Here is a 52,507-nt window from a genome sequence, read left to right as displayed (position 1 = left end):
CGGTCGCACTTCCCAGAAACCTTTGCAGCCAGTGTGGGTCACCCAGTGCTTGCGATAACACTTTACTGCATTTGGAGAGTACTTTTAGTCAAACAGGAAGTAACATTTTTGCTGAATGGTGTGTTTTCCAGAAGCAGATCTCTCTTGCCAGGCAGGATGAGGATGATAGTTGTGTTGCTTTCTTAATCCAAAGAAACACTAAATGTTGCAGCAGCGGTTTTATTTCTTTATATTTCAGCTAGGAAGGGAAGATGGTCATGAAGAGAAGAATGGAAAGGTGTTCAATAACAAAGGTCAGAAATAAGAAGGGGCGGGGGGGGGTAATGAGCCCATGATCCAGTTCAACAGTACACAGTGAATATCAAAGAATCAACTTTTGGTCATGCAGTCATTACATCATATCCGTTCCTTTTTGGAGAAGAACCGTAAGGCAGTCCAAATTATAGCTGACTAAAATGGAGCGTCAGTGTGTGTGTGAGTGTTTGTGTAGCGCCTCCTCCTGGCCACGAGCTTAATCACATGTACTTGTTATTCCTGCCTGCAGGAGAATGCCAGGAAGGAGAGTTCAATTCAATTCAGTTTATATTATATAGCCCAATATCACAAACTACAAATTTGCCCCAGAGGGCTTTACTATATTTACTATCTTTACACATACGGAATCCCGGTCCCAGGACCTCACATGGGATCAGGAAGAAAAAAACGTTCACAGGGAAAAAAGGGAAGAAACCTTCAGGAGAGCAACAGAGGAGGATCCCTCTCCGGGATGGACAGAACAATAGATGACATGCGTACAGAACGAGTCATTACAAAGTTACAACACATTCAATGAGTATGACAGAGTGTGAATAGTTGGTAGTCGGCATGGACCACGATCCAGACCTCCATGATCCATCAGGCAGATGGAGGCAGAGTGTGTTGGAGGGTTGGGGGGCATCAGACACAGCCATGCAGGTCCAATGTGACGTCACAAGGACTCCCGGGAGGAAGCAGAGTTAGTCATGTGTGATGGAGAGATGTAAATTCCTCCATAAGTAGAGAGTGAAGAGGAGCGAGGTGGTCAGTGTCGTCTTTTAGAGACGTCACCAATCAAGGCTTTGTAGGTTAAGAGAAGAATTTTATGCGATTCTTGTGCAGAGCAGCTAATACAGCAGGAATGTGATTTATTGTGATTTATTACCTTCGCATTGAAAATGCGGAAGGTTATGTTTTGATCGCCGTGTATTTATTTATTTATTTATTTGTATGCGTGTTACTCGCATAACTCAAAAGGTATTAAACTAAATCGCATGAAAATTGGTGGGATGATTGGTTATTATCCGGGGACCATTTGATTAGATTTTGGGATCGATCGGGTCAAAGGTCAAGGTCATGAAAAGGTCAAAATATTCTTTTTACCATCGCGCGGTCAATTTCTATCCAATTGGCATGCAACTAATGCCAACATGTTCATAATTCAATGCCCAATCTTGTGATATGCGAAGGTATGCGCTCTACCGAGTGCCCGTTCTAGTTACTAATGCAAGTGTTACTATCAACAATCGTACTACTAGTAGCCTACTACTACTAGTGCTACTAGTGGCACTACTACTATGCGACTACTACTACTACTACTACTACTACTCCAACCCCTAAACTACTCCTGCTACTACTACTACTACCACAACATGGTAAGAAGAGGTAAGAATTTTGACTTCTCTGCCCGCTTTTTTCAGATTTGCCATCTACTGATCTGCTCTCATTGTTCTGCTTGATTTGTGTCTTTCAGGAAATCTCGTCGCAAGCCAAGAAAGCAAAAAAGGAGCAAGTGGTAACGGTTCTTTTCTTATTTTGTTCCTTTTTTTAAGCCAGGAGGCAAACTCGTGCTTTTTGTAGCCAAACATGGTCACAAAACACCACACCAAATTGCGTTCTCTCATGATTAAACTTTGAAGAAACTTTAAAGACATTTTTGCCCTTTTTTTAGATCAACTCTTCACGCCGGCTTAAATTAGATCCACCGTGTCACACAAATGTACAGACGCGTTTCATTTGAATCGATTCCCGACACAATGTGTCCATTAAAAATAAAATGAAATTATTATTAGCAACTTTTACAACTGAAAAAGGCATGACACGGAGATGGCAAACACAAACGTTGTGTGAATACGTATGAGTTGCCATGAACCATGTGATGGCCGTGTGTCTCCTTCTCTCCTCCTGTCAGGATCTGGAGTTTGTGTCTCGTTTTGTGTCTTATTTTGAAGTCCTTGTGTCATCTGTCTCCCTGTGATTGTCTGCCCTGGTCCTGCTTGTTTCCTTCTGTGTGATTGCTGGCCCCGCCCTCATTGTGTTCACCTGTGTCTCGTTCCCCGTTGTCCAATCACCTCCGCCTGCCTGTGTATGTAAACCCTGTTCGTCTCATTCCCAGAGTGGCTTCGTACTTTTGGTCCGCGTTTTGTCGGCCTGTTCGTAGTTTCAAATTAAATATTGTTTTTTGCAGTTATGTCGGCATCCGTGACACATCATGACACCTCCACTCGCATCTCAGGTGTGAGGGGGAGGAGGCGAGGAAAGGAATCGAGGATCTACAAACTGAGAAAAGAGAACGGTCCACTGAAGTCCCTCGGCGCTGCATTTACAGCAGAACTCTGCTCATTTATAGAAATAAAACCACGCTATAGGAAAAAAGAACGATGAGTGACAGTAAAGTCATATTTTTAAAGAAAAGGGAATCAATTGGGTTGGAAAACAACTATTTCTATGTTTGTATTTGTTTAAATCTCAATACAGCTCGAAAACAAAAGGATCGTTCTCTCAGTTTCACTACATCCTACTTTCAAAATAAAAGCACCTGAACATAAATTCAGTCAAAACCAGGAGTAGCCATGGAGGGCTAAGGGTCCAGGAACTCGGCCATGACGGGGATCTGGCGGAAGTGGCACCGAGCCAGTGTGTGTTTTTGTCCGATCCTGCGGATGAAGGTGGCGTCGTACTCCTGAACACACAGACGGGAAGAACAGCGTCAAGAGTCTGAACTTTACAGATGCTTTACTTCACTGAAGACGAAACAAAGGGTTAAATATATACGGTCTTTCCTTTTGAAGACTAACCAGAACCCTCCTCTTTTGATTGGCGGAGGGCTCGGTGCACGACGGCCATGAGGCAATACATGTACTGCAGCAGTGTGTCCCCAGATCTCAGCTACCAACTGAGCTATTTTAACAAAACCGAACCAAGTTGTATTAAAGCCCCATAATGGAGTTTTTCCCTTGGAGCGCCCCCTTCAGTATTTAACGTTTACTTCAGTGTCGTAAATACCCAGTTACGATAGATGCAGCCTCGCATACACTTGTATTGATGACCAGACAAAGTCAGAAACCAAGAAATGATGTCAACCGATAAGGTAAGAATATTCAAAGATTTTACATAAATATGACTGCATAGTTTTATTCATTGTGATATCGGAGATGAATGCTAACATAACCAAAAGAATGACATTTAGTTTAGATGAAATACCGATCGCGTTTTCAGCCTATTGGATTCACCCACGACGATGGTGGTGGGTAATGGTGGTCACCCACGGAATGATGTGGTGGGGAGTGTTTTGAGTCCGACTTGACTAGCGATTTGAACGACCGCCCAGTTGAGTCCTTTTTGACTCTGTTTGGTGCCTCCGATTTTGTATTGTGTCTATTACGCACTGGGTTGATACTCCCGGGTCTGAGCTTCAGCCGGCACTACACAAAGCGAATAATACTTTTATTAAGTGCGGTTTTCAGAGACCAAAACCCGCGGGGCGGTAATAATGCTCGCGAGCGGTCACCGGAGTTGATCCGCGCGCGACGCGCGCACCACGAGGCGCGGCGGAATATTACCACGCATCCACAGGGACGCGGGGGCACCACACGCCACGAACTCGCCACGGGGCATTTCTTGACCATTCCCGGGACCGGTTTGGGCTTGGAAACTGAAGCTCGTCCAGACCACGGCAAGTAAAGGGACACAGTTGACCGCGGGGGGTCACAAAACAAGCGGTTGATTATTCAGATGGGCTTGATGCGGGACCGGGAACAAGTTAAATTAACTGAAACCCTATGCTCATACACTAACAACTTCCTTGGCTACGCGCTTTCCTCCTCAGCAAGAGTTTTTCACCACCGCAGCCACCGCGGAGTCCGGGGAAGTTTCCCGTTTTTGCCGGAGGACCTGAGCCACGCGCAAGCCGCAAGCCGCCAGTGTTTGCCCTGGACAGCAAGACACGCAGTGCCTACCCATAGCAGCCCAACACGGCAGCCTACAAGGTGACAGGGCCAGGCTGACCAACAGCCAGCAAGTAGCCGCCAAGTGCGTGGGCAAACCAGCGCGTCAAAGGCAAACGCACGCCGCGCGCTGTGACAAACCCGCCAACGTAGCAACCGCGTCGAGGGCCTGCTATACGCGGAGTCCCTCTTTGGACACGGCTTTGGTGCGGTTGGGCGCTGACACATGAGGTCAGTTTTCTATTGCACCACTCCGAGGATGTCCCCGTGGGCGCATCCAGGCCCGCCACACCACTCGGCGCACATGGTCCATAGTTGAGTCAAGAGTTCCCGACACCCAACCCTTGAGGGGGTGTGATGGTAGTGAAGACGTACACCTTTTGCCCTGGAGGCCCTGATTGGGATTGTGTCACAATGTGCTCTTATCTCCCTGAAAAAAAATTTTGGTGCGCGCTGCTCGCTGACGTGTTTGAATGTGCCCGCAGTCGGCGGGTGACGACGGCTCGCCTTGCTCTCGCTCCGGGGGACAGATATCAACGCCTGCTCAGGGAGCTCCTCTATAACCCGACCTACCTTCAACGCCTGCTCACGAGGCTCCCCCAGAGCACCATATCTGACCTCACGCGCCGCCTTCCGACGCACTACGTGACTCCGCCGACGCCCGCCACCCTGGCGCTGGCGCCACGCCGAAGGGGCCTGGGCCAACCACTGGCGCCGCTGCATCGCCGCCCCGGAGGAGGCGCCACCAAGGAGTCTGGGCATCCGCTCCTCACGGCCCACCACGGCCCGCCTCACAATCCCACGCCACCCAAGGCGCACGCACCCCACCCCCGCATCACACCTCATGCCGGAACCTGGCTACCACGGCCGCCCCAGTGTCGTCAAATCCACGGACATCGGGTCAGCAGGGTTGGCGGCGGCATGCCCTGACGGTGGGTTGGACCCAGCGCGGGGTGGCCGTGTTCCGGTGCTCAGACATGTGCGACAGCGGCAGACGCCTGCGCGAGGCAGTTGCTTTGCTCGATGCCGGCTCACATCCGTCACGGGAGATGCTCCCTCGCGTCGTGTATTTGGCCCACCGTGAGCCCTTCAGAGCTGCAGCATTTGCCAGACGACCTCAACAGACAGCTCGGTCAGCAGGTGGCCTGCGCCCACTTCCGGTTCCTGTTGGTCCCTTCCTCAGGGATTCCTGGTCCCCTGGGGCTTCCCGGGGGCGGCTCATCTCCTGAGGGCACTCCTGGCGGGCTTTCCCACCGTCGCTCCGCCCCCCACCACACACCCCCGCTCCTACGGTTGCCGCGCCACGGTTCATGGGATGGGCGGGCTTTGCATCCGGGTTCATCACAGGTCGACGCCACTGTACGGGCCCAACGGGCTGGCCGAGGCCGGCGTCGGCAGGAGGGCGCGGAGGCGGAAGGCGCCGAGGCCACAGCGTGGCGGCGGGGCCGCCATGCTGCCCCTGCATATGTCAGATGTGCCCGGCGCCATCACCACCACGTCGATGGTGCCTGGCGGCCGCGCGGTGCTTTTCCAATGGGTCGAGCCGCACTGCGCGCAAATGGAGCCTGGCAGCCAGCTTCAGCAGGGACGCTTTGCGACTTGCCCTTCAGGAGCTGGCTGGGCCTCTTGGACTTCCTTGGCGACTCCCATTCCTGAACAAGCCTCTTTGTTTTGCATGTCAAGTTTCTGGCGGAGCTTGACCGCCCGCCAGGTCGCGCGCTGGCCAGCAGCGTCAGCTGGCGTACATCTCCGAGTACACCCAGGACCACGACACGACATGCTTGACATTGCCTACAAACGGAACGCTGGCTAAACGGTCAACTGGGCCGGCCGTCTGGGGGGCCTGAGAACTGGCCTGATCCCTGACCATGCCCGACCGGGCCGGGACCCAGGGACCCCAGGGACACACACAGGGTCCAGGGGGATTCGCGGGTTCGAGCGTCGGTTGGCGAGGCGCTGTGAATGCCTCGTCGCGCAGGCCAGCTCGCGCTCCTGGTGCTGTGCCTGCGCCCCCCCGCCCTTCGGGCTGGCATGGCCCCCCCACCAGGCCCGGAAGAATCACTGGATGTTGTTTAGTTTTGTCAGGGATTGGTGTGAGAATGGACGTTGGTGCGGTGGCGCTGACTGATCCTGGACGCAAAGTGTGCACCGCTCATATTAAGGCCCCTTTACCATTCCGGAGGTTCGACCACGTCAACCACGACCTGACCCGACAGAGTGGACTGCTCTCACCTCCTCTCACCTCACTCACCCACCTCTCCATGGTCGACAGGACACCATGAAGCTGGCCCTCGACCCGCTGCGGCCTCTGACGTGGCGTCGGCGCACGCCGCTCCGTCGACACGCGCGGGCTGGGCGCGGGGGGGACCTCTCTCGGACTCCTCCGGACCACCTGCAGTTCACCTCAGTGGCTGAAGGCTGGGGGAGGGGGTCTGAGGGCCTACCGCACTACCGCCTATCCCGCATCACCGAACTAAACGTTCAATGCGAACCGGTGAAGGTTTCCCCTGGCACCGGGGCCAGCGCCAGGATCGCACGGGCAGCTGATAGGCTGCATGCTCGGTGTAGCTCCTGCTGTGTTGCCCTAAGGAGGGGTCCGGGTCCTCTGAGGGACGCTGGGTCCTCGGGCAGACCCAGGCGTGCGGGGCGATTTCCTCGCGCCTCTGGTCCTGGCCGCCAAAACAACGCCCTACTCAAACAACGCCAGTTTACTCGCCTGTTCCCTGTTTTCGCAACGCAACACCCCCACTTATGCCCCCCATCCCCTGAGCACGAGCTATGGCCATCTATGCCGCACATTCGCCCGTGGTCCACGCGTGGGTCCCCGATCCTCTGCTCAGGGTTTTGAGCCATGGGGAAGTGTGCTGTGGTGGACGGCGGGGTGAGCCCTGAGAGGCCTCCTGGGATAGGGTTAAGCGGCTAACGACATTCCAGACAGGTTCCAGACGCCAACCCGCGCGCACGACGCGCGCGCGCCCGCCGCGCGCCGCTCCGCTGCAGCCCGCTTGAGACTACCCCCGGACGACCCTCCGGGAAGACAGCGGACGCGCCGCGTGCCTCCTGCTTCCTCTCCTCCTCGGCCGGTCACACAGTCGACGGGGTCGTCGTCGCCTTTCCTTCCGCTACGAGGACTTTGGGGGTGAATTGGGGGGCTGTGTGGATAGATAAATTCACCCACGAACTATGTGGGGGAGGTGGCACGCGGACCCTTTTAGCGGACCGGAACGAACGTCCAGTTGAGTTGGTTTGACTTTGATGAATGACGCCTTTTTTTTTGTGTGTGTTAAAAGCTTGTGTGTTGGATACTCCCCCCGACTCCGCCTCGGCACTACACTATATACGTTGTTTTCTAAATGTTTGAATGTGGAGTACGTGTGATCGAATACAATATTGTTGACAACACCAAATAGCTACATATTCATAATTTACATTGGAACGTGTAATTCATTACAAGAGTCTTCGCCCTTATTTTATTACATTGTTTTATATATATAATATTATATATTGTATATATATTATATATATTATATATATATATATATTATAAAAAAAAGTGTATATTTTATTATATTTTATATATATATATATATATATATATTATATTATATTATATTTTTATATATATATATATATATATTTTCTTTTTTTTGTGTGTTGATATTGTAGTTATTATTTATTCTCTTTTTTTTTTTTCTGCTACTGCTGTCGGGTTTTTGCATAAGAGAATTTTCACAAACCGATTATACTTGTATAAAAGGGGATGTGACAATAAAAACTTGAAACTTGAACTTGAAACTTATACTGGAGCTGCGAGCGTGGACTGGCACTATATGACATTGCGTAATCACTGCCAGAAAGCAGGTCGAAGTTCATCCGCCCCGGATCGGGCGGCCCCAGAATCCTACATAGCGGAGTTATTTCCCCACAGACCCCCGATGGCGCCATATTAAAAGTCATTGTAGCGGCGCCATTTTTTTCAAGCTGTTATTTTAAGGTACAATTGTTGCATAATGTTACTTTAAAACAGAATTTCTCCAAATAAGGGAGAAAAAAAATAAAATGTTCTGTTTTTGGCATTAGTTTTAGGTTAAAATAGTTAAAAACGTAAGTGAAGAAACGTTTCTTCTGGCCCCTGGACCATTTCAGAAACTCTTCCTGTGTCCATCAGAGGAATCGGAGCCTAACGTCTCTCCGGCAGTTGTTAGCTGAACCGAGCAACTACACAAGGAACTATTGGTGCTGTTGAGTACGAGTTGACGTTTGTGCGTTATTCCATTGCCAATCTTCCTGACTCCTGCTCCAGGAGTGGTTCTTTCAATCCTGTGGCCCACAAACTACATCCACAAAAACTACAAGTTTAAAACAAATTTTGTTTAACCCTCCTGTTACCTCTGGGGTCAATTTGACCCCATTCGATGTTCGAAGTCTCAAAATATATGATTGACATCATGTTTTTTGCTTCATATTTCACGACTTTTCCTTATTTAAAGACGACAACTGGGTAAATATAAAATGAACATGATTATATGTTTTCAATGTCCTGAACACACTCGTGCACATCGGTGTTCTTTGGGGTCAATTTGACCCCAGGCTGAAATATCAACATTTTATCGATCTATTTTATAGGTTTGGGTTGTTTTTTATGATATCGAGGTCACTAACTATAACATGTAATTTTTTTAATCTTCCAAAAGGTTTTGGGCCCTCACATAACCAGCAAACCACAGATAGTTCACACATGACGCGGGGGAGGGGCAAACATGTACAAGTTTACACAGCAGCCTCCTACACACTTTATTTAAGGGCTATTTAGGTATCAACAAACACACATTATGTACCTGACACCTAAACACTGGAACTAATTGGAATTAGAATAATTTTCTGGAGGTTTAAATAGCTGCAGTCCAGCTGACCTCCAGGGTAAAATATGTTAGTTTATTTGAAGGTAACAGGAGGGGTAAACATGGTTGTGCAGATGTAGCCTCAGATTCCTCACGTACAAAAGCAGGTCAAAGTGTGTGTGTACAATGACCTACTTTGTGGATGTCTTCCACCTCCAGGTGAGCTGAAGTCTCTTCCTTGGACAGCAGGATACAGTTCCAGGGGCTCCAGTCCGTCCGACGCTCCCAGCGGAGGAACACCAGGTTGAAGAGGTCTTGGAGGTCCGAGCGGGACTCCCAGATCACCTCAAGCAGGTACCGCAAGTCCTCCACCTGAGAGCATAGACACACACACACACACACACACACACTCGTCAGGGACCAGAAGGAATCCCAGGAAGAGAGCGCGGGATCAATCCAAAATGACAAACACAGGAAGTGAAAGCAGGTCAACCTGCAACAGGAAGGGAATCTTGGCCTCCGCGTTGAGCCGCCGCTCGTCGGCTCTCAGCCTCTTCAGGATGCTCTCGTAGCGGGATAAGTCGTCCCGGGACCTCGCGATATTGTCGAGGCCGGTGCAGTCGCGGCACCGACCGCTCGGACGGGTGTTGCCGGACGGGCTGAAGTCGGAGGAGGGCAGGTTGCGATGACAGCCGCGGCATCGGAACGTGTCGCTCTTCCGCTGATTCCGGGGAACCTGGGGCGGGTTTTTGAGATTTGATGGAGGTATTTCGGAGCATCTGATCGCGAACAGGGTGTCAAGCGGGTCTCGCGGCTCACCTTCAGCAGCTTGGCCACCTCAGGGTTAAACGCTGGCGTCTTGATGTACTGGAGGAACAGAGTGGAGATCCTCTTCCTTAGCCCCACCAGACTGGCTGCCTTCACCCCCCGAGTCATCAGGTCCACCTCCCTGTCAATCAAATCTACGACGTCGTGGGTCAGCTCACATGTGTGCTCCTGTGCAGCGAGGATGAAAACAACCGTGCGGCCAACAACAACAGATGCACTTCACGAATTGTAGTATTGTGACGTACAACCATTATATTATACATCCAGTGTGTGCTAGACAGAGACTTTTAATTTGAAGGGTACGGTCAACACTATCAGTGTCATATTTTTTATTTCTACCACATTGTTTGTGAATATTTAATTTAACAGACTGTACGGCATTGTTTCACCTCCGCTTGTGTGTGTGTGTGTGTGTGTGTGTGTGTGTGTGTGTGTGTGTGTGTGTGTGTGTGTGTGTGTGTGTGTGTGTGTGTGTGTGTGTGTGTGTGTGTGTGTGTGTGTGTGTGTGTGTGTGTGTGTGTGTGTGTGTGTGTGTGGTACCTTGACGGTGTGTTTGACTGACAGGAGGGCGTGGAGTCTCTCCTCCCGGCTGCGAGCGGAGCGGCTGAGCTCGATGTACAGATCTCTCAGCTCTCTGGCTCTGACGGTGCGTTCATTGTCCATCTCGATCAGCCGACCGTCCGCCGCTCGCCACTGGTGAGGAGACGCAGACTGAAAAACACCACCACATTGTTAGTATTACTGCTAAACATACTGCTGTTCTTATTACCTTCGCATTGAAAATGCGGAAGGTTATGTTTTGATCGCCGTGTGTTTATTTATTTATTTATTTGTATGCGTGTTACTCGCATAACTCAAGAAGTATTAAACCGAATTGCATGAAATTTGGTGGGATGATTGGATATTATCCGGGGACCATTTGATTAGATTTTGGGATTGATTGGGTCAAAGGTCAAAGTCAAGGTCATGAAAAGGTCAACATCATATTTTTACCATATCGCGGTCAATTTTTATCCAATTGGCATGCAACTAATGCCAACATGTTCATAATTTAATGCCCAATCTTGTGATATGCGAAGGTATGCGCTCTACCGAGTGCCTGTTCTAGTTACTAATGCAAGTGTTACTATCAACAATCGTACTACTAGTAGCCTACTACTACTAGTGCTACTAGTGGCACTACTACTATGCGACTACTACTACTACTACTACTACTACTACTCCGACCCCTAAACTACTCCTGCTACTACTACTACCACCACAACATGCATTACTGCTACTCTTAATACTACGACTACTTCTAATACAACTACACCTCCTCATACAACGACTGCCCCGGTACTACTACCCCCAACTACTACGACTAACTTTACCACCCATACTACTTCTTCTTCCCTCTCTGACTACAATATACTAGCACTACTAAACTCTGACGTTTGATATTATAATTGTTTCTCTCCTGACATTATCAGGGTAAAAGGTGTACCCACAATGCAACACAGGCTATTTAAAAGTGCATATCTCATCAAACATAAAAACACTGTTGGTGCGGGTTGAGAGAGCCGGGAGGGGAGGTCGAGCAGTGACCTCTGACCTTGTCCAGGAAGCTCATGACACTTTGCTCGTAGTTGTCGCTCCGGGCGGCGATGCGATGCCGTCCGATGTGGTCGATGAGCTGCGTCTCCTGCTGCAGCAGCGAGCAGAGAGCGGCCTTCCTCTCAGCTCCCCGCAGGGACGAGTTGATCCGCTGCTCCTCCTCACACCTCCACTCTGAAAACACACTCAGTTCGCTGGCTGGAGACCTCCTCACACACACACACACACACACCGCCTGGGCCTACTCTCTAGAGCGTGGTACAGCAGGTTGAAGTCCTCCCTCCTCTGCGGGTTCATCCAGCGGCGGCGGCGGTCTCTCAGCTGCTCCTTCTTCTCCTCCGTCCTGCTCCTCTCCTGCATCTCCAGCCAGGCCAGCCGCCGGTCCCGGTCCGTCCGCATGCTGTCCACTTCCTGCCGGGCCAGCCAGCGCCGAGCGAACGACTGCAGACAGATCACCTGGGTGGACACGAGAATGTCAAACTTTTCATTTATTACAGTATTTCTTTTTTTTAATTGACTTTTTCTCTCTCTCGTTCCAGTAGGAAACGATTGTCGAGAAAGTATGTCCATCTGTAAAAAAAACTTTGTTCCAGAGCAACATATTTAAAATCTACGGGATTCAAATAAAATTGGTACTAATCTAAAAAAAAATCCATGGCGTGACCACCATTAAAATAATTATATAGATATATATATATTCTATATTTATAATAGTATTTGTCATGATGACATTCAGTTTTTACTTTTTTAAGACACGTAAAAAGCTTCAAAATACGGTTTTGTCTTTTTACAAACGTATTTTATGTCTTAGAATTCTTTCTAAAGATCTAATACACTTGTATGTAAAAACACCTTGACTTTGAGTTAAAGGGACCGCAAGTGGAATAAAGTGGGCTCAATACTGTGTTTCCACATACACGCTTCTATATTAACATATATTAACTAGAATGGGCACTCGGTAGAGCGCATACCTTCGCATATCACAAGATTGGGCATTGAATTATGAACATTTTGGCATTAGTTACATGCCAATTGGATAAAAATTGACCGCGCTATGGTAAAAAGAAGATTTTGACCTTTTCATGACCTTGACCTTTGACCCGATCGATCCCAAAATCTAATCAAATGGTCCCCGGATAATAAATAAGCATCCCACCAAATTTCATGCGATTCGGTTTAATACCTTTTGAGTTATGCGAGTAACACGCATACAAATAAATAAATAAATACACGGCGATCAAAACATAACCTTCCGCATTTTCAATGCGAAGGTAATAACACGGCATCATGCATTATAACCAGGCGTTCGCCCACCGCTCTCAGCCTCGTGTCACGGTGCTCGTCGGCGGTGACGTAGCCGCCGCATGCAGCGACCAGCCTGTCGCTCCCACAGGAGACGTGGCAGCCGACGGCGGCCATCTGGGTGGAGACGTGGACCGGACACTGCTGGACCTGAGACTTCAGGTCTGCTGTCTGACAGAGACGCACAGAGAGACGCGGATATCATTATACAGATAATATTACTGGGAAAATGTCAAATATGTTTTGTGATTCCTGCCCACAGACAGAGAATATTCAAACACATTAGAGGAAATACAAGTGCATATGAGATCGTCAGGGAGACCAACATCACACAACTTCAACTCCTTTTTTTTAAACGTGGGAAAACCTTTTAAAAACAGACCAGCATGGCTTTCTCTTTGTTTTATTGGTCAAGTGGGAAAGATGCGCTACGAAGAGATATGCCAAATAAAAGAAAAAAATATTGATGTGTAGGCCTATGTGTTTTCAAAACCCCAAAACTGATTTGAGTTTATTGAAAGGAGCACATCCTTATGTTTTAAAATGGGATCTTGTCGTCTCTGTTTGTGTGTTCGTCACTTCCTTTCTGTAGCGCCAGCACGGATTAAAAGAAAGCTCACATTTCGTGGTTTCGTGTCTATTAAAGATTCAGGTTTATCTATCTTAGTCTGGAACCATTTCAGAGACTCCAAAAGCACAGTAGGCATAATTTACATGTGTTTATGACATAAGTGCCACGGTTCCAACATCACACGACATGACGAGCAACCAACAGACTGACATTGAATCCAACGTATAGAAGTCTATGCTTCATGTGTTAAAGCTGCATTCTCTCTACCGACCACCAGGAGGCAACTCCTCTGGTTGTATAGAATACTATATAAATTACTCTACTTCTCTCTTGATTCATTCCCTCAGTAAACATGAGTTTATGTCTCAATCTCTAGTTTGAAGTCTACTGTAATACAGCATGATGTTCATTTAGTAAATTATGGTCTATTTAGAGTCAAATAGACCATAAAGTAAAGTATGCTTTAGGGCGGGGCTACAACGTGATTGACAGGTCTGAGAGTCTTCCGATGACATTGGTAACCAAATGTATAGTATATCAAGCTGCCGCTTGCTGTGTATTATGTCTTTGCAATCGCAGAAAGGAAAACCAGAATCCCTATATTATTATAAGAGATACGGACAATTTAGAAGAAAACAACGTTCTGATTAAAGTTTTTTTCTTATAAATCTGTGATAATCTTTTCCTCTGAGTATCACCCCTTTTGCCCCGGCGCAGTTATTCATATTGATTTGAAGCCAAAGGGTGAGCTATGAATCGAACCAGAGACGCTCACTAGAGATGCGACTGTTACCGTTGGTCTCCTGGTTCCTGGAGCCACACACGCTCCTCTTTTGGATTTATATTGTTTAATTTGCACAAGAAGTCAAATTAAACACGCCTGAATAAAAAACGCTGTTCAGCATTAATGATGGACCTTTGAATCAATCTCTCACACACACACAGCTGTGTGGTTTAATGCATTTTTAATGAGCTTTCTGTTAGGATTTGAGTGTTTCCTGTTTTATGTTGAAGTCCCTGTCTCGTTTCCTGTTTCCCTGCTCTTCCCTCCCTGTGCTTGTCTGTTTCTTACCTGATTGTTTCCAGCCACGCTCTGATTGTTTCCACCTGTGTCTCGTTCCCCTGTGTATTTAATCTGTGTCCTTCTGTTTGTCTGGTGTCGGATCGTCTTTTTTGTTTTGTTCCTGTGTGGTGTTGTCCGTGGTCCTGTACTGAGAATAAACTCTGTTTTTCGTGAAACTCCTGCTGCGTTTGGGTCCTCCACACCACGCATCCGTAACACTTTCTAATCATAATTTTCTATTTTATTATTTTTATTCTGTATTTAATTCCGTCCCCCCAAAAAAACATAATGCAGCACCTCGTGAAAACTGACACTTTGTAGTGAAGCTCCATTTATATTTATTTCTTTACCTGTGTGTCGCGGCTGAAGACCACCGCTCCTCTGTCGGGTCTCCTCTTGGACCGGGTCTGGACGGCGGCGTGGTGGTACTCCGCCCCCGTCAGCTGGTGTCTGTAGCCGCCCAGGAAGGCCTTCTGCTGGGGGGGGCGCTCAATCTCCACCACCACCTCCTGGAACACGCCCTCATCTGAAGGTCAGACAGAGGCAATTTACTGGAAATAATGTTTTTTTCAGGCTTGTGGAGTGATGGTAAATGATTTGGGAGTTTAGTTTAAGTTTATATTCATCGCACAAGTTTTATCTGTGTATTTATTATTTTTTATTTTATGTTCCTCATTTTCTTCGTCATTCTGGGTTATTGAGTCTGAAGTGACACCAGGATAATCGTCCAATTTGACTGTTTATTTTCTAAACGATTCACTAAATAAATAACTTAATAGTTGATCAAATTAAATTAGCATTTAATGGTGAATTCATACATATTAATGTAAGATAAAAATGTCCCAACTGATATTGAATGGATGAATTAATCATTAACGGAAGGATCCTTTTGACAAACCGATTTTTTTGGAGATTGTTCATTCATGGATTAATGGATAATTGCAATCCGCCATTGTAAAAAAAAAAAATCTTATTAGAAATCAAAATTCACAATCATTAAAAAAATATTTACACAGCATAAAGAAAATCTTTAAAATGCGATAGGGTAACATAAGATGTGAGCTGGTATGAGATGAAACCTAAAGGCGAACAGAAGGTGTCCTCACCTGTCTGGACTCGGACGGTGATGACGTCCGGCATGTTGTCCTGCTCCGGGGGACGGAGCGGGCGGAGCGGGTGGGTGGCCGGGTCAGTGGAGCTCATCTCCATTCGGGTGGAGCCTTGAGGCCGCACGCCGAGCTCCATCAGACTCCACTGCTCCTCCACCACCCTGCCTGAAAAACACAAGTCCATTTACTCAATTACTGCGCTTATATAATATAAGGCATCTGTAGTCTTAAGTTTTGAAGTTTGTACTTGAATATAAGTTATTTTGTACTTTAACTGGCAAATATTGTACTTTTTTACAATTTATTTAACAGATTATTAATACTAAAAATAACTCAACTCATAAATTAGGATATATTGTCATAGTTTAAGCAATCCAGGAGTTGTTGACCTACCATCCAGAGAGATCTGCAGCACCTCGGCAGGAACCCTGACCTCGGCGGCGAGGTGGCGGATCAGCTCCTGGATGCTGAGGCCGATGGCGAAGGCCACCGTCATCACATGACCCCCTGGCACCAGCACCACCTTTACTGCAACCACACGAACACACACAATCTGTCACAGGGGGGGAGTTTACCACTCAGATCCGTCCAACTGTTTACATTTAAACTTTTAGAACTAAAACGTTACAAGTTTAGATATTTTTCCCTTTTCATGAAACATTCATAAAAGCATCAGCTCTTTCCATATTCTGGATATTGATCGTTGTGTGATTCCTGTGTCAGGTTACCTAAACAGAAACTCTTTGGTACTTCTTTTTTTTCCAATTTATTTTTCAGATAAATTTATTGACTTCCATTTGTTGTTATTTCTGTGCAAATCCTCCTGCAGAGACTTGAAACTTCCACCAAAGAGACACTTCATCACAGTCCACCCACCTTTTTTGTTTTATGTTGTTGATTCTAAATGTTGTAAACTTGTAAAGATTTTACTTTTGGTGATGAATCGTTGCCGATTCAAAACATCTGAGATGGTTCAGGGTTCAATTCCTGAATATATATGTTATCTATAAATCAGAGTCTCACCCGTCGCCGTACAGTTTCCAACATTTTCTCTTCTCTGAGGCTCTCGGAGCCGCTCGTCGTCATCGAGCAGATCGGCCTGAGTTTCAGCTTCATCCACCGTCTCCAGCACGTCTGTTCAGTCCATGAGGTCCAGATGATCACATTAACAACACATCGGAACCTCAGGTGAAGCCGCACCAGATGTTGAGTCTCACCTGTAGCCGTAGAGTTTCCAGCATCTCCAGTTTTCTGAGTCTCTCTTAGCGGCTCGGCTTCATCCTGCGGATCGACCTGGGCTTCAGCTTCTTCTGCGGCCTCCGGCACATCTGAAAAACATTCAGTAAAAACTGTGATTCGTGTTAATTAATAATAGTAACCTTTACATAACAAAACCATGTACAATGTGTTATTATATTGAGCTGAATTCAAGATGTTGTTATTTATTAGTTACATTTTGTTTGAATAAAATCAGCTGCTGTGTAGACTTTATTGATATTGTACCAGGAAAGTCAAAGATGCAGGAAATGTATGGATTTTACTCATTTTGAGGTCTTTGTTTTTAATTAACTTACACTTCCGCTGAAGGCATTTTGCGCCACATGGGGCAGAAGGGGCTGCCGTTTTCCAAAAGGTAAGACCTTAATTATTGATAGTTAACAAACAAATTATAACCAAGTTGTTGCAGCAGTTGAACATGATGTTGTGCTCCTGAAAAGGTCACAAACATGCCAACTTTACTGCGCTGTGACTTTAATAAGTCATAAGTAAGCTAATATAGTCTTTTTTTTAAAGTTGGTCTACATTGTCTTTGAGCAACTAAATATATGGCCAAATTATGACCTCAAATTGCTCCCGTAGTTGTGTGAATGTAGTCCTGATGGGCAGGTGGTACCTTGATGGAGCTTCTCCCATCCGTGAGTGAATATGGATGTGTGAATGATGGCGTGTCATGTGAAACAAGCACTGTTCATCCATAATGAAGAGAATCATTCGATAATAGTTTGAAAGGAGCTTGACAGAATGTAGAATAAGTCACAGGGGACATGTTTCCTCTTTACATTCTTATTAAATTAAAAATACAAAACTATCACGTGTGAATTGAAAGCAAAAAGGCACATCTGATCTGACTATTCATAAAAAATGACTTGTCATCAACAAACAGCAGACAGATGGAAAACATCCATGTTTGAATATCCCAATAAACACATCAATCAACCAATTAAGATGTCTGCAATTGTACTAATGCAATTTGAATGAGATGTTAAATCTGAAAAATAATTTGACAATTGGAGCATTAAAATATCAAAAGAATGTGAGTTTTTTTAATGATCATTTTAAACAATTTCAAACGACCACAGACTCCAGTGAGTCTTTTTAAGTCAAAGTGGACTCACATGTTGTCAAAGTAGACTCAGATGTGATTAAAGCTCACCTGTGGTCAAAGTGGACTCCCCTGTGTGTGTCTCCTCGTCTTCTTTCCTCTCCTGCTCTTCGTTTCCTCGTTGCTCTGACATAACGTCAGGTTAGCTCGTTAGTTGGTTAGCTCGTTAGCTTTCTGACTAAAGTCCACAAACAAGCTGTAAATCCTGCGGAACGCGTAGTCAGAGTGAAACCAGCAGGTCACTCGTTTAAACTTCTTATAAAATCCCAGTTCTGTTTAGCTATATTGTCCTTCTTATGTATTTGTTTGTGATTAGCAAAGAGGCGCTAACGCTGTCCTCCTTACTGTTAGCTCGGTTACCAGGCAACGCCAGAGTTACGTTGCTGCAGCAACCAGAAACGTCACTCTCCGTTTCAAGAATTAATTTGTCTTTGAAAGACGTGTTTTTGGTCAGAAGAAAGAAGATGGGAGGACTTTTTTATGTAATGTATTTTGTTAATTTTAAGTTTGTAATACAAAAATAAAAACAAACATTTTATGTTTAACTTTTGGACATGAAAATTCTTCATTTGTGTGACCTTTAATAACAAGGAGAGTCTCATTGAGTATTCAATCATTCAAGAGTGTCCTGGACAAGACAGTCAAAATGACAACAATGTTGAAAGACTTAAAAACAAAACACAAACACATTTACAGTTACAGATTCATAAAATATCAAAACATACTTATTTAAATTCCTCACATCATCATACGGGGCAGATCCGCAATGACGGATCATATAAAATCCGTTTAAATACTTTAAAATCTAGCTCACCAAGATTCAGGAAATGTGGCATCAGTTTCCAAGAATGAGGGAGCAACGTACATAAATGTCCTTTTTCCCAATTCAGATCTCGCTATAGTAAATGATTTCCTAGTTTATATTTTATTTTATTATCTATTTCATTTTACAATATTTCTTAGTTAATTCTTTATCGCACCTACTATTAAGACTCTATGAATAAATCCTGCATTCATACTTAACACTCATAAGCCATCTCTCGAGTGGCTTTATTTTGAAAGGCATATTGACCGGACGCGTGCTTTTCGTTTGCCGTCGCTTATCGTGCTTCAGAACCACATGCTGTGCTCTCTGCAGAACAGACTCTCACGTATATAATATACCTCACCTTTATCTGCAGCTTATTGTTGTACTACCCTCTGGAGTACTTCATAAACGTATCCTCCACATTTAAATAACATTTACACTTTATATTCAGGGATATATTAACTTTCAATTTAACACAAGAAGCTTTGAACAAACACATTTATTTGTGAATGTATCCTATTCCATTCCATTCTTCTCCTTCTTCCGGCTGGTTCCTCAGGTCCTGGACCTGCAAGACACTACCTGAGGACAGAGGACAGAGTTAGAGGACAGATGACGTTGTTAAAGGACAGAGGACATTTTTGAGGACATGACAGAGGACATCGTTGGAGGACAAAGAAAATTGTTAGAGGACAGAGGACATTTTTAGAGAACAGGACGTCGTTAGAAGACGTCGTTAGAGGACACAGGGCCACGCTGACATCAAGACTTCAGATAAAACCAGTTACCTACCATAAAGGGGTTGAAGTCTACTGCTCCATCGCTGCTGAATGCCGACTCCACCAACCACAAGGGTACTTCCTGCTGCGCCTGTCAATCACAGTCACATGACACAATGACTGCTGAGTACTTCCTGTCTACAGACCTCTGATGCTTTACTCCTCCTACCTTGGACAGGAACCTGACCAGGGAGCGGGCCAGCTGGCAGTCGGCGTCGGGGTCATAGAAAGACACGGCCTTCCCGGTGTTTCCACAGTGGCCGGTCCTCCCGATGCGGCGGATATACTCATCGATGTTGTTGGGGAGGTCAAAGTTCACCACATGCTGAACATCTGGGATATCTAGATCCTGGACGGCTATCGGCGTGGCCACCAGCACCGGACACTCGCCAAAGCAGAAGTCTGCCAGAGCCTTCTCTCGCTCCGGCTGCTCCCGGTCACTGTGGACAGGAAGTACTCAGTCCTGGACAGGAAGGAAGTATTCAGTACTGGACACCCCTCGTTCAGACCACCAGGAGACGTCACTAGACCCCTTGTATAGACCACCAGTAGAAGTAACTGGACCCCTCGTACAGACCACCAGGAGACGTTACTGGACCCCTCGTACAGACCACCAGGAGACGTTACTGGACCCCTCGTACAGACCGCCAGTAGAAGTTACTGGACCCCTCGTACAGACCACCAGTAGAAGTTACTGGACCCCTCGTACAGACCACCTGGAGACGTTACTGGACCCCTCATACAGACCACCTGGAGACGTTACTGGGCCCCTCGTACAGACCACCAGGAGACGTTACTGGACCCCTCGTACAGACCACCTGGAGACGTTACTGGACCCCTCGTACAGACCACCTGGAGACGTTACTGGACCCCTCATACAGACCACCTGGAGATGTTACTGGACCCCTCATACAGACCACCAGGAGACGTTACTGGACCCCTCGTACAGACCACCTGGAGACGTTACTGGACCCCTCATATAGACCACCTGGAGACGTTACTGGACCCCTCATACAGACCACCTGGAGACGTTACTGGACCCCTCATACAGACCACCTGGAGACGTTACTGGACCCCTCATACAGACCACCTGGAGACGTTACTGGACCCCTCGTACAGACCACCTGGAGACGTTACTGGACCCCTCATACAGACCACCTGGAGACATTACTAGACCCCTCATACAGACCACCTGGAGACGTTACTAGACCCCTCGTACAGACCACCTGGAGACGTTACTGGACCCCTCGTACAGACCACCTGGAGACGTTACTAGACCCCTCATACAGACCACCTGGAGACGTTACTAGACCCCTCATACAGACCACCTGGAGACGTTACTAGACCCCTCATACAGACCACCTGGAGACGTTACTAGACCCCTCATACAGACCACCTGGAGACGTTACTGGACCCCTCGTACAGACCACCTGGAGACGTTACTAGACCCCTCATACAGACCACCTGGAGACATTACTGGACCCATCGTACAGGCCACCAGGAGACGTTACTGGACCCCTCGTACAGACCACCAGGAGACATTGCAGACCACTAACAGACGTATAGACCACCCCTCTTACTCTGTGCTTTCAAACGTTACTAGACTCTTACCTATGGATGCTGGTGGTCTTAACCTTCATCAGGCACATATAACTGGCAATGAAGTCAGCTTGTCTCTTTTTCTCCACGAAGACAATGGTGCGCTCCGTCCCTGCAAAAACCAGAGAAGACTCAGATTAGGATGTGGTGGTGGTGATGTCCCCCATTGCTTTGTGGGTAATGAAGAAGACATTTGTACTGAGGGAAAGCCCTTTTCTTATAGACTTCTAACAGCTGGTTGTCTCACCCTGGTGGCTACTAGAGAGAAAGCAGCTTTGGAGCCTTCGAACATCTAAATCAGGGGCCTCAAACTCAAGTTACCTGGGGGCCGCTGGAGGTAGAGTCTGGGTGACGTTGGTCAAGTGTAAACCTGTGTACCTGTGGTCTTCAGAATGTCGAAGAGCTGCTCCCTCTTGTCGAACTTGGTGACCTGGATAACGGTCTGCTCCACGTCGCTGCAGGCTGCGCCCGCCGCACCCACGCCCAAAAGCAAGTTGTCCGTCTTGAACATCACAGTCTGGCGGTTCTCTTCGGATGGCATTTCTGGCGAGCCAAAGATGAAGTCTTCGTCCCCAGGGAGTGTTGGGGGAACATATTTGACCCTTGCTCCTGTGGGTCACAAGTGGGTGGAGCTTAATCATACTACAGGAGTGATGATAGTTATATCCAACAGTTTATAACTTACTTTCTCCCTCAGTTTCTTCCTTTTCTGGATCTTTAGCTTCTCCTGTATGAGACACATGAGTCGCATTAGTGAAAGGCTACGGGTTAAAGGCTAATATCAGTTAATCATTAAAACAATCCAACCATGAACAAAGATCTCCTCATCTTTCCCCCAGGAGCCTGCAGACAGAAGACACACTGGACGTTACCAACTTGAACCATGGCTAAGAGTTAACTATCCTGAAAGTTAGTGCTCGTTTACCTCCTCCGAAGATTCCTCTTCCTCCACTATCACCACCTTCAACACGTAAATGAATTAGCAACACATTTCAGAACACTAGTCCTACATCACTTAAAACTGAATTAAGAAATACCTCGTCTGAAACCTCCTCTTCTGCCTCTTCCTCCTCTCAAGCCTGTTGAGGGCAAACATATATCAATACAGAGAACAGTAACTTCTAGTATACCAGAGTAAGTGATTTGTGTTCATGTGGTGGACAAACACAGGAAAAGGTTAACGCACCATTTTCAGGAGCTCCATCATCATCTCCTGTAAAATAAAGACATGTCGTCAGCTGAAAGTCTTTCAAAGAGTTTCACTCAGAGGAAATGAGAACTTTACCATGACTGCAATCCTGTCTGCCAAATCTTCTGCCGCGCCCTGAAGGATAAACATGACACTTTTCATTAACAGTTCTAACCTTTCAATTGAACTACAAATCTGAAAATGGACATTATCACTAATACTCTTCATACTGTTCAGGAGGTTTAATCCAGTTTGTGGTCTTGTTGAGATACTTCCCCTTGAAACCAAATATCCCTAGTCTACAGTAAAGACCTCATTAAAACCAAAACTCACACATGTCCTTGAAGTATTTCAACATTTACGCCCACTACCAGGTTGTTCTTCACTTCATGGACTCAGTTACATGTGAAGTAGAACAGTACAGCTCCGGCCTCACCTCTGCCTCTGAAACCTCCTCGTTTTCCTCCCGAACTGTTCCGGTCGTTTCCTTCTGTGAAGAACAAATTGGAGCGTCAGTAGCACCGAGGGTTGAACAACCTTATTTAGCATTATACTGCACATTGCTTACCATTCCCAGTCTCTTCACTACCTACAAAAAGTTGACCCGACCCCCCAAAAAAACCCTCACGTGGAAGACCTATTTTGATTTCAAAATTGCGATTTTCGCCAAAAGATGACATTTTTGCAGGTATGCAGTCTGTCGGATTTGGTGGCATTTAGTGGTGTGTTTGCAGATTGAAACCAACTGACCACTCCTCTGCTCCCCTTTGCAAGGCTACAGGAAGTGAGCTGAACACTATAACCCTGTTTACTCAGAGGCCATCCTGTGGCAGACCCTCAGTTTCTCTAAAAGGATCAAATTATCTATTGATTATTTTTCAGTTATTCTAGTCTGTCAAATGTCAGATAACACAAGTTAGAGGAAAAAAGGGATTTGATTAATTATAATACTTGTTAACAAACTAATTATAACCAAGTTGTTGTTAAGTGCTCTTGAAAAGTTAACAAACATGCAAACGTTACTGTGCTGTAACTTTATTTAAGTCATAATTAAGCTAATATTAGAAAAATTATTTGTGAATCACCGGTTTATGTGTTGAATACATGTAGCTCACGACACAGAGGTGGACCAGCAGAGAAACAGTGTTAATAATAAATTCTTAATATTTGTAATGATATTAAGATATTAGTAAAAATGTTAATGAATCCATAATGAAGAGAATCATTAGTTAATAGTTTTAAATGAGCCTGACAGAATATATGATAGTAGAAAAAGTAACAGGGGACATGTTTCCTCTTTAAATACTTATTAAATTAAACATACAAAACTATCACATGTGGATTGAAAGCAAAAAGGCACATCTGATCTGTAAATGTATTTAAAAAATACTTGTCATCAACAAACAGCACATACAAATGGAAAACATCCACGTTTTAATATCCCAATAAACACATCAATCAACCAATTAAGATGTCTGCAATTGTACTGATGCTAATTGAATGAGATGTTAAATCTGAAAAATAATGTTGACAATTGGAGTATTTAAATATAAAAGAAATTGTAGTTTTTGTATGATCATTTTAAACAATGTAAAACGACCACAGGCTCCAGTGAGTCTTTTTAAGTCAAAGTGAACTCACATGTGGTTAAAGTGAATTCAACTTTGGTCAAAGTAGACTCACATGCATTAAAACTCACCTGTGGCCAAAGTGGACACCCCTGTGTGTGTCTCCTCATCTTCTTTCCTCTCCTGCTCTTCGTTTCCTCGTTGCTCTGACATAACGTTAATCCCAGTTCTGCTATATTGACCTTCTTCTAAATTTGTTTGTGATTATTAAAGAGGAGCAACTTCTGTCATCCTAATTGTTTGATCGGTTACCAGGCAATGCCAGAGTTGCGTTGCAGCAGCCACCAGAAACGTTACTCTCCGTTTCAAGAATTATGTTTTCTTTTAAAGACATTTTCATTATATATAAAGCGTTGTTTGTCATTTGTTTATTGAACTACTGTTTGCAGCTTCTTTTTTTTTTAAATACACGTGGTATATGATGACTTTTTTTAACCCCATATAAATAAAGTATTAATTGTACAGGGAACCAGCAGTCGCGGGAAATATCAGATTAGGTTGGCCACATCATTCTGCTCAGAGGGGTGGCTATGTTATGAAAGTATTTTATTTTTCCATTCAATTATTTATTGTCTTTAGTTATGTTTTTTAACCTATATGTATTCCTTATTCAACTAGTTTTCTTCAATGGAATGTTTTTAATAGCTTCTAAAACTACGGCAATATCTACACTCTAATCACAGATAACCCTATGAACACGCAGTAGTTTCGTCCAGAGTGGCGCGAAATGAAATAGTCCCTCCCATAATAACACCCCTCGCTGCGTCAAGTGGGCCGAACTGCTTGATGAAGAAAGCGGAAATAAAGCTGAGAAAATAAAAGATTTACGCAACACTCTGAAGGCATCTCTCGAGTGGCGGCTTTATTTTGAAAGGCGTTGACCGGACCCGTGCTCTTCGTTTGTCGTCGCTTATCGTGCTTCAGAACCACATGCTGAGCTTTCTGCTGTGTAGCAGAGTGGAAGCGAAACAGTCGAACAAGCGTCTTAATATATATTTGTGTATAGTTTCATATACGACAATATTTGTGGAGTTTATTCTGATATCCGCCCCCAGAAAGGACATTGAAAGTTAAAAGTTAGCGTTGGCAACGATGAGCTGGTAAGTAAACTCGTTTTGCTTCCTATTTTCATGGACGGACACAAGACATCTGTGTCGGTGTAACGTTTACGTTAACGTTTTATCTTAACGTGGCTGTTATCCATGTTGGTCCATTCGGGTGGAGTGTCATGTGTCCTTATATCGTGTTCACAAATATGAATTAGCACCGTGTGAAAACTGTAACTTAAGGTTCTGCAAAGTGACTGGGCGTTGAACCAGCAACCAATAATTGACCCTGTGCTTTTGATTTGTGTCCTCAGCCCTGCTGACAGCGTGAAGGAAGAAAGTCGGAGTCGGTCCCCTCACTGCCCCAAACCCGACGAGTCCGAGGAGCCGCTGGGCACCGCCATGGAGACCGGAGCAGCCAATGGTGAGTCACAAAGGATCCTGGGGAAATCTTTAGTTTTTTTTCACCATAAAACTTCCCTTCTTTTATTGTATCATACGTTTCCAGACATTGTACGTTTTTAATATGTAAAGAATGCATTATTGTAACATATGTTTTATTTTGCATAACTTTCCAGAACGTATGTCTTGATAAAGCCAGGTTAAAAAATCTTGACATATTAGAGTCAAAGTTTGTGTTTTTTTTTTTAGATCTCTTTGTCACTCCATAAAACATACATTAAACAAATCAAATGTGTCATTCTTCCTGGAATATCATGTTGTATCTGTAGAAACCTTCAAAATATAGAGGAATGAAACAGGGAAAGTTTGGTGAATGGAAGTGCTGTTGAAGTTGCGATTTCTGGCTCGGAGAAGAGACCTAATTTAGAGAAAACAGCCTAGGAAGATATCTTTTGTTCTGAAATGTTACGTTAGCTTAACTATTGCTCTTTTGTATTGTTTTATTTTTTGAAGACATCAGTGTGAAATGTGAGAACGAGACAGCCAAGCCGATCATCACCAAGGAGATGGAGGATGAAGAGAAGAAGCTGATGGAGGAAGGGGAGAGGAAAGAGAAAGAGATGATAGAAAAGGTGTGTTTCTTATAAATTCCTCAGGGTGTTTTCTCCCTCTGTTCTCTTCCCCCTTCTGCGTTAAGCTGCATCAAGCTGCATCATGTCTAGGCAGGGTTTTTCCTGCATAGGGAAAATTTGGGCGCGCGCCTAAGCCGTTTTCCCGAACGCCTATGATAAATCCCGAGCGCCTGAGGCAAAAAAAAGTCTGCGATGGAAAAACAAAACAAAAAAAACTGTGTTCATCACGTGCATGTCAGCGAATATGTTCTCAATAGAGATGCACCGATTCGATCGGCGCCGATCCATATCGGCCGATATTCCCATTATCGGTTTTGATCGGCGTTCTCAAAATGGCCGATCAAACTTGGCCGATCAGTTGACGTAACATCTGCGAGAACTATCAGAGACGTTTCAATCGCGGCGCACCCCAACGGAGACGATGCGCCCGGCGAGGGCCGGCAGAGAGAGAGGTCCACGAGGGGATCCTCACGCACCGAGCGGCTTCCCTGTCCCCCGAATTGAATCTCTGGGTCAACTCGGCCGACACACATGTCTGAGCCCCTATATATGGAGGACTCAAAATGACTTAAGTATAAATAAATAAATGCATAAATAAATAAATGCTTAAATAAATATATAAATAAATGCTTAAATAAATATAGGAATTAATAAATATAAGTTATAAATCAACAGGACATCATTAAATAAATATATTTCTTCATTTATTTATTTCTCTATTTACATGTCCACACGTATTTCTTCATTTATTTATGTGTGACATTTACGTGTCCGTATATTCAAATGAGCTGGAGCGGTCCGAACCTCTGTCTAAAGCATGATTGGTCACAGGAGTGTGATGCACCTGGTGTGTTATGCTCTCCTACTTCTGCCTGGCACATGATGCTGAAGTTGACTCGCTCAGCTCACCGTTAGCAGAAGTTAGCCTAGACAGCTTTTTGACTTCAGCCGTTTATCATTTCCAAGTACACTGAGTACAGACTCGTGTTTTCTTGGAGTCTGGTCTTGTGAGTCTGGTCTTGGGAGTCTGGTCTTGAGAGTCCAGACTCGAGGACGCAGCACGGTCTTTCTGGTCTTGTGACGTCACCACATCAACTGTTCTTGCTCATGAATTTACTCCAATTATTCACTGTAAAATACTTTACAGTGGAGTAGAATGTGTTGCGGTGTTCACTGTTGTTTGGCGTAGGCTACGAATAAACGGTAATAACTATACGTCTCGTAGCTTTCCTGACCCAGGGACGCTACAATATGAAGTTATGAATCTTAACCCTCAGTCAAATTGACGTAACGTTATCTTTTAATAAATAATAAACTCTTTGTGCTCTTTAGATCCTCCAAAACCTAATTATATATCATATTTAGCCGCTACGGAGACGTCAGAGCCAGCGGAGCATTTAAAAAAGTCCTGCCGAGATCAGGCTGCTCTCGGCGGCCACACAGCGCGCTGAGCGCCCGGAGCTCAGAGGTCCCGCAAGCAGGACCTCAAATCTCCGTCGCATATCCTTATTAGGCTGAATCTCGATAAACCGACCACAGATTTGATGCTTAAACTACTAACTTCTCGGCTGAAAACATCCTTAAATTACATTCCGTGACTCAACAAAAGTAGTATTTAGAATGTACAGACAAGAATGCATAATAAACGCTGTTCGTCTATAGGTCCAAGTGCTAGGGATCGATTGCTTCTGTCTTGCTCTCCGACTTGACCAATCCTGTTTAACAATGAGGTTCGGACCGCCCAGCTCATTTGAATATACGGACACATAAATGTCACACATAAATAAATGAAGAAATACGTGTGGACACATAAATAGAGATATAAATAAATGAAGAAATGTAGAAATACATTTATTTAATGATGTCCTGTTGAGTTACAACTTATATTTATTCATTCCTGTATTTATACATTTATTCTTGTATTTATTTATTTATTTATACATTTATTTAAGCATTTATTTATTCTTGTATTTATTCATGCATTTATTTATTTATTCATTTATACTTAAGTCATTTTAAGTCCTCCATACATAGACTGATGTTGACAGTAAACGCATAAGATCGGGAGCCCGCGAGGGTTTTGATAAAGTTAGCGGAAGGATTTACGTGAGATAACATCCGGTTTTGCAAAGTTAGCGGAAAGAACCACGTGAAACAACATCCGGTTTTCAAAATAAGATGTCGACAAATCATACACAAGTAAACAATGAACTGATTTTGTATCTTTATAGATCGTTTCTGAGATTTAGCTTAAATTAAGCCAACATTAAAACATTTTTACTGTACCAAGGAAGAGTTTATAAAAATAAAGGTCAGACTTTTGTATGTTAAAAGTCCTGTAAATGGATTTCCCCAAGAGTTCCAGGAAATGAATAATGCAGATGTGTTCCATACATATCTGAAATCCCCTACACTGGCAATCAATCAATTTTAATGTATTAATTAGGACATTTTTCAAAGTAAAAGTCCTAAATGTTTAAAGAAATCGCTAATTTCTTTAATGTTTGAGGTGCTTTATATATGTATTTCCTCATAGTACTAGGCAATAATGCTACACAATAAATAGAATGCTTTAATCGACATCGGCAGATACTGATTTCAGTGATCGGTACCAAAAAACCTGATCGGTGCATCTCTAGTTCTCAATAGTATGTTTCAAGTAGGCTACAGCCGAACCCTCGTTCTGTTTTGATCAATAGTAATCGAGTTGATAAGCGTGTCTTATCTGCTCAATACGCAACTGTGAGGTGCGCGAATAGATAGAGAGACACAGGCAAACATTTTTTTGGGGAGCACCGAAGACCCATTTTGACCCAGGAAAAACCCTGCTAGGCCTTTGTCTATTGAATAGTCCATACCACTGAGCATCAAAATCTGTCTCGTATCAGACTTTATGTCAAAGGTATGACGTTATCATATAAAAAAGAACAAATGTACACAGATTAACATTCTAATTGTTTTCCTTTTATTTTGTCACATGGTAGTTATTTGCATAAAAAAGCACAATTCAAATAAACAGGACATAAATAATGCTTTTATTTCTAAAATAAGGAGGGAAACTTGTCATCAGTAGATAAATAAAATATTATTAGCAGCCCATAGCTAATGCTAGAAAGAGCTCATAATTGCCTAATATATATTGACATCTTTTTTTTTTTACAAGATAACATTTGAACACATCATGATAGTATTAATATAACTTTGCTCAATACTTTAAATGAATCGTGCTTGAACGCAGCACAATGCATCCTCCGTTAAAGTTCGATGTTGCCTCCGATATTTAGCCAAGCAGGACTGTGCTGCCCCACTGGCAGCTAACGCAAGCTTCCGTCAGGGATGTAGGATGATGCACAAGAGTGTTCAACCACAGGTACTACTTGGCACATGTGCCCTTTTTGGAGGAGAACCTAAAGTTGATTATTGAAAGAAAGTCATTCTGGAATAGGTGCAAAGACTTCACATGCCATTGGCACAAGTGTCAAACGTTTTGTTGTTGAAGTATGATTACTTTTTTTTTTGCTCGCCTCTAGGCTCGGCAAACACAGGAGAGGGATTCTCACGACATGCGGTTCAAGAGGCTGCAGCACTTGCTCCAGAAGAGCAACATCTACTCCAAATTCTTGCTGACTAAGATGGAGCAGCAGCAGAGTGAGGTGTGTGGGGGCGGTGTTGGTCGGCTCCTCCTCCTCCTGGCAACAAGCTTAATCGCATGTCCTTTTTATTTCTACCTGCAGGAGAATGTCAAGAAGGAGAGAGTTGAAAAGAAGGCCAAGAAGGTGAGGAATGCTTTAGAGAATTTTTATTTTTAGAATAGCTGAGCATTAAAGTAATGTTCTCACTATATTCATAGACCTTTATGTCTTTTTTTAAAATGCAGAACACAAAAGGTGCAGAGCCTGAGAAAGGTAAGAAGATCTTCTCATATTTACTTTGATGCTAAATGTAGCATGAAATGCTTCAATAAACTCCAGCTTTAAGATATTAATGTTTAGTTTGTTTTACTCTGTTCCTTGTTGGACTAGATACAAAAAAGAGGAAGAGGGATGACGACTACAAAATAGTAGACGTCATGTCAAAAGAGGTAAGAATTTCGACTTCTCTGCCCGCTTTTTTTAGATTTGCCATCTACTGATCTGCTCTCATTGGTTCTGATTGATTTCTGTCTTTCAGGACATCTTGTCGCAAGCCAAGAAAGCAAAAAAGGAGCAAGTGGTAACGGTTCTTTTCTTATTTTGTTCCTCTTTTTTTTAAAGGCAGGATCCCGATTCTTATTCCAACATCAAACTCGTGCTTTCCCCCTGAATACAAAATGTAGCCCAAAAAGGTCACAAAACACCACCGTTCTCTCTTGATAAACATTTCAAGAAACTTTAAAGACATCGTTGTCCTTTTTCGAACCACTCTTCACGTCGGCTTGAATTTGATCCACCGCACCGCTCATTTCAAAAGAAAACGCTTCCCTTGTGAGGCTGTTTAATCGTTATGGAAAACAGTGGTGAATAACACCAGTAGCAAATGCCGTGAGTTGAGCTTTCATCATCATTTTGTTTTGTGTTTTATATTTATTTTCATTGATGCTCTGATGTGCACCGCTGCTGTGATTTTTGAAATTTCCCCACTGTGGGACGAATAAAGGAATATCATAGCATATATCATATCATATAACAGCAGTGACTGTAGTGTTAGCTCACAAGTCACCACATGACCGGTTACTGACAAACAATGTAGTGTTTAAAAGGCCTTTAAAAAAAAAAAAATGTTGTCTGGCTCAATCCACATTAATCACACTGGAGCTACATTACATCACTTCAGTGCTTTCTGTATGCAGGGGAGACACTGTTGCCATAGAAATGCAAACTGATAGAATGTGAACGATACTAACGTTGGAGATTCAGGAGGCATTGTAATCAAACAATCTAATACTGTTATATCGCACAGCCCTAACTTCAAGATATGTAATAATCCGGAAGAGGCAATGGCGGTGTAAACTGTATATAGAAAAGTAGGGTCATTGAATGTGACCCATCCAACTGTACATGTGTACGTCATACTTTTCTAACCAGGACAAGGCGCCGGTCCAGAGGAAACTAGAAGCCGAGGACATCGAGAAGATGTGCGATTCCAATGAGGACATCAAGAACCGCCTGTCGGAGGCGATGCGAGACAACGCCAATCACTTCCTGCACCCCCACAGGAAGGTGAATGGCCAGCCGGTCCCCGCCCAGCAGCCGGAGCTCTTCTCCGGAGGGGTCATGAGGTCGTACCAGATTGAGGGCACCGAGTGGCTGAGGGTGAGTAATTGAAAGCTCCTGATGGTTTACCCGTTTGTTTGTTTATTTAATCAAAGGTGATGTTTGTAGTCCAGTTAACAGATTGAAATCAAGTGAAGTTAGATTGCGTTCTGCGATATATTTAAAGTTACAGCAAGCAACTTTTGACTGTCTCAATTTATTACCCGGGCCTCGATGTGACCACCATCAGAGAGAAGACCGTCTTTTTCTATGTCGCTATTCTTAATGTCATGCGAAACCAGATGAAATCGAGCAGTTTCTGGTCAGACCCAGATCCGGCTTTGACCTGCCGTTGGTAGCACTGGTAGGAGGGCGGAGGAACCAGAACCAAGACTATACTAATATCTAATCTAATACAGAGTAGACTGAAGAAAATCTGATGCTCAGAAAAACACCATCGCTTTTATTCACAGGAACGGTCAGAATCAACACAAAGTGAAAGCTCCTTGTTGTGACTTTAAGAGAGGACAATAGAAATCCTACATTCAACTTTGGTGCTGTTGGCATCAAGTGATGTAGCAAGTGTGTGTGTGTGTCACTTATCGAATAAAGCTGCAGATACTTGATTGTCGCAGCGTTTTCCTACAGCTTTCTTCAACAGAGTGGAAAAGCGTTTGTGAAAAGTTTCACAAAAAATGTATTTATGCCTCGATAATAAATGCGTGCTGAAGATTTAGTCCTGTTTTTTTCTTCTCAGATGCTGTGGGAGAACGGCATCAACGGCATCCTGGCCGACGAGATGGGACTGGGGAAGACCATCCAGTGCATCGCTCACATCGCCATGATGATAGAGAAGAAAGTGTTGGGCCCCTTCCTGGTGGTGGCCCCACTCTCCACTCTGCCCAACTGGATGAGAGAATTCAAGCGCTTCACACCAGAGGTAGGAGGGGACTCGCAGAACTGTGGATGGCTTTCTTTGTGTGACCGGTCCCTGAAACGCATACGAGTTGTTGATTTTCAGGTGTCAAATAGTTCTGTTGTAATTCAGCGGTGTGACCAGCGTCTCCTGTCTGTCCCAGGTGTCGGTGCTGCTCTACCACGGCCCGCAGAGGGCCAAGACGCTGAAGCAGATCCGCAGACCTCAGGGGACCCTCAGCATGTGCCCTGTGGTGCTCACCTCTTTCGAGATTGCCATGAGAGACAGAAAATGTCTACAGGTAGGATTAGGGCTGCAACTAACGATTATTTTAATCGTCGATTAATCTGTCTTTTGTTTTTTCGGATGAATTGGAAAATAATAATAAAAAAGCAATCATTTCCAACCCTTTATTCAAAAACAGAACTGACAAGGCTGTACTCGCGGGAGTTTACTCGCCCGACTATTTGCGGTTTATTCGCGTCGGAGAGGGGCGTGGCTTATCTCTGTTGCTTGACTCCCTAGAAACGGTTAGCATTTTCTCCATCCACCACGGAAGATTGAACCACTATTTCTGCGTTACGCTCGAATCTACTCACATGCTGATTTCTCTGCCTCCGCCATGTGTTTCAGAACAACATTACGGGTCTGATGATCTTTCCTCTACCTACGCTTTTTTGATGCTAAAACATCTACGCGACTTATTGAGTGGCGTAATAATGGAGCGGCACGATGAATCGTTAATGAAATTCATTTCGCTTTTAATAATCACATTTTATCGATTCGTTGTTGCAGCCCTCGGTGGCATCCCGTCTCTTGTTTTTAGAGGGACTAGAATACTATAATTGTAGTTTTGTATAGAGTGCTGCTTCAACGTATTAACCACAGCTTCCGCTGAAACCATTACCTCGTCAATCCGCCAGCTATAAGTAGGGGGGAAGCTATACTCTTAATCTTAATGACATCTTAATCAAGATGATCATCATAGTACGTTTTTATCCAAAGAACCATCTTGGATAACAATAACTAAGTAAAAAGATAACATTTAGAATTTGCAAGGGTTATTATTTACATTCATTATGGAACCGAGGTGAAAGAAATAGTTTTTTAAGAAAAATGCTTTTCTGTTTTCCCATCCGACTGTCCTCATGAGTGTCGTGTAAGAAGCCGTTTCTCTGCTCCGCTCCAGCGCTTCCAGTGGAAGTACCTGATAGTGGACGAGGGCCACAGGATCAAAAACCTCAACTGCCGGCTGGTGCGGGAGCTGAAGTTGCTGCCGACCGACAACAAGCTGCTGCTGACCGGCACACCGCTGCAGAACAACCTGGCCGAGCTCTGGTCCCTCCTCAACTTCCTTCTGCCAGAAGTCTTTGACGACCTCAAGAGGTGCGGAGCCACGACGGATTAGTTGTTGTTACCGAGTGCTGGCACCAGTGACATATTTATGCCAATATGTAACGATGTGTATCAGTCATTTAAAAACGGTTTACAATGTTTTGATAACTCCTCCTAACCTCAGGGGTGTGTAAAAAAAAAATGTATCTAATTGAATGAGACTTTTGCGCGACTGACTAGCCGCACTGTAAACCGTAAAACCACACTTCACCGTTTGTGGATCTTAAAGCTGACGCAGTGACAGGAAGAGATGCGTGTTTGTGGTGGGCAAAAACTTGGTCTTCATTTCCAAAACGATGGCACTGATGTCTAAAGATCATAATTTACTCAATGAACGTCATTCAAAAAGACTTGAAACTAAAGATTGAGACCAAAACAAGTCTCTTCTCCATTTTGCTTCAGCGACGTCACCAGTGCTCCACTTTATTCAAGGGAAACTTGTCCCTGCAAATTCCCTGTCGCCTCCCCCGTTATAGTGTGGCCAAAAAAAATTCCTCTGTATTCGCTCAGCTCTCAAGCTCACCCACTGTTTAGCGGTCCAATCAAATGAAAAGGATTTCTTTTGTAGCTGGACACTGCTTCAATCGGTTCGGTTGGATGTGACCTCGAAGGTTCATTTATGTCGCCGACGGTTCAGCTTTAACCCCTTGTCCGCCTGTCTGCTGCGCAGCTTCGAGTCGTGGTTCGACATCAGCACCATTGGTGAAGCGGAGACCGTGGTGGCTACTGAGCGTGAGCAGAACATCCTGAGCATGCTGCACCAGGTCAGTCCTCCTGAACCATCACTGCACTGTGCAACCAAGGGCAGAGAGCGAGAGAGAGCGAGAGAGAGAGACTTTATTCCGTAACATATCACGTTATGAACTGAATTATTAACATGCATATAGACTTTATTTAAATTAAATGGTGACTATCATAGTAAAATGATTTGATTGATCAAACACAAAGCAAACTTTTCTCTAGCGTGTGACGGTTTCATAACAGTCAATGCACGGACATGAATTTGCGTTTGTCAGTATTTGCATAACGTCACGTCGAGAAATGGCGGAATAAATTATTGACGTGGTTTATGGTCATCCAGAGCAGATTCATACAGGGTAAATATAACAAATAATACCGCTGGCGTAAATGATCCTAGATTACATTGTTTTGAGTGTAGATGGAGCAGCTGCCATGTTAACGTAGCCGAGCACTGACTGATCGGAACTCCATGACCTACAAACGAGCATTTTACAAGGCGTCTCGTTCTCTCGCTGACGGTCCTGCCGAAGCATTCTTTATTATGATTTTCGGCATTTAGTACACTTTATGCACCTGGGTAAATTTCTTTTAAATTTGCCCCAAACGTCCTCCTGGACTCGAATGTGGAACCAATTTAGAATTGTGTTGGTGAAAGGTGTGCAAAACATTTGTCTCTCCTTTTGATGTGAACCCAGCATTTGGGTTTTCTGTGCACGCAGGTGAAAAAGAAGAGAGATTTCTTTTTTCTAAAGGTTTTCTCATCGTTTCAGATCCTGACTCCGTTCCTGTTGAGGAGGCTGAAGTCCGACGTTACGCTGGAGATTCCTCCGAAGAAGGAGATCATTGTGTACGCTCCTCTGACGGCCAAACAGGAGGCCTTTTACACCGCCACGGTCAACAAAACCATCGCCAAGATGCTGGGCCAGGAAAAGGTAAGGATTGTGAATTGGTCTCTGTGGGTTTGTTCTCTATCGGTTCTGTTGTTAAATACTCTTTTGAACCTTTTGTCAGGGCAGAATATGCTGATAAGTTAAAATTCCATTCTGCAAATGTCTTTCTTTCTTTAAATCATTTTATTTTATGTCTTTGACGGAATCTTCTTCCTTTCTCAAGATAAAGTTTATTTTTATGTCTAATCTGAAACACGAGTTGGGTCGTTCCAAAGAGCTTAAATGGTTGGCGAGCTTGGGCCTTCGTCACTGCAGTCGAGTAAAGAGCCGGAATGGTCTTGGTTCATTCAGACGGAGGCTCCCGTGGTGTTGACGCCAAGTGGGCGGCCGAAGCGCGGCAGCAGAAAGCTGGTGGACTACAAAGAGCGAGACGGGGACACGCCGTACGACCTGGAGAAATATCTGGAGAAGGTTCGCAAGGAGCACGAGCAGAGGTCAGCGCACATCCCAAATAAAATGAATAGATAACTCAACGTGGGTTTCATTTATCTACCTTATTAATATCACTTGCTTATTGATTTTATTTCAATAATCTCAATAGTCTGTTTTTGTGCTCAGCCGTGTAAACTGTACGTTTAGAAAGCATCCAAAGTTATCTTTATTGTCAATTTTCCAATGTTGAACATACAGAAAATCTAAAAAAAAACATACAGAAAACATACAGAAAATCCAAAAAAAAATCTCTGTTATCCGACATAAAGTGAAATATTTGTATCAAGTGATAAAGTGGGGCTGCACGGTGGTGTCGTGGCTAGCACTGTCGCCTCACAGCAAGAGGGCCGTGGGTTCAATTCCCGGTCTGGCGGTCCTTCTGTGTGGAGTTTGCATGTTCTCCCCGTGGCAGCGTGGGTTCCCTCCGGGTTCTTTGGCTTCCTCCCACAGTCCAAAGACATGCAGTCAGGTTAATTGACCTCTAAATTGCCCGTAGGTGTGAAAGTGAGCGTGAATGGTTGTCTGTCTCTGTGTCCTGAGATGGACTGGCGGCCCGTCCAGGGTGAACCCTGCCTTCGCCCTATGTCAGCTGGGATCGGCTCCAGCGCCCCTAAAGAAGGATAAGCAGTTTGGATCATGGATGAATGGAATGGAAGTGATAAAGTAACAACAAAGAACATTTAGACGACATACATTTGACAAATTAAGAACGAAAAAAAAAGTCTCTGTGTCTGTACAGGAGCAGCAGACGAACAGAGTTTTTTGCAGCGTTTGACAAAGGAGTGGGAGAGTGGGGAGAGAGTTCAGCTTCCTGACAGCCCGGTGTACGAAGCTGTTGGACAGGCTGGTGGTGCGAGCCCGGAGGCTCCGGTATCCTCCCAGACGGCAGGAGGCTGATTCTTCAACAACCGTTCCATGCTTTGAAGCCTACAAAGACGATCTCCACGATCACACGAAAAGCATAACCTGCGCGGCTGCACGTCACTCTTAAGAGCTGTTTGTTGTGCGGTTGTTGTTGTTCTTTTTTTTGCGCCCTCTCATCCTAACGACCTCAATGTTAAAGCTTGGAAGGTGCGCTCGAAATTGAGAGCGAAATTGTCTGTGCAGGCAGGCTGCGAGAAGCCGGCAGATATCTCTTCTTTCTGCCGTAAATATTTTACATTTAGGGGTACCCGGAGCTTTAGTAACAGCTTCTGGGCGACACGGCAAAAACAAACGGTCGCAGGGAACCGCCGGACCGCAAAACTAAACGGTGGTGTTGGAATCTGTCTGATGCAGCTTTCCCTTACTTTCCGCTTGCATGAGGTAACTAAGCATTAATTACCTTTGCATTGAAAATGTGTATTTATTTTTTTGTATGCGTGTTACTCGCATAACTCAAAAAGTATTAAACCGAATCGCATGAAATTTGGTGGGATGATTGGTTATTATCCGGGGACCATTTGACTAGATTTTGCGATAGATCGGGTCAAAGGTCAAGGTCATGAAAAGGTCAATCTTCTTTTTACCATAGCGCGGTCAATTTGTATCCAATTGGCATGCAACTAATGCCAAAATGTTCATACTTCAATGCCCAATCTTGTGATATGCGAAGGTATGCGCTCTACCGAGTGCCCGTTCTAGTTGCTTATAAATTATTTCGCACAGGATGGCAACAAATTTAAATATTTAAAATGTGGACATCGAGGCTGTCTCCCGTTGGCCAGGTTTCCCTGTCGGCCTCGCCTGCTTTCGTCGCCCTGCTCTCGTCCTCTTGCGTAACGTCCTTCTTGCCGTCGGCCTGATTCCACGGCGTCGTTTGACTCCTCTCGTCCCCTCCAGCTCGTCTCCAGTGCCGGATGTCCAGAGTCCGCTGAACGCCCATATAAACCTGAAGCTGCGGAACATTCTCATGCTGCTGAGGAAAACGTGTAACCACCCCTACCTGGTGGAGTACCCCCTCGACCCCGCCACACAGGAGTTCAAGGTAACAGTTGGAGCTACAGGTGCCGTTTGAACTGTGGAGCGTTGGTTTTGATTCCCCTCGTCACACTTGTGTGTGTGTGTGTGTGTGTGTGTGTGTGTGTGTGTGTGTGTGTGTGTGTGTGTGTGTGTGTGTGTGTGTGTGTGTGTGTGTGTGTGTGTGTGTGTGTGTGTGTGTGTGTGTGTGCGTCCTGCAGATTGACGAAGAGCTGGTGCAGACCTCTGGCAAGTTTCTCATACTGGACAGACTGCTGCCTGCACTGAAGGATCGGGGACACAAGGTGAACCATGACACATGTCATCCAACGTAAAGAATGAAGTCTTTTAAGATAACTAATAATAATAATAACTTTATTTATATAGCACCTTTAAAAACAATGTTTACAAAGTGCTCCACAGAGAGTCAAAGCAAAACAAGTGGAATAGCAAGAAACCAATATTACATTTAAAAGTATCTATTAAAGTAAAATAAAAAATTAATTAATTAAAAACCAAATAAATTAGAAACTAATGACGCTACCCCTGCTCTGTTGTGGCCGTCGTACTTTCATTTAACCCCCGCTAAGTCTGGTAGGATGTGTTTACTGTATGGGGAAATCAGTTATACCCTCTTTTCGTTCCACCAAAATGTGCATGTATTGGAAGAGAAACGAGCTGAAATCGGCAACGGACTTTTCCTAGTTGGAGTACGACGTGCCGTTGCACTGGCCTTTGTTTGTTTTCTTTTTCTGGCGTTGTAACGTTTGACGGCCGGCACCGGAAGCTGGGTTAGCAAACAGTGACAACGTTACTGGTTACTTATTCAGTCTCCCCTTCAAACTCTCAAACCAGAGTTGGTGATTGTCGCAACGGCGGCGAAACTACTTTTCTCTTTTGGTGTCCGTCGAGTTTGAATGAAGCGTGTTTTCAGTCAGTCGGCGAGGTCAAATGTCCGTTGTCTGAATGGAGGTCTGGTGGTTTTGAGAACAACATAACACCTGCAGTTCTCCGTCAAATTATTCTAAACGTAGTGTATACTGATCTAAACTTATCCTTTTGGTTATTTCCAAACTAACATTGACTCGGCCAGCGCTAGCTTTCCCATCACGGATGGAGTTGACTTCTTAAGTCCAACAAGAGCTGTACTTCTCCAACGGGTTTAAATCTACTTGAATGTTATTGTCACTCCTGGCGATCAACATAAATACGATCATCACAGAGCATTTCTTGCAATAAAAAGCTAATATATATGATAGTTAATGTAAAATTCACGCCTTTCAAAGACTTGTGTGTATTACCATCATAATTATGCAGTGAAGCAGTGTGTGAGCTCTGTGAGCTCTACTGCTACGTGTCAACCATGCTGTTTGTTGTTTAGAGGAGGTCGAGGAGAAGGTCACCATGCTCTGCGTTTTCTGGCCACCACCCCACTCTTTGGACGGGATTGATTTTTTTCTCAGAAAAAACATTTAGCGAATTTCAATGTTCGGGACACGAGAGTCAGAAATGTTATGTCTGAAGTATATTTTCATCATTATTGTGTTTACTTTTTGGAATTTTCATCATTATTTTCATGAATATTGTGTTTCTGACTTGCTTGTGTGGTTGACTCCGTTGCGGTGCAGGTTCTGATCTTCAGTCAGATGACGTCCATCCTTGACATCCTGGTGGATTACTGCTATCTGCGGGGCTTCCAGTACAGCCGACTAGACGGCAGCATGTCCTTCTCCGATCGAGAGGAGAACGTGAGTTTTGGAACTACGAGCTCAGCGGACCTCGGAGCGCCTCCGTCATTGATGTGTTCATCGGGTTGTTTGTTGTCGTCCTCCAGATGACCAAGTTCTCTGAAGATCCTGAGGTGTTCCTCTTCCTGTTGAGCACCAGAGCCGGAGGACTCGGGATCAACCTGACGGCCGCTGACACCGTTATCATCTTCGACAGCGACTGGGTGTGTGCAGATTATCAAACCGTGTGTGTGTGGTAAACCTGTTTCTGAAAACGCTGTGTGCTGATGCCTCGCTCCGCCGGTCTCAGAACCCCCAGGCAGACCTGCAGGCTCAGGACCGCTGCCACCGAATCGGGCAGACCAAACCGGTGGTCGTGTACCGGCTGGTCACGGCCAACACAATCGACCAGAAGATCCTGGAGAGGGCCTCTGCCAAGAGGAAGCTGGAGCAGATGGTCATCCACAAGAGTGAGTGGCGGCACTTCAAAGAGGATAAAAAAACAAATCTGTTTTGGCTCAAGTATCTCAAAAACAATCGAATACGTCTCTGGTAGCGGCAGCTATCACAGTCGGCCTGCCTTAAAGCTTACCCTGCTTTATGGTCAATTTTAATCCAAGTTGACCATCATTTATTAAATGAGCATCATGTTGTATTGAAGAAGACTTCAAACTAGAACGGGCACTCGGTAGAGCGCATACCTTCGCCGCAGCCACTTTTTTGGTACTTGGCATGAGAGTGTGGGGAGCTTGATGTCATGTGAACATGTTGGCATTAGTTGCATGCCAATTGGATAAGAATTGACCGCACTATGGTAAAAAGAAGAGTTTGACCTTTTCATGACCTTTGACCCGCTCGATCCCAAAATCTAATCAAATGGTCCCCGGATAATAACCAATCATCCCACCAAATTTCATGCGATTCGGTTTAATACTTTTTGAGTTATGCGAGTAACACACAAACACACACACATACAAATAAATAAATAAATACACAGCGATCAAAACATAACCTTCCGCAGAATGCGAAGGAAACTAGCGATTGAGACCATAAACTCATGTTTACAATGTTCACTGAGCTAAATGCCTGGTTTGAACCAGTGGAGGGCAGTCGCTATGCATATTTGTAACATGTAGAATCCAAATACTTTGCACTTAAATGTTAAGGTTGAATCCGTTAACGACGATACCGTAAATGGGTTGCAGCTGAAAACCACAGGAGAGTGGTATTATTTTCCACCGCGCAAACCAGTGCGATCTTATCAAGCGCCGCAGTTTGAACTGCGAGCACTGGGTGCTCTGAAGTATTGTTCGAATGTGGACTCGCGATGACGGTTTGTCTCGTGCTGCCGTCCTCCACAGATAAGTTCAAAGGCGGGAAGGCCGACCTCAGCCTCAGCAAGAGCTGCATCGATCTGGATGAGCTGATGTTGCTGCTCAAAGCCAGAGGCACGGAGAAGTAAGGAGTCCTCCTCCGCAAGACAAACGAAAACGTGCCTTTTCTTAAACGGGAGCGAAGTGAAGGGTGACGGTTGTCTCTTTGTCCCACTCAGGGAGGTGACAGCGTCGAGGGGGAAGGTGATCAGCGACAAGGACCTGGAGCTTCTGCTGGATCGCAGCGACTTGTTGGGTGAGGAGACCAGACACCGTGATCTGTGGATCTATTTGTTGTTATCAATGAGTGATGATCAGTGGGTTACGGTAGAAGCACCTCAGTAAGGGGCGGATCACACCGCTTCAATGGAGACGTGGAGCTCTTGCTCTGCTGTAATATGAGGAGGAGGGGAACGTTCCATGGTTTATCGTGAGCAACTACAGCTAATATCAATGTCAGTTGTATGCCATCTATCGGCATACAAAACAGGACATCAGTGGTTTTGCGGGCAGCTGATTGGACCTCAGCTCTTCAAGGCCCGTTCGGGTTTAATATGTCGCCACATTTTTAGGTGCCATGTGTAAACCCAATTGACAAAGGGATAAGATTAAATTAAAAGTGTCCGACAAAACGAAGAGAGAACATTTTGACGAAAGGTTGAATAGTGTTGGGGGCAAATAAAACTGGACTAAAACAGTTAGAGTTCAGATTTTTTTTATTTATAAAAATGACTAAAATGTGGGGCAAAACTAATAAGCACATTTTGTCTTTAGTCTAATCTCAAAACGGTTTCCAAAATTGATTGACGCTCTTGTGTAAAATAGTGCTCTGCCTAATATAGTGTAACCACTTATAGGTAATGCAACATATGCACCAGTAGATATTGATATCTGTGTTGGTCTCTATTCATGTTGTTGTTGTTGTTGTTGTTTTGGCCGATAGTTTTTCTTAAAGCAATATTGTCAGTAGGGGAATTTCAACAGGGCCAAACCCTAAAGTGAACCATATGTGGCATGCAGAAGACAAAATGTTTGTTAATCTTTTTTTCTTTTCTTTAGCCGCACAACAAGATAATCTAACTAGATGGATAATAGAAACTACTTCCTTCTGTACACATGACATCTATTCTTCTGTCCATCCGGGGAGGGGGATCCGCCTCTGTTGCTCTCCTGAAGGTTTCTTCCCTTTTTTCCTTGTCAAAGGGTTTTTTGAGAGTTTTTCCTGATCCGATGTGAAGTCCTGGGACAGGGATGTCTATGTGTACAGATTGTAAAGCACTCTGAGGCAAATCTGTAAACGCAACACAAAAACTCTGGACACACCCCCACCGCTAGTTGCGTCACATGTTGGCACAGGCAGGTTACAAGCGTCTGAAACTGTCATTGTTAATAATGATTTGCTCAAAGCCTTCTATACCTTTTGCTGTATTTGGTCGTATAGCCTCAGTGCTACAGTAATAAACGCACACAAAAAGAAATTCTGACCAACAAATACAGCGAAATTTATAGAAGCTACAAACCACTCATAAGCCACCGAAAAGCTGAAATGTCCTCTCTAAATCGTGAAGATTTGATATTGTTTTATGATACACTTCTCAGACTGCCTAAGCGTGAACGAGATGATTTCATCAATTAGTGAATTGCGTGACTTTTAAATCCCACAGAGAGGATTTAAAAGACTGGGAAAAGTGTGAAGAGTGTGAACCCAGGAGGAAAAGGACTATTAGCGTTACTGCTGCCACCCAGTGTTTTTTTTCTTCTTTTTTTTCTTTTCACACCTGGGTCTTTTGTTATGGTTTAGTTACTTTCACAAAGACTTGTGCATTATTACATCGTCAAAGAAAAGGTCTCAAAGAAGGTGGCGCAAGACCAGATCCAAATTTGTATTTTGTGATTCCGGGCTATGCAAAATGAATTTAACTTAACTTAACTTTGGTACTTTGACTTAAACTTTACTTTAACTTAACTTAAACTTTACTTAAACATAACTTTTCCTCAACTTAAGTGTTGGTCATTAGGGTGAACTGATCCTTCAAACGTCACAGTACACTTTCTATTTACATTGATAACTAATTGCAGGTTTTAACATTGTGAATCATTTCTTACCTGTGCTGATTTTGGGGCGGTGAGCTTTTCACCGTTCTTAAACCAGCGAGCTCATGTCAAATACGACTTGTGTTTTCAGACAAAGCAAAGGAGAACACGAAGAAAGAGAAGGTGGGCGTCTTCAGAGTGATCGATGCCAAAGATTCGTCGGAGATCACGATGACCTGAGACCACTGTCGGCGTGCAGATATAAACTCGTGACCGCAGTTCCCTTCTGACGAAAAGAAAAACAAACCTCAAGGTGCACCCGGATGGCTCGCAACTGTAGAAGAGAAAATATCCCGAAAACTGCTGTTTGTAGACTTCTTCCTGTCTTTTATTTTAACTGTCTCGATAGTAAGAATGTCTTTTTGTTGTTTAACCACTGTACCCTCTACTGTATTAAGTTGTGACTATCTGTTAGGTTCTTGATGGCCACCGCTGATGTTTCAATAATTTTCATGCTAAAAGTTGTCGAAAGAGAGATTCTGTTTGCTGCGATCCAAATGTGTTGAGATGACTGGCTGGATGCTTTCTTCACTTTCAGGTAGTTCACTTAGAGCGTGATTCTTTTTGTTGAGACTTCTCCGGCGGTTCTCTCAACGTGTTCCACACACCTGTTGTCACTAGTTGTGACACGTTCTAGTCGGGTTAGTCGACCATTTCAAAGCACTTTCCTGCAGGTTAAGCATACATGTCTTTTTTATATATAAATAAACTATGATGTCAGAACTTATGTTGTGGTTTTTCGTTGCTTAAAACAGTGTGACAGGTTCAGATTTATTGTATTGAGTAGAAGCCCCATGCATTTTGTAAACTACAAATCAGGAAATCAACATACACGTATTGTCAAATATAACCATGCTTTTCTTGGAATGTTGTCCCAGCATAAAGACATAGTATAAAAATCAAATAATTATATATATATACACACACACACACACAAAGATTGAAAACACAAGCCTACTTTCAGGAAAAAAAAACGAAAAAGAAACTTATGTTTGCCGTTTCTATCTGAATCCAAAAACAACATAACGGAATTGCTTAAAATGAAAGTCAAAATAAAAGCCAGTGATACATATTTTTATTTTTTTTATTTAGAGAATAAGGGACAGTGCATATTGATAGACAGTACAATGTACATGTAAATATGCCAGATTATAGCCGGGAGGCTAGTTTCCATCTGTAGTCCCTTGGCAGGTTGATGTAGTTTAAGAATACAAGCAGAGTGAAATAGAAAGCACACATCACTTCACACGTAATGACAGTACAGTGTTCTAAAGAGTTATCAGTTATTCAATTTGTAAATCCCCTTCACAATGTGTAGTGGGTCAAAACCCGCATTGTACCGGAGATAAGTATCATTAATGGGAGAAGTTCCAGTGGGTACGGAAAGTATTCAAACGCCTTTACATTTTTTTTCACTCTTTATTTCATTGCAGCAATTTTCTAAAATCAAAAAAGTTCATTTTATTTCTCTTTTGTATTTACAGTGTTCTATGATGCAAACACATTATGATAATTACCAATCAGCCAGCAGCCGAGGCCAATTAGAGACCCCACCCCCACACACCTCCACAGCTGCCACAGTGTCCTTATATGCAAATGATCTGGGGCAGTGTATTTATTCATGCGTTTATTTATTTATACTTAATACATTTTAAGTCCTCCTTTTACATCTGTTGGAAATTGGAAATATGTACTGAAAGCCTGATGGGAGCAGTGGAGGTCAATGTCGGATCTCTTTTTTCTCACATTTTTGATTGTATCGATCTGCTCATCTTGACCCAATGGATCACACCCCAAAAAAAAGAACTATGAACAGAAGTTTAACTATGCTTTGGTCATATTAAAAAAATACAGCAGTGGTGATTCAGGCTGTTCCTGCAGTGTGTGAATGAGCATGAATGTTAAATAGTCCTGATGGGCAGACGGCATCTTGCATGGTAGCTCCTCCCATCAGTGTATGCATGGGTGTGAATGGGTAAGTGATGACATGTAGAGTTAAAGCGCTTTAAGTGGTCAGAAGAGTAGAAAAGCGCTATTATACAGTCCCATATGCTTTGAAGCTGAGTTTCAGGCTCCGTCATGACGACAATAGAGTTCAACCAGGAACTGCTGCTGTAAGCCCGGGATGTGAGGCAGGGTGTGGCCACACAGCTCGGTCACCTGCTCACGTCTATTCATGCGTTCGCAGACTCTCCCTGGATCCCTACGGGACTGGCGTATTCACACAAGAGCTTTTGTTTTCTGAGACTGCTTAAATTGTGGATTTTATGACTTTTCTTCACAAAGGAGTAGTTCTTATTGTGGGGTAAAGAGAACGTACCTTCATGGACAGATTGTCTTCTGAACAGCTTTTGTTTTAACCGAAGCTAAAAACATCTTTGTGACATTGTTAATAACAATTGGGAACGAAGTCTGTTTTCATCACTGGTTGAATCTGAAGAAGAAAAGAAACGAGCAGGAGTTGGATCACATTGCAGTTTTTACTTCCACTCTCCACAGTACACAGCATATTTAAACTATGGAGCGTATGAAATTAGTCCTGCAGTACTTTCAGTCCAACTCTGAGTCCATCTCCAATGGAATCTGTATCATCCTGGCCTTAGTCAGTGTCAAGCTCTACACCAGCTTTGACTTTAACTGCCCATGCCTTCCTCAGTACAACAAACTGTACTCTCTGGGAGTTATGATCGTCCCACCCATCATATTCTTCTTCCTGGGGGTCCTCGTCAACCGACACACAGGCATCATGATGGACGAGTGGATGAGACCCGTTGGAAACAGATCCAAAAATCCTGCCGTGGTTAAGTGAGTCAAAGATCGACTTTATTTTTTTACTAAAACTGTATATCACCAATTAAAAGGAGATTGGAGAATGGTCAATAATATCTGATGAAAGCGGTATCCATGGAGGTCTTATTTATAACAGCAATATTTTTCTCTATGATATATCAGGCTTTATTGGCCATGTATGTGTGAACACACAGGGAATTTGACTCCGGTTACACTTATGTTCTCGTCATACAAACATGTAATTTACAAATAGTAGGGTAAATATAAAAAAAGACATTGAAGACAACAGTATAGCAATATCTATGGACAATAAAAACAACAACATTGACAATGAATTGGGGGATATTAGTGCAAAAAGAAAGTGGCGGTAGTGCAGATGGGTGTGTCTGATGGGTGTGTCTTAATAAGTGTCCCTGTATTCTCGACCTTTAACACGGTTTTATGTCGGAAATTCTTCCATTTTTCTTTGGATACATATTAAATTAGCATTGTTGGACAAATTATATATCTATATATACAGGACTGTCTCAGAAAATTAGAATATTGTGATAAAGTTCTTTATTTTCTGTAATGCAATTAAAAAAACAAAAATGTCATGCATTCTGGATTCATTACAAATCAACTGAAATATTGCAAGCCTTTTATTCTGATTTATTGCTGATTATGGTTTACAGCTTAAGAAAACTCAAATATCCTATTTCTAAATATTAGAATATCATGAAAAAGTATACTAGTAGGGTATTAAACAAATCACTTGAATCGTCTAACTCGAAACACCTGGAAACACATTTTCAAATGTTTGATTTTGTTTTGCTGTTATAAATCTTTTTTTTAACTTGGTCTGAGGAAATATTCAAATTTTATGAGATAGGATTTTAGAGTTTTCTTAAGCTGTAAGCCATAATCAGCAATATTAAAAGAATAAAAGGCTTGCAATATTTCAGTTGATTTGTAATGAATCCAGAATGCATGACATTTTTGTTTTTTTAATTGCATTACAGAAAATGAAGAACTTTATCACAATATTCTAATTTTCTGAGACAGTCCTGTATACACTACCGTTCAAAAGTTTGGGGTCACTTAGAAAAGCACTGTTTTTTCAATAAAGATAACATGAATCAAAAATACACACTATACATTGTTAATGTGGTAAATGACTATTCTAGGTGGAAGCGTCTGGTTTCTAATGAAATATCTCCAGAGGTGTGTAGAGGCCCATTTCCATCAACTATCACTCCAGTGTTCTAATGGTACATTGTGTTTGCTAATCGCCTTAGAAGACTAATATCTGATTAGAAAACCCTTGTGCAATTATGTTAGCACAGCTGAAAACAGTTATGCTGGTGATATAAGCTATACAACTGGCCTTCCTTTGAGCTTGAAGTTTGAAGAACAAAATTAATACTTCAAATATTAATCATTATTTCTAACCTTGTCAATGTCTTGACTATATTTTCTATTAAATTTTCAATTCATTTGCTAAATAAAAGTGAGTTTTCATGGAAGACACGAAATTGTCTGGATGACCCCAAACTTTTGAACGGTAGCGTATAAATACACATTACAATCTGTAATCGTAATGCATATCAAACTAAATAACTTGAACATGGAACTTTGGAAATTGAGCTAATCCTTAAAATCCAGTATTCATGGTGTGCTGTAGATCGTCTAATATCAAATGTAGAAAAATGACTATAGGGACTGTACTTTTCCTGCATATGCTGCTGATACTACGCTAAAGGAGATATTTGAGGGTCAAGCTGTGGACAATATGAGGATGAAAACGTGTTCGGTGTTCTCCTCCAGGTACCTGTTCTCTGCCATGCTCCAGAGGGCCATGCTGGCACCAATGGTGTGGATCCTGGTCACTTTGCTGGATGGAAAGATCTTCATCTGTGCCTTCAGCATTAGTGTGGACCCTTCACTCTTCACAGGTATCGGCAAACACATGCAACATGCTTCATAGAGGCAGACATGTGCAATGCAATCTATGCCATACTTTGTCTGTATGCTGTATCCCGTGGTATGTCTTCGCAGGTATGCCCAACAATACTGGTCTGGATGCGATCAACATCATGGCCAAGGTGCCCTGCAAGGAGGACGTTATCTTCAAGGACAGCTCTTTCCGCAAAGCAGTCTCTCGTTACGTTCGCTGCTATTCACAAGTAAGCTGTTACAGCCGCAGCGTGCATACACACACTCTTGACCCTGACTGTAAGTTCAGGGTCAAGGATTTACTCCATATGTCCGATCTGATCTATGCCAAGTACATATGGATACAACTAAGTAGGAGAAAACCCACACAATGCGAGATGTACTTAGTGCCTATCCTCAACCTTGATAAAAGTGACTTTCACAATAAATGCTGATTTGGCGTTTGAGGCTGCAATGCTGTATTGTTGTCACACTGGTCACCTGATCGGACTTTTGTAACTTTTCGCTAAATGTCCTCGCCCTGTCTAGGCAGTCGGCTGGTCCATCCTCCTCTTCCTCATCGTGCTGGGAGCGATGGGACGCCTCATCAAGCCCTATTTCGACGACCACTCCACCTCCATGCAGACGCGCTACTGGAGCAACTACCTCGACGTGGAGCAGAAGCTCTTCGACGAGACCTGCGTCCTGCACGCCCGTGACTTCGCCCGCAAGTGCGTGGTGCAGTTCTTCGAAGACATACAGGAGGATGCCGTGCTCCATCTTCCCCACCCGCTCTTCATCGCCAACCCCCAAGGGGAGTGGGAGGATGAGGAAGTGGAGAAACTTCACGGCGTGTCAAGGCAGGAACAGGTGGACGAGCTGCTCATCAAGTGGCACTACAATAAACCCGTGCTGGACGTCACCAGGATCGCCCACAGACCCAAAGTGTGCGTTACCTGGGAGGACCGTGATGGGAGGACTTTATACTCTGATGTGTAGGATGCACTGTGCCGTAAAGCTGCAAGGTTAATCGCGTCACGGCCTCCCTACCATGGAGCTGTAGCGCCATGTTCGATGGAGGTTACCTCTGTGTAGCATGGCCACACGCAGGGTTTTGGAAATGCAGAGGTCCGAAATATGGATGGGTCATTTGCAATTTGGATCTAAATGTGTGTATTTTAAGCAGTTTGTAGAGACAACATTTTGAATAACAGTTTCAAAGCCAAGTCAGTTTTGCAAAAGCATAAATGTTCTGCGGGGAACGATCTGGAATTACAAAAGAGGGTAAAAGGATCACAAAACAACTGCAAATGAATGTAGGCTGTGTTTAAATAATGTGTGTAAAGTAAAAGCAACTACAGGTCTGTTCTCTCTCACCCTTTGTGTTAACTGCCTCTTTTTCTGTCACTCGTCTCTCGTGCCAGCATTGCTATAATTTAGCTAAATCATATTGTGGCCTCTCGCCCTCTGCTCAGCTCCTTTATGGGGACAGGGACAACACAGATACATAAAACCAGATTGTCATCAGGCTGGTCTGATGACAATTGACCAAACGATGACACAATCATCTCATTCCCTGCTCACCACCCCGCTCCACCTACCTCCGCAGCCGCCCACCACATCCTCACACCACATACCTCCACTCCCCCGCGACTATGAACCTCCCACCATCCGCCCCCCCTACCACCCTCCCCCGGGAGGACCCCAGGACTCCCCCCCGCCACCATCCCTTTGAAATTAAGGTGTAAAAGCCAGATACCACCACCAGTGAGAAGGGTATTGGAGGTGATTCCCCTGGGGCCGCGGGAGAGGGGTGGGGTATCTTTCACGCGGTGGGGGTCCGGCGAGAGGGGTGGTGCCACCCAGAGGTGGCCGCCCACCGATTCGGGCGGTTGTCGGCACGCTGACAGCCCTCCTTCTCCCAGCTCTCCTTCTTGGGGCTGATGTGGTCGCCCCTCTGTCGTAGCGCTGCGGCTGATGTGCCAATGGCGGCTACCACCCTCTACCTGCTGGTCCAGCCTCCCCGAGTTCTCGAGATTACAAAATCAGTCTGGAGAGCGGTGAGAAGAGAAGGTCCGGTATCCGAGGAGAGCTACCTCCTGCAACGCCAAATCTGCACCCTAGAGATCACTGGACCGGACCGGGTCACCTCTCCGGTCAGAGCTGGTCGCAAAGGCTGTCACAAAAGTTCGCCCATGCGGCTTGCATAGGCGCACTCCCTCACCCCTTTTGCCCACCAGCCAGGGTCTTGGCTCTTGGCAGGCTGCGGTGGGTCTTGTCCCACCCACCTGAGGGCACCTCTGCCCGCACCCAAGTGGTACCCCAGGGCCGGCACTCAGGCCCTCCCCCACTGCCACTCCCTCCCTCCTGGCGCCTGCCCCGCCTGCAGGGACTCCAGGCCCGGCCTGCCGTAGGGCATGCCACCTGGGGGTGGTGGGCCAGTGCATCCCCGTGGTGCTGCTGCAGGCGGCATGGCGTGTATGCGGCGGCACCCGTGGCAGTGGTGCGGGGTGGGCTCGGTGGCGGCGGGTGGCGTGGTGGCGAGGCTACATGTTAAGCGCACAAAGAAATTAGCCTTTTCAGACTTAGATGGCACCCGAGGGCCCTGCCAGTAGCCCTTTAGTGTCCAGGGCTCGTAAACCCTGCGTCGGTCCAGGCGCTCGTCGGCCGGGCGTGGGTAGCGAGCCATTGCCCAGGCGGCATCGAAAGCCGCACCCGTGCACAGGTTGGAAGAGACCCATCCTTTCCCGCCCCCATCGAATATGACTGCCCACTTGACCACTTACTAGCGACCTACCCCAAGGCACTATGGGACCAATTCCCCTCACCCCACCTTTCTCTTGTGTTCAGGTAACCTGCACTGTTCAGGCCCCCTGTAACTGGTCGGAGTCTCAATGCAATGCTCTGAGCTGAAGGAACTCATCCACTTTTGTACATGAGAACAGGACTGACATCCTGTCAGCAAAGTCTGTTTGTCTCGCAAACTGGTGGTGAGGCGGGGCTGGTGCGTCCTGGGAGTTCACAGAAGACAAAGGATTGGTGGTCCTGTTGACAGGAGGCTGGCCTCACTCCAGAGAGAGACTCTCACCCCTCCGAGACTCCAGAGCCTGTGGTGGCTTTGTTTTTAGGAGGTTGAGGTGGGCCTCAGGTATTTCCGGCCCAGAGCAAACAGACCCAATCGGGCCTCCCCACTGCAGCTGACTGGGGTGGCCCCAGCTCCGCCCAGGAGGAAGAAGAAAACTCCCTCTTCTCGAACAACGCTCGTCTCCCAGTGTGGTGTCTCAGCCTGGCACCTCTGTTGTACCTGAGCTGGCCTGGCTCCTCCTTCTGTACAAAATCACGGTGTGTGGAGTTCAGCCCAGTGTGTGGGATTACCTTCACTTGCTTGCAGGGCGCTGGAGATCTCCCCAGTTCTGGTGCTGGGCCCTGAACGAGTTTTTAATCAGCCTCGAGGCCTGCCGAACAATCCGAGTTAAAAGGTCCATCCGTGGAGTCCTGGGGAAAACAATGAATCCTCTGCACCCTGCAACAGAAGCCCCGCCATGTCATTACTTTCCAAATTCATGAATCATTAGTAAATTCGGATTCAAACCAAAAAATCCGTCGGTCTGTGGGTGGTAGAGTGGTATTCTGACTTGATGCCCAGTAACGGATGTGGAGACCAGTGTCTAACGTGCCGAGTTCTTTCAGTGTTCTTGACATGAACTGTGGTCAGTCAATCTCGAATAGATGGGATTCCTGGGCACCTGCCTAGAACAACCCAAGTTCTTATTGCTGAACTCTAACCCAAATGACCATCCGCAGAAAATCCGGACGATATGCACTGACACCATCGCGGTACCGCGTCCGGTAAGAAAATCCACAACACAGCACCATGGCGACCGTCTCATCCGATGAATCCACGTGGAATTTCATGGCGGTAATGGCAGAGGGCATAACGGTGGGTTCGAGGGCGACAGCGGTGACACAGCCGGGGGTTATTGCACATCCGCCGCGCATCGCGTGCCTCAATCGCGCCGGGTCATTATCCCGGCCGCATATCCGGTCACCCCGCCGGTTCAGTGCATAGACACCCATCCAGCCAACCATTTCCGGCTGAAAAGTCGCCTGAAATGCTTTGCTCGCGGCTCCCTGCACCAACAACACTGTGTTTGGGTCAGTCTGTCCCTGATCAGGCTCACTCTGTACATGTCTGTCCAGGGTCATGTCTGTGCGGATATGTCCGCATCAGTCGCCAACGCACAAAATGACGCGTGTTGTATCTGAGCGTCGGGCGTCGTCTGAGAATTGCATGGAGACCTCCTTGAAGCGAGGGGCGGAGGGAGCTTCGGAGAGCGGGAGGAGCGCCATGCATCTCTCCATCCCCCCTCCTCTGCGTCGCTGCTGGACGACCACCACCGCCCGACCCTGTCTGCCACCGCCACCGGCCACCCCATCTGCCGTGAAACCTTATCAAAAGTCTTCCTCATAACTTTAAAAAGCCCGTAAAGTATCCCAATAATACTAAAACAAAACCTTCACGCTATGCTACCCCCCCATGTCTTTCCACCATCGACACTATGGATCTGACACTATGCCCATACACACACCCTCTTCACACACAATGCCTCACACCCAATGTCCCCTCACAGCAGGCTCTGGTGGGTCCTGGGATCATATACAGCCGGAATCCACCATTGCCTGATCTGTACCCCTGGGATTGGGTTCAGCCGAATCCACTCCCTCGACCTGGGAGCCCGGAGGGGAACCGCGGGCCGGATCACGCCCTGCCCTGATCATCCCTGCCCTCTCCGCGGATGTCCTCCACCTCTGCTCCTGACACCCCTCCTGCCCGCCCCCTTGAGGGACTACCCTGGGGTGTGGGAAGGGTGCCGTTTTTACTGGGCGTGTGGGGGTAGGGTGCGGGTCTGCATCGGCCTGGCGCGAGCCAGTCGCCGTCCGCGCTGTGGTCGGCCGCGCCAGGTGGTGGTCCGCCGCCGTGGCGGGCCT

At 45.0% G+C, this 52,507-nt stretch overlaps 4 protein-coding genes across 5 annotated transcripts; 2 read left to right on the top strand and 2 right to left on the bottom strand.

Moving 5' to 3' along the window:
- Positions 1-2,718: 2,718 nt before the first annotated feature.
- Positions 2,719-18,252, bottom strand: iqub (IQ motif and ubiquitin domain containing). Its single transcript, XM_056435693.1, has 14 exons — positions 17,986-18,252; positions 16,769-16,879; positions 16,575-16,685; positions 15,945-16,079; positions 15,549-15,716; positions 14,793-14,968; positions 12,821-12,979; positions 11,752-11,962; positions 11,505-11,680; positions 10,451-10,621; positions 9,902-10,078; positions 9,576-9,818; positions 9,278-9,454; positions 2,719-2,977 (listed from the first exon to the last, which is right to left on the bottom strand). Exons 1-14 carry the CDS (start codon positions 18,065-18,067, stop codon positions 2,876-2,878), a joined length of 2,199 nt encoding a protein of 732 aa, XP_056291668.1. The 5' UTR covers positions 18,068-18,252; the 3' UTR covers positions 2,719-2,875.
- Positions 18,253-19,297: 1,045 nt separating this feature from the next.
- LOC130207557 (probable ATP-dependent RNA helicase DDX4) lies at positions 19,298-22,005 on the bottom strand. Its single transcript, XM_056436203.1, has 7 exons — positions 21,993-22,005; positions 21,806-21,847; positions 21,499-21,729; positions 21,133-21,232; positions 19,691-19,961; positions 19,535-19,612; positions 19,298-19,324 (listed from the first exon to the last, which is right to left on the bottom strand). The coding sequence occupies exons 1-7, from the start codon at positions 22,003-22,005 to the stop codon at positions 19,298-19,300; spliced, it is 762 nt and encodes a 253-aa protein (XP_056292178.1).
- A 2,881-nt stretch (positions 22,006-24,886) lies between these two features.
- On the top strand, positions 24,887-43,541 carry hells (helicase, lymphoid specific). 2 transcript variants are annotated; one of them, XM_056436025.1, is made up of 23 exons: positions 24,887-25,037; positions 25,298-25,407; positions 25,899-26,017; positions 29,548-29,670; positions 29,752-29,793; positions 29,895-29,922; positions 30,040-30,098; positions 30,188-30,229; positions 31,081-31,308; positions 32,006-32,188; positions 32,328-32,465; positions 33,354-33,550; positions 34,230-34,323; positions 35,071-35,232; positions 35,542-35,684; positions 37,504-37,648; positions 37,842-37,925; positions 39,249-39,368; positions 39,455-39,571; positions 39,658-39,817; positions 40,709-40,805; positions 40,900-40,976; positions 42,906-43,541. In XM_056436025.1, exons 1-23 carry the CDS (start codon positions 25,030-25,032, stop codon positions 42,992-42,994), a joined length of 2,565 nt encoding a protein of 854 aa, XP_056292000.1. In that variant the 5' UTR covers positions 24,887-25,029; the 3' UTR covers positions 42,995-43,541. The 2 variants fall into 2 exon arrangements, with proteins under 2 accessions (XP_056292000.1, XP_056291999.1); XM_056436024.1 differs by having other exon boundaries at positions 29,868-29,922.
- A 1,791-nt stretch (positions 43,542-45,332) lies between these two features.
- On the top strand, positions 45,333-48,811 carry calhm3 (calcium homeostasis modulator 3). The gene is made up of 4 exons (XM_056435996.1): positions 45,333-45,619; positions 47,411-47,538; positions 47,642-47,769; positions 48,068-48,811. Exons 1-4 carry the CDS (start codon positions 45,333-45,335, stop codon positions 48,515-48,517), a joined length of 993 nt encoding a protein of 330 aa, XP_056291971.1. The 3' UTR covers positions 48,518-48,811.
- Positions 48,812-52,507: the final 3,696 nt, after the last annotated feature.

Source organism: Pseudoliparis swirei, chromosome 17, assembly GCF_029220125.1.
Source record: "Pseudoliparis swirei isolate HS2019 ecotype Mariana Trench chromosome 17, NWPU_hadal_v1, whole genome shotgun sequence".
NCBI lineage: Eukaryota > Metazoa > Chordata > Actinopteri > Perciformes > Liparidae > Pseudoliparis > Pseudoliparis swirei.
The sequence above is the reverse complement of the archived record's forward strand: the minus strand, read 5'-3'. Positions and strand labels throughout refer to the sequence as shown.

Excerpts from the sequence above, each read along its gene's own strand:
- iqub (XM_056435693.1), bottom strand. The coding sequence starts at position 18,067 with ATGTCAGAGCAACGAGGAAACGAAGAGCAGGAGAGGAAAGAAGACGAG. Across the intron at positions 11,681-11,751 it reads GCTGTACCACGCTCTAGAGA|AGTGGAGGTGTGAGGAGGAG; the intron begins GTAGGCCCAGGC and ends GTGTGTTTTCAG. Across the intron at positions 2,978-9,277 it reads AGGTGGAAGACATCCACAAA|GAGTACGACGCCACCTTCAT; the intron begins GTAGGTCATTGT and ends CTGTGTGTTCAG.
- LOC130207557 (XM_056436203.1), bottom strand. Across the intron at positions 21,233-21,498 it reads CGACATTCTGAAGACCACAG|GGACGGAGCGCACCATTGTC; the intron begins GTACACAGGTTT and ends TGGTTTTTGCAG. Across the intron at positions 19,613-19,690 it reads TGGTCAGGTTCCTGTCCAAG|GCGCAGCAGGAAGTACCCTT; the intron begins GTAGGAGGAGTA and ends TGTGATTGACAG.
- hells (XM_056436024.1), top strand. Across the intron at positions 33,551-34,229 it reads GTCTTTGACGACCTCAAGAG|CTTCGAGTCGTGGTTCGACA; the intron begins GTGCGGAGCCAC and ends TCTGCTGCGCAG. Across the intron at positions 34,324-35,070 it reads TCCTGAGCATGCTGCACCAG|ATCCTGACTCCGTTCCTGTT; the intron begins GTCAGTCCTCCT and ends TCATCGTTTCAG.
- calhm3 (XM_056435996.1), top strand. The coding sequence starts at position 45,333 with ATGGAGCGTATGAAATTAGTCCTGCAGTACTTTCAGTCCAACTCTGAG. Across the intron at positions 45,620-47,410 it reads AAAAATCCTGCCGTGGTTAA|GTACCTGTTCTCTGCCATGC; the intron begins GTGAGTCAAAGA and ends GTTCTCCTCCAG. Across the intron at positions 47,770-48,067 it reads ACGTTCGCTGCTATTCACAA|GCAGTCGGCTGGTCCATCCT; the intron begins GTAAGCTGTTAC and ends CGCCCTGTCTAG.